The sequence below is a fragment of the Lutjanus erythropterus genome, chromosome 22 (genome assembly GCF_056507025.1).
Source record: "Lutjanus erythropterus isolate fLutEry1 chromosome 22, fLutEry1.hap2, whole genome shotgun sequence".
Taxonomy (NCBI): Eukaryota; Metazoa; Chordata; class Actinopteri; order Lutjaniformes; family Lutjanidae; genus Lutjanus; species Lutjanus erythropterus.
The window spans coordinates 26,320,757-26,392,845 of NC_139338.1; the positions used below are offsets into that span (position 1 = coordinate 26,320,757).

At 39.9% G+C, this 72,089-nt stretch overlaps 1 protein-coding gene across 4 annotated transcripts; it reads right to left on the reverse strand.

The window, feature by feature from the left end:
• Positions 1-18,210: 18,210 nt before the first annotated feature.
• Positions 18,211-34,905, reverse strand: gata3 (GATA binding protein 3). Of its 4 annotated transcripts, none has more exons than XM_084710544.1 (6): positions 34,313-34,905; positions 33,796-34,178; positions 32,445-32,921; positions 29,996-30,042; positions 25,909-26,034; positions 18,211-19,767 (listed from the first exon to the last, which is right to left on the reverse strand). In XM_084710544.1, the coding sequence occupies exons 2-6, from the start codon at positions 34,028-34,030 to the stop codon at positions 19,477-19,479; spliced, it is 1,176 nt and encodes a 391-aa protein (XP_084566670.1). In that variant the 5' UTR covers positions 34,031-34,178; positions 34,313-34,905; the 3' UTR covers positions 18,211-19,476. The 4 variants fall into 4 exon arrangements, with proteins under 4 accessions (XP_084566670.1, XP_084566669.1, XP_084566668.1 ...); XM_084710543.1 differs by having other exon boundaries at positions 32,388-32,921; XM_084710542.1 differs by lacking the exon at positions 29,996-30,042 and adding an exon at positions 30,118-30,263 and having other exon boundaries at positions 34,313-34,901.
• Between the last annotated feature and the right edge of the window lie 37,184 nt (positions 34,906-72,089).

Below are 72,089 nucleotides of genomic sequence, written 5' to 3' on the forward strand. Positions count from 1 at the left end.
TGTTTCATGGTTTATTCTGAAATATAAAAGCCTGCAACAGCTTGGGTTGTATGAACTGCTTCATTCCTGCTATGTGCATAAACGTAAGCACACATTGCATCACACTGTCGAGCTGAAAACAGGCTAAATTTGCTTGAAAAGTTAAGATTTCTATTGGGCGTCTATCATCATCAGACAAGAATGAGTCTGCACATTCTCCAGATTCCTCTCAATAACCACATTTTCTACATCCATGTTGTGGAAACATGACTACAGTTATTGAAAATTTCCAACATTGCTGGGACAGGAACACTTTTACTTTCAGCTCCGCTACAAAAATGACTCATTGCTTCCTGCGCGCGCACTGAATGTTAAGATACGATCATTTTCTGATGACGATTTAGCCTCAGGGGGAAATGGCTGACATTTTGTGGCTTCGGGTGCAGCTAGCGGATATCCAGATAAAGGATGTCCGGGCCCAAGGCGTCTTCTTTCGGGCTGCCTGATTAGCAACTTCACTCGCAAATCTCTAGACTAATCTCTGGAGAGATACAGTTTTTCAAAGCTAATAAAAAGCTAAGTCATCATCATCATCAGATCTTAACCAATGGCTTCCAGGATTTTTATTTATCTGTATGCAACCAAAGCCATGATTGGTCAATACCCCTCAGACTCCAAATAGAAACCAGAATGTTTCTGATACCATGCAAGAAATAATGAAGTGTGTAATCGTCCAATACATGGGCTTAATTCTTTGGGTGCTGGGCTGTCGGTGCTGCTTTTGATGTTGTCAAAGCAACAGAACTGTAGTCTTAAAAACTTTTAAGTCAACCAAATTTAGCCCAGCTTTAGCAGAGATGCATGGCCATATTTTGACCCATACCGGATTAATGCAACCTGTAAGTGTCCAGTACCTGTAGGTCGCAGGACACAATTTTGTCCAGAAGTAATCCATTAGTACACCGTATATCTGGAGCATTATCTTGAAATTACACTTGTTGTCTATAGCATGTGATAGCAGCTAAAGACCACACATTTTCAGGTTTTTAACATTTTCAAGAACTCAGGAACTTAAACTTGGCCATGGGTGTCCGGTTGCAGTGTTTGGGTTTAGTTTTGACAGGCCAAATTGTTGCTGTTTTTTTTTATGCATAGATAAGACATCTTGGGTTTAAATATGGTGTTTAGCATTAGCATCATGCTATAGATTGAGTGAATAGATGTTTTTAAGGGACTGCAGTTATATAGATATGCTGTATTGGGTTTCCTCTGTATTTGCATCTTGGGAGCTTTACATTGGACATAAGTGTGCAGAACCGTCTTCCTTTTTTATTTTTATTAGATTTTCAGTCCTCTTTGCACCACAAAACTAACTCCTTTAAACTATACACTGACATGACTTGTCAAGCCTGCCAGACCTATAAGATTGACAGGCACTAACTGAAATATCTGTGGCTGCTTCAGGCTAGAATGCACACTGGGAGGGCAAACAATCTGCTCAATTACTTATCCATAAATCTTTAACATAATTAATGTATTTTTATTTTCCAAAATGAAATGTCTGACTGAAGAAATATGAGATATTTAACCTAACTTTTTTTAATGTTTTATAATGTCGTATATAATGTTGTAATTATCGTAATCATTCACGGGATGTAATGTTTCTTAAACGTCTCCTGACAGGTTGTGTGTCTGGCTTATATAGGCACGCAGTTACGTCTCCCAGACAGTCAGTGCATGTGAACTGCAATGCTTGTGAAATCATGTCACAGAGCACAATATCGGCTGTTAAACATTAAACTCCACGGAGCTCCATGGTGATGTGATCACAGGCCGTTCGTGACCTCTTGCCAGAGCCGCTGCTGGCCTGTACGTGCTCCAGCGGTCAACCCAGGCCAGCATTACCTCAGGAAAGAGATTTCACTATGAAAACACCAGCCGTCTCCGCTGGCTGCCTCCAGTACAAACACTCCCAGGGCTCCCAGAGGGAGGTGGGGTGGCTGTGGGAGCGGAGAGGGGCAACAAGGGCTCGGGGAACATGGGACGGTGGCAGGGGTAGGGGCACAGCTTGGGTCAGGGAGGGTGACGCAGACTCAGCAGTGTTCTTGCAAAGCCCTATCGGAAACATGGTTTATCGTCACAGTTTTTGAGGCTGATTAGAGGCTCAGATTGCATCAGTGTGGTGATCTGCAGCTGCAAGTTCTGCAAGCTCCATACAGGCACATCATGTCCTTTTTGATGCGTTGGCGTCGACTCTCAGTATTACATCATCTGATTAACATAACTCAGCTGCAAGCACCAACTGAGACACAAGACTGGTGGTCAAAAATTAACTGAATTGATGTCATTAATGTGGTTTAAACAGTCTATCCTCATTTTACAAATTTAACAGGGAGAAAGCTACGCAAGACTTTTCTAGAACTGACTCATCACCATTTACAATTTGTTATAATTTTGTCCAGCTGCATGTACTGTAGCTCCTCAGTTTCATTTGTGCATTGCACTGTGGATCAATATCATTTATCAATGGCAATCACAAAAAATAAAAAATAAAACCAAGAAATAACTTTCCCAAGGTCTTCATTGGTTTTCCATTGTCGAAAGTTGTGATGTTTGGTACCTGGTGCTTGGCATCAGCGTGGTTGAGTTTCCAAGCAAGTTGAGCCTGTACTAAAAGGTGGAGTGAAAACAACGGAGACCTCTGATTGGTCAGAGAATCGTCACTTACGTAACATCGAGCAACCAGAGTTGTCTCATCATCTGACGGTTTGTCTCTTACTGTGACAAACTGCCATTCCTTTTATACCATTGTTCCTTTATTTGCGTTACCTTTAAGATGATGTCATGGTAGTTTTACGTGGCAACGTTATGATGATCAGCTAAGAATCTCGCCTGTTGCAGCAGAAAACGAGTCCAGCAAAGCTCAGCTGTACCATACAGTGGGAACACGGCATTGCTTGGACTTTCCAAAGTTTCCGATCACATTTCGAGGAAGGTCACGAGGGGCGTAGTCTGGCATAATCACACCTGTATCCACAGTGCTTGGCTAGCGCAGGATGCAGCGCAGCGCCCCTGCAAACTGGAACTTGTTTTGGGAGAAAATTTGCATGTGAGGAGGCAAGCTGGCATTAAAATGATTAAATCATAGCAACCGCTAACTCATTTGTGTTGGTACAGTTAGTGACCAAGTGCTAACATGCCATTTTTAGTGTGTCAGTTGTGAGCTTGGAGGTTGTTGTTTCCCATACAATGGGCACTTTGAAAATGCTGATAGCGCTGATAACTGTTCTAAACAAGCTACAAGCTCAAAACCTGCTCAAATAAGTAGGCAGGCTACTTCAAAAGGCACTGGGTTACGCTTGCGGACGTTTGTCACGTACTGTATCATCTCGTCCCTTTTGATTCTTCAACGTTGCAAACTATGAAATGAATCAAATCTTTTTTGCGCTTGCCAGGTACAAGTATTACGACAGCAGGGAAACAAAATAAATCTCAGTGTGCTGACAGCTGATTGTCATGACCGTGACGGAGCTCCCTGGTTTCTCAGCTCTGTGGGAGATGGAGCGATTTTCTCATCTTGTTGTTCTCACACTGTACTTGTTGACCTTGTGATTTTCAAACTCTTGTGGTATTCTTCAGGAACAGTGCTGGACTCTGTAAGCCCCTTTGCACCAAATTAGCTCTGGTTCTTGAGCCAGTTCATTCAAGATTTTTGGAACCTTGGTGCTATCTAGTGAACCAACCAGTGTTTTGAGCAGAACCCCCATAAACAAGGATGTCATCAGGATGCTAACACTGCAGAATGCACAACCACCTGTAGAATATGACACACTCAATTTGGTTTCCACTGAAAACCTGCTACTTTTGGGCTCCAGCTGTGAACAGTTCAAGAATTAAGTGTGCAAACCAGAACTGGGCTAGTTCCATGTTGGTGGAACATTTCTGTAGCAACCCCGAAGTTGGGCTAGGGGATGAGGGGTGCAACATTTTAAATAAATATAACTGGGGGGAAAAGGAAGGAAGGAAAACTGAAACAAAGATGTAAACAAAAGGTTCTTTTACTAACAAATGTAAAATGAAGTTAACACATTAAATAACAAAAAGGGTTAACTTAAGCTACTAAATCAAACAAGAAACACATACAAGAAGTGTCCATGCTGGTCAAGATGGCTGACAAAGACACATGGACAAAGACAACCAAATGCAGACGCCCTGACATGTGGAATACTGTTCACCAAATGCCCCACTGGACCCGAGCGGCCGCACTCTCCAGGCTTTTAAGCACCAGGTCCCTGATTGCAGAGCAGCTGCACCTGATGCCAATCACTGCAACCTGCAAGCGGGGAGGGGCAGAACCTGGACACAGGAGAACACAGCACCACACAGACACTGTGGCACATAACACTTAATTGATAAAACCTGTGCAAAATGGAAATATACTCAAATATATATTCACATACTGAAATGTGACATACTAATGTGTCTGGCACTCCATATTTCACATCAGATATGTCAGAAATACACGTTTTCTAGCTAGAAATGTTCTCACAGGCATCAAAATAAGGTGATAAGCCTGAGTTTTTATAGCTTATCATGCATTTGTACCCTTTAGTCACATCAATATAGCACAAAAATCAAGTTTTAGTTGTGTTGACAGTGAAAAAACAGTCCAACACACATCTTTATTACATGTTTGTTGCCAGACTAAACACAACTAAGATTAAATTGGCTTGTTAAGCTGCAGGACAACCATTTGTTTATCTGTTGTCCTTTGAGTTTAGTTTTCTGACAAAATAGTGTGTAGAAGCAGTGATGTTTATCAGCCAACTTGGAAAACCCACATGCTGGAAGTTCCCAACAACACATGAAAACACCTCATGCAAATGTGAGCCTGGCACCTCCAGTGATTTATAGTGACATAAAAACCTGTCCATCAGTGAGACATTCCCCTGGGTTGCTCTTTGTTTCTGCAAAATCTGGACAAATCTGAAGATGCTCTCACTCCAAAACAGTTAATTTATTATCAGTGATGCTTAAGCCTCTCTATGAAATCCATCGGCCACAGACAACAAGCGAGCGGCGCGATATCGACTCTCCAATCAGAGCAGAGAGAGCCACATGAATTAAGACTCTAATGAGATATGAGGTAGATAGTCAGAAGGGAGGAGGTAGACTTCTGTCACTTCCCTCATTTCTGCCACTTCCTGGGGTGCTGCAGATAACCAGCCCAGATCCTGGTGTGCTTGCCAGCGATTGGCCGCAGCAGGCTTATTTACCTAATAAGGCTTGTCTGATTGGCCCACGGGAGACAATGGCATGTGTAAACAGCCCCGGGGCTCTGGACAGCCGACCGACACAGCAGTCCCTTTGTTAGTTAGGTAGCTACTCTAACTGTTGGCAGTCGACACATGCATGATCACACATGCACTCACTGGTTGCAGTTAGAGTTGGAATTACACGAGGTTTTAAGGCCAACTGTGAAAGTGGAATTTTTGGGTGAAAGCTGCCAATAACCAGTCACCTGAGCCAATATTCAACATCTTTAAAGGTGAACAGGATCAAGAGCACCTCTGCGCAACATCAGGAAGTTTTTCATAAAGTGCTGGTAGTGCACAGGCGGGGGGGGGGGATTTACCATCAGGCACAGGTTGGAAATTACCTTAGGCCCCAAGCTACCAAGGAGCCCAAAGAACATCTCATAAACTCATGGTTAAGAAAGTTTGTTTTACTTTTTACTACTATTATGTCTTTATAAAATACCTAAGGTATAATGGGATTAGAAACCATGATCTTACTGCGCACCTGCAGAAAGGATTCAGGAAGACAGTATCCAATTCATGTAAACAAACAGCTTACTGTGGTGTACAGATTATTGAAAAGTGAAGTTGAGCTACCTCCAGCAGTGCTGGAAAAAAAGAGGAAGTCGGAGGATACCAGAAGATAATCCCCACTTTAGCAACAACCTGTTCCCCTCCGCTACCATCTGGCAAGAGATACAGAAGTATTCACTGCTGTATCACCATCATTTTTAAGACTTATTATTATTTATTTGAGGATTGAAAAAGGAGGAGAATCAGGAGCCAGCAGCCTCGTGTCTGTGTTTGCTTTAGGCCCCAGTGACTAAATCTGCCCATGTGCAGAACACTCGTGTTCAAACTCATGCTAGCATTGCAACAAAAGCTACAGCTGCCACAGCGTTGGCACAGTGGGAGTCCCAGCGCAGAGGCTCCAGAAAAAAAAAAAAAGTTTGCTTAAATTTAGCAACATCAGTCAGCAATGTACTGTGACAGCCAATCAAAGCACACAGGAATGGTAAAGTCTGGCAGTATTTTAGTCAAGACAGTGTAAACTGAGACCAAGTCAAGACCAAGTGTTGTTACATCTCTAGCTCTCTCACCCAAGCTAACTTTGATGTAACCTAACTTTATATACAAATCTATTATTGATGCATGCCACATCAATATACGCAGAGCAGATCGACGGGGCAGGAAGTCAGACACAGAGAAAGCGGAGAGATAAATGTGATAAACATTATACCTGCACTGCTCACCAGTCATTGTGAGCATGTTAGCATTTAGCTCAAAGCACCACTGTGCCTAAGTACAGCCTTAAAGACCTGTCAGCATGGCTGTTCACACTTAAACTTCTCTCATTTTTATTTAAATCGTTCCTCCCTCTCAACATGTCTCATGTTCAGGTGTGCAGAAATGTTTTCAATTTTTTTGAGGACACCCAGCCAGAATCCCTGCGAAGCTCCCACCTGACTGCACACCGCATCTCCAGAAGTTAATGCTTATTTCTTTGTGAGATAAAAGAGTTTTTCTGCAGCCTGCGGACCCGTTTCTAATCCAAAAATACAAGAGTTTCTCCTACCAATCTGTTAAATTTTGTTTGATGTATCAAACATAATTTGTTGATCGTGTGGTTTCCACTGTGTGATGTGCTGACAACTAGATAAGCCCGATACAAAACACATCATTCGCTCCTGGAAATGACTGAATCTAACGCAGATCTGGTGTGCACTGAGATGTGAAATTCTGCGTCTCTAAATGTGACCTTTCAAACAAGATATTCTACATGTCAGATGTTTCTTTCTTGCAGTTTTTTTGGCATGGGTGTTCTTGTCTAAACCTCACTGTACTATAGTGAAAAAATAACATTTATTTTTATGTATGTAATCGTAGAAGAAATACTAAAAAACTCCACAATTAGAACAGTAAAACTCACCCCAGAAAACAAGTCTGCAAAGATATAAAGCTGCAACATCTGTCGTGAGATATCAACTTCTTACCCAGTTTATTAAAAGGTGATTAACGCATGCCTTGGCCCAGATATAAACAGCGTGGTATTCAACACACTCTTCAAACACACCTTTGCAGATGGTGCCAAGATCGTGTCATCAGGCAGCTTAGCTAATGCATGTCCCCTGGCACTGCAGCCAAATGAACAGACTACAAGCACCTGTCTGCTCCACTTTTCTGTGGATTTGTGATGTGGCTAAGAGATGCCAGTCAGCTATCAGTCGGTTGCTGCGTGGCTCAGGTGATTTGGCTCGCTGTGAAGTGCAGCGAAGGCTTCATACGACGTTGGGTAAACCCCAGTGACAGTTTGTGGACGCAGGCCCATGCAAATGCACTCGCTGCCGTGCCGCGCGGAGGTTTTGACAGGTGAGGTTCAGTTTGGCCCGGGGGCTGGGAGAGACGGCTGTCCGTTACACAGGGCCAAGCAGGGGACAAGGCTGTAAAACATGTCCTGAGAGACGTGCGGTTCAGCAGAATACATGGAAATACACTGAATAGGGGATAATACTGTAAACATTAGTGACTTTTATGCTTTGTTGGGTTTTTCATGCCTGCTAAATACAGACTCAGTAACTCAGAATGAGAGAAAGATTATGAGTAAAGCACCAGTTTCATATTGTAAATGGGTCATTTTGCTTCCTTATATCTTCCCAGAAAGGAACTGACAAGTAAATGATTAAAAGTCTCGAAGATCTCCATATTCTTCTCTTTGGCAGCACCTGTGTCGATAAACTGTAACTGACCCTTCCTGGGTCCTGGGTGGTAATATACTACTCAGTAATATATTACAGTAATATCACTTTTTCCAGTAACAAGTAGGGTAAAGGATTAGCATAACTGAGTTACTTTTTCCACGTAGCTGGCCATCATATGATGATGTGCGTGTGGGTCAGGTCAGGTCACACTGGCTGCCAGCCAGGACGAGTGAAAGAAGTACACTTTCCACAGGTGGAAGTATTATCATTATTTTGTGTTTGTTTGGCTCCTCCCGACTGAAAACGCAGTGATAAAATCTAATTTGAATAGTCAATTTTGTTTCCACCACGGCAACATCTGGACAGCTGACAACAAAAGCTTTCTGGGTGTGACAGTTCGCCATTCAACTTTTGTAGTAAAGTAACTTATTACGCTTCCTGAGTAACTTTCCCAACACTGTTCCTGGCCCCGCCCCTTTTTGGCACCTCAGTCAACATATTCCTTTCCTGTTTTTCTTTTCAGTATTTAGGTTATCAATCTTCTTGTCCAACTCTCTGCATGAAAATGAATAAATGTATTTTTCAAAAAGGTGTGACTATTCCTACAACAAAAACTCAGGATGTTTTCCCACTTTTAGGACCCTAAAATAAACAAAGTACATTTCGACTGAAGGATTGCGCCAAATTCTAAATTTCACTTGTTAGAGAGTTAAAATGTATGTCTGTCCTCCATTAGTTTTGAATCAGAAAAATGTTTTTTTTAACTACATATTCTTACTTTTGCAACTTTGTCGACTCATTTTGAACTGTCTTTGTTGTTTTAATCAGATGGAAGTCATGCAACAAAGTTCTTTTGCACATAAACTTTTTAAACTTTAAACTATTTTCTGAATTATCTTATCTTTCCTCCTTTAAAGCTGGGGTATGCAAAAGTTTTATAACAACCTTTAAGTATATTGTAAGTCAGTGTTTTTTATTTAAGCTATTTTTTCATTTTCTTTTTAATAAAATTTCATTTCATTCTACAACTTGAGAAAAGTGAGCAGACAGGTAAAAATAACTGTTTTTGCATGAGTAGGATAGTCTGATACACTTTTCCCTACTGGTAACAACATATTTCACCTGTGCAACCTTCCATTTTTCTTAAAATATTTCCTTCTGCACCTCCGTTTAACCTAAATCTTTCTGTGCAAAGTCTCGACTTTTCCTTGAAACACGTCACCTCACGCTCTCCCAGGCCCTCGCAGCTCGTCATTCACTCCCTCTGACTCTTTCTGTCACAGACTGAGGTTCGTACCTGGGAGCTGCTCCCTGAGTGAACCTGTGAACTCTGGGCCACCTCTTTAAAAGCAATTTACGAGTCTAAAACAAGTGAATAATATGTTTTTTCCCCACCTTGTTGCATAAATCAGGCAGAGATCAGTTTATTCAGAGCCATAACAAAAGGTTTGGACGCGGTTTGTTCATGTGCAGTCACATAAACACTTTAAACTCATCTGCTGACGAATCTCTCATCATAGCAGCAGCAGGCTCCCGAGCCTGTTGCTAGTCTGTGAGGGTGTGTGTGTGTGTCTGCATGTGTGTGTGTGTGTGTGTGGGATGAGGGTTTAGGCACGTTGTCTGCTAGGCCGTCCAAGAAGCCCCAGGGCACCTCAGTAAAAGAGATAATTATCTTTTATCTGCTATGTTGTGACGGGAGATTATGGTTCAAATTTACGATTGTTAAGGAGACAATGCAGCGCGAGGCTGCTCTTTTCAAAGTGGCGAGGGGGTCTCGAACAAGTGAGAGAACTCCCACAATGCCGCCGCGGCTCATCCCGCATGTTTCGGGCTTCAGGTCTTTGGAAACAAAGGGAGAGGATAAGAGCAACAACAGCCATTTACTTTCAAAAAAGGACTAAAGTAATCCTATAATAATTATATTACAGGAGGAGAGTATATAAACAGAATTATATCATGTGTGGGTATCAGGAGAGATTAAAGATACAACAGACTCTGATAAGGTCACTGTGGAGCTCAAAAATACTCTTAATTTAAAACTTATAACACTATAATATCTATATTATAGTAATCTACACTGTTAGAAATAAGGGTTCCAAAAGGGTTCTTCCTGAAGGGCTCATCAAGGGTTCTTTGTAAAACCAAAGTTTCTCCTTAAGAACCAAAAACTTTTTCAAGGATTGTTGAAATCCTTTGAAACCCCTTGATCAAGGGCTCATCAGGGGTTCTATGGATCTCAGGAGTTCTCATTAGAAACCCTGGGTGGGTTCTGGATAAAACCTTTGAAATGTAAAAAGGTTCTCGATAGAACCCCACAGAGGGGTCTTGATAAAACCCTTGCAATATAAAAGGGTTTCTTGATAGATCCCCCTGGATAAAACCCTTCAAATTAAAAGGTTCTTGGTGGAACTCCCTGGTGTAAACAAGATGAAACCCTTGGAATATAAAAGGGTTCTTGGTGGAACCCCCTCAGGTGGATTTTAGATAAAACCCTTGATATATAAGAGTTCTCAGTAGAAACTCCCAGGTGGGTTCTAGATAAAACCACTGGAATATAAATGAGTTCTTACTAGAACCCCCTGGGGAGGTTCTAGATGAAACCCTTGGAAAATAAGATGGTTCTCAACAGAAGTTCTAGATAAAATTTAAAAGGGTTCTCGATAGGATTCTCCAAGTGGGTTCTAGATAAAACAGAAAAGGTTCTCAGGAAAAACCCCTTTGGTGGGTTCTTGCTAGCACCCTCGGAAGTTGGAAGGGTTCTTGATAGAACCCTTGGGGAGGGTTACATCCACACAACCATTACACCATAGAAAGGTTCTCAGTATAGCTCTTTATGCTGGGTTCTAAGTGACTTTATAGCATCTTTACTACAGTTCAGAGTAGTTTTGTTTTATAATATTTAACAGTAACATTTATATGATGTCATAAAATTGTTACATTAACCTTAATGTTACATTTAACACATTAAAGGAAAAATATTTCACATATATTCAACTATGTAGAAGTTTTTTTGCTTTTTGAGCTGCATGCTTAAATGGAAAAGTTCATGAAATATGTTTATTTGCTCTCTGGTTAGCTTAGCTTAGCATTAAAACTGAAAAGAACGACAGGGTTTTTCTGTTGTTTGTTTTGGGGTTTTTTTCTACAGTGTGTAAGTGTATTTCACAAAATGTCAATCTATTCAATGATAATAAATAAATACAGTAAAGAAGAGTACGTGCCTGTGTGTCCTTCAGTGGGCTAAAAGTCTGGTTACAAGTTGGTGAAGTCTGAGGAGTTAAAAATTGCATCATTTTCCGTTGTAGTGTCAGTGTTAGGAACGGGAAACAAGTAGATACCAGTAAAACTACTGAAATAAAGTTCAAAAGTGCCATGTGTTTATTTGCACGCATCACAAGTCGTGAACTTCGGCTTGCAGAAAATTTCCACTTATAAAGTTGTGAACACCACTTACGTGTACCGTTGAAACAGCCTCTTCTTGGGGAAGTGACAAAGAACCTCTGGCAGAAGCTGATTAACACTTCGGCTAAATGCTCACAGATAAATAACACACAGTACAAAGTGAGATGAATGATTAAGATGCTTTGAAATCAAGCTTTTTAAAAACATTTATATTATTTATTATTTATTAATTCAAATTATAACTGGCGAGCTACTATATCGCTACTATTGCAGCTTTTATACAGTTCAAAATATATCCTGTGACAGATATTGACAGTCACTGATGCATGTAAATGTTATGAGTGTGTGTGTGTGTGTGTGTGACATGAGAGGAATATTAACCCACAACACACAACCAGCTCCCCCACATGAGACCACACCACACACGTCGGTCTATCCTCCAACCTAACATTACTAATAATACAAGTCTCTGTATGTGCATGTGAAAAGAAACTGCATCACACCCAAAACCAAGAGATGAAATGTTTGACAGAAACCAATCAGAATACAAAGAGAGGTGTTGACACATCCTGTACAAACAAGTTTCTACTTCCTGTGGTGGGATGTTGATCATTTTTAGCACCGTGTGGAATTAGTATGAGGGTGTTTTTTTTTTTCTTCTCTCTTGCTAAATTCATATACATAACGCTGTCATCCATGAAGCCATTATAATTTCACACCAACAAGCTACTAATGAAATACCAAAACATTATGTTGTTTGTTAGCCAGCTAAAAAGTTACTAATATGTTACATTGTTCACTAGACTGATAGAAAAAACATTATCAAAACATTATATTGTTTGCCTGCTAGCTAAAAAGTTAGCAAAATGTTGCATTGTTTGTGAGGTGGCTAATAAAATGTTACCAAAACATTATGTCGTTTGTTAGCTAGATAAAAAGTTACCAAAATGTTACACTGTTCACTAGATAGCCTGAAAAAAAACAAATATGAAAACATTACATTGTTTGCCTGATAGCTTTAAGGTTACCGAAGCATTACATTGTTTGTTAGCTAGCTAAAAAGTCACTAAAATGTTACATTGTTTTCTAAATAGTTAAAAACAAACAACAACAAAATTACATTGTTTCTTAGCCCACAAAAAGGTTTCTAAAAAGTTATTTTGTTTGCTAGCTAGCTAAAACGTTACCAAAACGTTACATTGTTTGCTCAGTAGCTAAACAACAACAGAAATTACATGGTTTCTTAGCCTACTAAAAAGTTTCTAAAATGTTACACTGTTTGTTAGCTAGCTATCAGATGTAACAAGATAGCTCCAGATTGATGTAGATTAGCTAGTTAGCTAGCATTTTGCCAATATTAGCTGTCAGATGTTTTGTTTTGAAGCTTTTATCAGACATTTTTATCAGACATTGCTTTTACAGCATCGTCAAAATTTGTTTTTCTTTTCAGCATAGAAAAACCTGGCACATAAGTACAGCAAATAGGAAGACAGAAAGTTGACTGAGGTCCTGTCGTGTACCAGGTTTGCTCAACTGTCACTGGAGCACAAAGGGAAAAGGGGCGGGACTTAAGTGGGGTCAATTTAGTTGAGTCTGTCCTTTAACTTTCTTCAAGGAACCTGATCATTTTCTCAAAAAATTAGCCATTTTAAAAGTTAAACCTTCTAAAGTGCATGTTTAAAGTTAAAACTGGATCACAGTTTAAATTGGAGTTTAAAGTTCTGGTGCTACAGAAAGATATTAAATCTATATTTGGAGTAAAGAGAGGCTTAAATTGAATCTTTCTTAATTTTAAGCTAGTTTAAAAGTTTGGTGCAACATTTTTTGTGAAAATAATAATATTGCAGGAACTCAGACAGCTTTTGTAGTGATTTAAGTGACAAAGTTTAGATTTTAATAATAAGATTTTGGTGAAAACTGTGTATTTTTAGCATTCAAGGTGAGCAAATTCCTCTGATCTGAAATGGTGACCCCACATTTGACCTGGCTGCTGTCTGCCGGGATGAAGATGGACTATTCCTCAGAGCCGATTACGCCCACAAATCTGTCAACATCCTCACCTGAAAGACGAGAGGCAGACGCAGGAAGACGGAGAGACAGACGGAGAGAGAGACAGGAATAAGTGGTTTGTGACGACAGTGAGGATGATGATGGAGGAAAAGGAGGAGATCACAGAGAGTTCGTCCATCCGCATTCATCCTCACCTGAGCCAGTCGCTGCACATCCAGTCACCCTTGGCAGACGTCCACAGCCAAACACCAGAGAGGAGAAAGGTCAGCCAGGGGCCATGGGGTCCCACCACAGGGCAAAGCTCTCCTCAATCCCTCTATACACACACACATACACACTCTATTCCCATTCTCATTCCACATGCCCCCTTGACCTCACTATTAAAACACAGGAGCAAATCTCCTGATTGGTCACAGCGGCTCAGAAACAAATGACGCCAAATACCTGACTTCTGTATGGCCTTTTCTGCAGGGAGGCATGAGAGGGCTGCAGCCGCCGGATTTGGCATTCCACTTGTGCAAATATATTCCGATATTGGAAATGAGGTTCCCAACAGTCCACATGATTTTTGGGGGTGCACGGAGATCTGTTTGAGTCGTGTGGAGTTTTACAGGCCACAGACGCCCGGTTCAGCGAGAGAGGATCGACCTGACGGGACTGATGATGTGCAGAAGTTCGCTGAGAAAAAATAAGCAACAGAGAACCAATGATAAGACATTTGATTTAAATTTACCTGGGTGGATCCTCAGGATCTGTGACAGCATTCATTTTAAAAATAAACTTTTTTTTTAACTAAAAAAAAAGTTATTCCGAGCTGCACTTGAATTTCAAGTTGACTGAATTATAAATAACAAGTTGAGGTTATTTATAATTATTCAAAACAAACTTTTCTAGTCAAATAAAGTTAATATTAATAGAGTTATGCATGAGAAAACGTTCAGTAATATTCAGATATTAAGTTGAACCAACAACTCTTTAGTCACACTGACAAACATTTATAACATTTCACATTTACTACAATTTATTCACTTTTTATTAACTACTTTAATGCTAATCTTAATCTTTGCTTGCAGTATTTTCTTTTTTGTGAAAATAAGCAACTCAAAATATTAAAAAAGAAGGGTGTCAGGACGTTTTTACTCTCTCATGCATGCTGGGAAGTCTGCTAATCATGTTTCTTTAGAAACTTGATTTAATGGTTTGATATAACTCTGTACAGAACGTTCAGTCAACTCATCATTTCAAGTAAAGACTTCACGTTAGAGGAACTCATGTTTCTACGTTCTGACAATAAATACTAGAAATTCTATGTTTAATTAACTTGAATAAAGGAAATTGAATATTTATGTTGAACTATTTGTTTTAACTTAAAGTCATAAAGTTAGCGTTCCGGCATTCTTAAAATTTTAAGTTAACATGATTTAAAAAGACAAGTTGAGGTAATTTTGTAATGATTCTGAACAGGTCATGATCTCGCCTGCATGCAGACACATTTCTTTTTAAAAAAAACATGCAATTAAACTAAACTGAGGCTCCACTGATGACTGCATTTGTGTGTGGTCACTTTTGTACACGAACGTGCAGAAGATACAGCCTGCATGTCCCTGCAGTAGCTGTGGTGAGACGTTTACTGTCTGTGGACAAAGTAAGAAACAGGATTTATGCCAGATTTTGGATGTCAGAGGTCACTTTCACCTTCCTTCAGCAGGAAAAGTTTCTGCAGGTCCTTAAGAACTAGTTTTGGCCTTAATTTGTTTTAAATATATTTTTTACAGGTTTTAAAGTATTTTTTTTCCTGTATGGACGTGACGTAAATCTTAAATGAAACTCATAGTGGTCTTAAAAAATCTTCAATTTAACTTGTTGAAACCTGCAAACACAAACTGACAATAATAACAGCATAAACAGCACAAAAAAAGAAAAGGTCAGATGTACACTGTAGTGCATTGTGTGTTGTGGTGAGTTTTTGTTTGCAGTCCTCTTAAAAACCCCAAACTATTTGATCTTTGAGCTTTGGAAATTTCTGCCGTGGGAATCCTGAGGCAAGGTGATAAAATTTCCGGGTTGACCGGGACAAAGATGCCACAGTATTTTCATATAAGTCAGCAGTCAAAACCAACATACAGTAGTTCCTCTTAATTTCCCAGATGAACACTTGAATCATTTCTCAGCAGCGGAGGTGACACAAACGGCAACATACAAAAATGTTTTACCGCTGAAGTGGTGCCTTTTTTAATCTGTTAACGTGTGTGAGTGTAAAGTTCACCTCACTGCAATAGATGCTTGACTTTTGAGCTCAACTCAAATTTTTAACTTCGGAAAAAAAAAAAAAATCGTCCAATCATTGTGAGATAATTTATTTTTCTTCTGTCAATAAACTAAATACATTTGAGACACTGAAATGAGAGAATTTGGGTATTTATTTCTCAAAAAATATCCAAATGTGAATAATTTCTGGTTTCTTACCTGCTTTATGACAGTAAATTAATATTCTTGGGTTGTGGACAAAACAAGACATTTGAGGACGTCACATTAGACTTTGTGATCAAGATTGATCGATTAATTGAGAAAATGATTGCCAGATTAATCGTCACTTGCAGCTCTAGTCTTATTGTATTGTGTGTTTTTATGTATCAGTCCAGATTTTGGACATGAATCTGTTTTTACCTTCGTTCAGCAGGAAAGGTTGCACAGAATCTGATGTAATATCAGGTCTTCAGCAGGTCTGTAAAGTCTTAAAAAGTCTACAATCCAATAATTTGAATTTTGGGACTCAAAATGTCTTAAATATGACTTTAATGTGTTTTACAATTTGAATTATTGATTTAATGTTACTTTTATATGGCTTGATTTAACTTCAGTCATGGTTTTAAATGTGTTTTTGGGAAAAATGTATTGCTCATACTCTAATAACAATAAAACAGATCTTAAATTACAATCATAATGATCTTAAAAAGGTCTTAGATTTAACCTGTTGAAATTTGTAGAAACCTTGTAGGCTAAAAATTAAGTTTGGGTTAATTTATTCTCTGCTGTAACACCTGTGGCAGCTCGCTTCTGGTGTTCTGAGTCATTTTTTAAAGACAAAAGTCTTTCAAATGTGAGTGTTTTCAGGTTTTATAGTCCTCTGTAAGAGAAAATTGAATATTTTTGGGTTGTGGACAAAACAAGACAGATAAGGAGGCCACTTAACGCTCCTTTTCCACCATTTTTTGTGGACAAAAATTATTAAATGCAGCCCTGTTCTCACTGTAAAGTGGGTGAAAAAACTCAATCTTGAGTCAGATGGAAATGCGCGAAATGATGCTGTTTTCCTGATGAATCCTCCTCGCTAAATGACTGATCGTTCTTTGATGCGTGTGTGTACAGTGTTGCATGTCAGTCGGTGTGTATTTATGTATCAGCGGGATGAGACAAAAGCCCCCCCCAGCCCTTCACGGTTGCCTGTGTGGGCTGCCCTCTCTGACCCCTGCCGTTTGATTTGTTCCTCCATCGCCACTGTTTATTTCTGCTCTTCCTGTTTGTGCTCAACTGACCGTAAGAAAAAAAAACATGGCGGTGTGTGTGTTGCTGTTCATGGTCGTGGTGGGTAGGTGAAGGGAAAGGAGGACGTGTGCAATGTGTCAAAGATCATAGAAAGAAACAAGACATCTCAGGACCACAGCTCTCTAACTGCAGGGTTCAAATTAATGCCGAATGTTCGCTGAATGAGTAAGTGTCTGTTTATGAGTCGTACCGAAATCATTAGTAATACTTTAGAAGGAGTTGATGTTTATTAACAGGTAAATTGAGCAATTTGTTAATGGAGTTTGGCGGGCAGGCAGGCAGGCAGTCGCTCAACTCCAACTTCAGAGTATTTTTGGAGCAGTGGGCTTTCGTTGTCAGGACGACGGGGGTTTAGTGTTATAGCTGTAGTGTCCTACTGTCTAAATTTCTACGACAATGACTATAAATGATAAATGCTTTAGAATTATATTATTGATTAGGTTGTAAACACATTATAAATCATCGATAAACAATTACATCACTTCACACTTTACATCACACGTCAAAAACCAAAGATGTTCAGTTTGAAGTGATAATGAACTGAGAAAAGCAGGAAATCATCACGTATTTGTGAGGCTGAAAACAGTGTTTTCTGCCATTTTTGCATGAAAAATTACTTAAACACTTAATCACTCATCAAAAAACTTTGATAATTAACATTTCATATTTTTTTCTAGTATTTTGTTTCCTTATTCTAATATTTTGTTACTTTCTTAGTATTTTGTTACTTTTTTCTAATATTTTACTTTTTTTAGTATTTTGTTATTTTTTTCTAATATTTTGTTTCTTTTGTTGGGTGTTTTGTTACTTTTTTTCTAGTATTTTGTTACTTTTTTTAGTATTTTGTTACTTTTTTCTAATATTTTGTTTCTTTTGTTTAGTATTTTGTCACTGTTGTATTATTTTGTTTGTATTTTTATTTTTTTTTAACATACTAAGTTTCTGACAACAATGCAACAGCCACAGTACCCAGTTCTATTCTAGTGCGCAACTTGGGTTATTGTGTGTCCGTTTCACATTAATTAGAGTTCAAATTAATGCCGAATGTTCGCCGAATGAGTAGATGTCTATTTATGAGTCATAACAAAATCATCAACAATCATTTAGGAGTAGATGTTTGTAACAGTTAAATCAAGAAAAATGTTAATGGAGTTTGGCAGGTGGCGAGGCAGGCAGTCACTGAACTCCAACTCCAGTGTGCATTTTATCGGAGCAGTGGGCTTTTTTCAACAGAACAGAGAAAGAGGCAGAAAAAAGACGGCTCCGGACCACAGCGCTAACATGTCAACAGAGATTAAACTAGTTTATTATTTTCAAAGAGGAAAAAAAATTACGAAACAAAAAAGCAGTCATATTTTACACTAGTGATTATTATTAAATTTTTACAACCATTCAGTCTGCATAACATAAAGAAATAATTCTACATCTTTGTTTATTTCGTATTTTTGGTACTCTGATTTATACATACAAATAACAAATACAGGAACTTTTTTCACAATGCATATAATCTGTGGGCAGGAAGAAAGTCTTTCAGGTGATCAAATGTGTGTGTGCGTGTGTGTGTGCATGTGTGTGCATGTGTCAACACAAACCAATTGCCCGAGACCTATAGCACATCCAAAAAAAAAAAAAAAGAAAAAAAAAAAAAAAAAAGAAGAAGAGAGATGCCTGCAGCCAGACTCTCTGCAAACTTAATGCAACACAATTCACGCAGGGCGAACAGCTCGGCCTGCCCTTCCTCAAAAAGTCTCTCATCTTCCTCCTCCTCCTCCTCCTCCCTTTTTTTTTCTTTCCTCTGAGGCGTCCTCTCCTCACTCCTCCTCTGGCGGCAAGTCTCTCCACCTGCTGCGACTCGTACCCTTCTCGTCGTTAGCTGCCCAGGGGCATGTTTCCTTTTTTTTTTCTTACTTAATTAAAAAGTCTTCATTAAATGTACTGTATTTCATACAATTTGTACAAATATATTCAACGTCTGTCTCTCCTCGTCTTCAGCAAGAAGAAGAAGAAGAAGAAGGGGGAGTGGGGGGGTTCCTGTTACACAGGGGCGAAGAGGGTGAAGAAGAGAGGCGGGTGTTTGGAGATTTTTAGGGAGAGAGCGTTGTAAAAGTTTTTTTCATGTCTGTTTTTGTGATGCATGTGGAAAAATGGCTTTTTGTACACAAATGGAGCTCCTTATCATGTGGATCAGCTGAGGAGGACAGCCTCAATGTGGTGGTGGCGGCGGCTGCATGGGGAGAAAATGTTCTTTTTCTCCCGATTCGGAGGAAAAAACAAATCTTCCCCCTGGAGGTCAGTGCACCACAGTCAAGTCAAAGTCTGCAAAGCATTCACGTCGCAGAGGTACTCTTTGATTTTTATAAAAATAAGATACAACTGAGGACAAAAGGAGCCTGAAGCCTGTCTTCTCGCTTATGGTCGGGCCGAGGAGCAGTCTGTTTGTCTTTTTAGGATATGGAAGCAGGTCAGCAGAGGTACCGAGGGGGTGTGGTGGTTGGTGGTGGCGAGGCCGAGGGGTTCGGGGGGGCGGTGCAGCTCAGGGAGGTCTAACCCATGGCTGTGACCATACTGGAAGGGTGGTGCGGGGCGAACGGGAGGCTCGAGGAAGGGTGCATGGGTGTCGGGGTGGTCAACATGTGGCTGGAGTGCGAGAAGGGGGGAAAGGACGACATGTGGCGGGACAGGGCGGCCGGGCTGAAGGAGCTGCTCTTGTCCATCAGGCTCTTGGAGAAGTCGTCCATGCTGTCTTGGGACTTTTTGCTCTTCTTGGACTTGCTGGACATCTTCCTGTTCCTGGTCTGGATGCCTTCCTTCTTCATGGTCAGAGGTCGGTTGATCTGCTCTCGAAAGGAGACAGAAAAAGATTGCAGATTAGTATTTTGTTGCAGCACCTTCACGTGCAAGACAGACATTTTTAAAGTGAAAATTTTATAATAGAGTCATATTTATGACTCCATTTACATTAAAGGACAAATCTGTAATATATTTACTGTAATAATGACCACAGTATGTCATCAGAGATGCTAAGTTTCTGACAACACTACAGCCACAGTATCCTTCTTTGAAATTTCTATTTTGGTCCGTAATTTGTGTTATTGTTTGCCAGTTTCAAGTTAATTAGAGTTCAAATTAATGCTGAATGGCAGCCGAATGAGTATATGTCACTTTATGAGTCATAACAAAATTGTTAATTGTCTTTTAAAAGGCGCAGACGTTTATAACGCTTAAATTGAGTAAAATTTTAATGGAGTCTGGCAGACAGAGAGGCAGGCAGTCACTGAACTCCCACTCCAGTGTGTATTTGGGTTATTATATGCCCATTTCATGTTAATTCAAGTTCACGTTAATGCCGAATGTTTGCCAAATGAGTAAGTATCTGTTTATGAGTTGTAACAAAATTGCCATTAATCTATTAGAAGGAGTAGATGTTTGTATCAGTTAAATTGAGCAAAATGTTAATGGAGTTTGGCAGGTAGTCACTGAACTCAAACTCCAGTGTGTGTTTTCATGGCAGCCGTTTTTTGTTTTCAGGATAACAGGCTTAATTTTGCATTGATAGTCATAAATAGCGGATCAACCTACAGTATATGACTCATTGCTTTTTATAGACCAGTGTTCCCCAACCCTGGTCCTCAGGGCCCACTGTTCTGCATGTTCACATGATCAGCTCGTCATCAAGCCTCTGCAGAAGCCTGACAACAACCTGATCATTTGAATCAGGTGTGTTGGAGCAGAAACATCTAAAACATGTAGGACAGTGGTCCCTGAGGACCAGGGTTGGGGAACACTGTTATAGACTAAATATTAAATAGGATTTCAACATTTAATATAGCGTTTATGGCTCTAGCTCACTATTCGGACTGCGGTGCTCGTTTTTGGATGTGCAATAGCCATATATTACCCCTTGCAGCACAATGAAAAACCCTTAAGTGGAGGGTGTCACCAAGTTTGAAAATAAGGAAGAAAATGTGGCTTTTTAAGTTTTCTTTGAGGCAGATTTGGGGGTTTTGGGGGAGGCATAATGACATGTAATGGAGTCCCATTATGAGGCAAATCTGACTGTCCCATCCTGAAACCGAAGCTTGTTTATATATTCTCTTTATGTGTTTGTTTTGGGGTGGCTTTAAATGTTCTTTTAAAAAAACTGAGGATGCCAGAAGAGAGAAAAAAAAAGGCGAAGATGGAGGGAGCGTGTGCAGGACAGAGACGGAGAAGAGTCTGGCAGCTAATGTTGCAGCCAGTCGACCACAGAGACACATGGCCATGACGACCGCCGGCGTCGGCCAAGTCCTCCTCTCCACCCTCCTCCTCCTCCTCCTGCTCCTCAAACCGCGTGGCCATCTCCTGGCCAAAATGGCCCCAGCTGCCATATTCCAGCATAGGTTTTAGCCGGGAATGAGAGCTGGATGATGGAATTCCGGCTGTGGGCAGGATTATGAGGGGAGGTGGATGAGGCCGACTGGCTTCCTGATCTTTCTGAGCGCTTCTTCCCGGGGAAATGGGAACAGGGATTTCTTCCTCACTCTCCCTCGTGCTGTCTGAGACATTGGCATTTTTCACTGACTCTTTAAGCAGAGCGGCCTCGATGATTAGTGGAGGGCAGAGCCGTGTGCCCCCACCCCCAGTGATGTGGTTTCATTCTCTAAGATGTGGCTCCATACCGGGAGACTTTCTCTGCCTTGCCTTTGCTTCCAGCTCTCAGGCGCTGCTACGCCCACCTAAAGCTGGTCAGGCCTGCGCTCTTTGATGCTCAGATGTCTACCGTCTTGCAGAGGAAGCCTTGGGCCTCCGGCCTGCGCTTGCCGGCCACCGCCGCCCCGTCAACATCAAACAAAAGCAGAGCCAAAGTGTTCGAGTCAATGACCACCGCAGAATACACAGCAGAGCCTCTCACATCCTCTCTACCGACACCAGCAGCCAACCACCTGAAACCTCAGCCCCCGGAGGAAGCTCAACACGCTCACAGATACGAAGATGACAAAGACACCTTTCACACACGGAGAGTAAAAGAGCTTGTCTTGGTTTTAGTTTTAACAGGGCCTTGAGTTTGTGGCAACTTTTTCACAAGCTCCTTAAATAAATCAACCTGGGCGAGTCAAAAAATGTTTAAAAAAAGACGAATGGTCACAAGTGAAGAGGTGTTAAGAAAAGTTTCAAGAGTAAACGTTTTCACATATTTCACTGGGATTTGTGACAGTTTCCATCCTCTACAATCTGCAAATAATAGAATATTGTCACTCTGGCGCCTCACTAAGAAGATCCAGATTTCCCAGTTGAAAAGAGAGCTGCACGATATGGTAAATAAAATCATATTGTGATTAATTTGTCAGACATTGCAGATGATTCAAGATTATTTAGAGTGATCATTTTTGCAGACAAATTTTGCAGTTATTGCAATTTGGATATTGCACTTGGCCATAGTGCAATTTTGCAGCCCTAGTTAAAGAGCGAAAGTTTTCCCAGCAGCTTTTTTGAAGACTGATTGATCACATTTCAACTATATTTCATCAGAAAAAGTGCAAAGCATTTTTCATCTTCTACAATGTGCAAATAATAGCTTATCGTCACTTTGGGCTCTCAGTAAGAAGCTGCATCCAAATTTCTCAGTTGAGGCTGTCAAAAGTATTAAAATATCAATATTTTTTCTAAACAAAGTGTTTAAAACGGCACAACATGTTCATTCAAGACTTCAGTTCAGCAAAACCAGACAGTGTTCAGCACTCTGCAGGTTGTTCATTTACAAAAAAGTTATAATTATCCTATTTTGTGTTTCTTTATTTTTTCTTTGCCGTGGTGTTGAAAGTGGTTTGGCGTATCGTTTTTATACAAGTATTTTATCAAAGTTTAAAATTCTGGTGTTGTGAAAACTCGAGCTGAAAGCCAAAAAAGAAAAAGAAAAAAACACTGCCTCACACACAAACTCAAACCACAGTTGCCTGGATGACAGTCCTCCACTTAACTCATTCTTCCACCACGTCCTCCAGATCAGGAACATGTCTGTGTCGCTTATAACACTTCATAGTGATGCATTTACCTCAGCAGTTGTAATCAGAGCTTTAAGTACTTGTGCATGTGCATTAGGCGAAAGCAAGAAGTGCAATTTCTTTATTTTACATTAAGAACTTCTCCCATGACAGTGTCCTGCAGGGTTCTTGTTGGCAGCACTAAACACGTTATTCTGTATTTATGACATTATATTAAAGATTAAAATAAACTGAAACGAGGTATTCAACATATATAAGAAAAACCTTCACACTAGAGTTGTCAATATACCAGAATTTTAAACTTTTAATATTCTTTAAATAACACAGAAAACAAAAGTTCTGGGAAAACAAAATAGGACAAATCTAAAGTCACTGAATACTGTCTGGTTTTGCTGAAAATTAAATTTCAGGCAGGACAGTAAAGGCTGAACTGAACTAAATGCCTGTCTTGAATGAGCACTTCAACATTTGATACTATAATCAAAAGATACTGAATCACTTTAAAAACGTGGCGTTGAGAAAGTCTTTAAGTGTCAGCCTGAATATGAACCAGTTTTCAACTAAAAAATCAATGCTGAAACCCCAGATGGTGCTCGCTGGGTTTGGAGAAATGCCTTCACACTAATTAGGATCATCTTTCTTTCCAACCTACGACCGAACAAATTGTCAAAATGATTAAGCAAATTTGGGTTTTGTGTCACATCCATGTTGTAACCATATTTTTAAAGATCGAATGTCAACCACTTTTCAGCTAAGAAATCAGCGTTGAAATCCCGATCCGTGCTCACTGGGGGGAAAAGCTTACGGGACAACAGGCGGCCGCCATCAGGTGTTTCTGAGGACAGTACATGCATGACTTCTTGCTGGAGTTTAATACGCATGTGCAAGTACTCAGGCGTACTGGTTAGAGCTACTCTGGGATGTTTGCACCAGGACGAAGTGTAAAGAGCAGCAGAGAACAGAAAGAGTTGGTGGATGAGGGGGTTAAATTGCAGAACTTTCATCCAGGGAACATGTGGCCTTTTTTTTTTCTTTTTTTGGCTTTCAATTGAGAAATTTGGATGTAGTATTTTTTGAGAGAGGACCCAAAGTGTCCACAGTGTATTATTTGCACATTATAGTGGAAGAAAAATGTCCCAGTGAAATATGGTTGAAATGTGAACGTTAAGTTGATGTTTTACAATAATCAGTGACAAAACTTTCACTTTTGAAACAACTCTGAAAGTCTCTTCACCAGAAAAACGCTCACTGGGTGAAGAAAAGCATTCACACTCATCTATATTGTCTCACTTTCAACGTGCAATTGAACTAATTATCAAAACTATTAAACTAGAGCTGCAATGATTAGTTGATTAATCAATTAGTTATTCATTTAATAGTTCAATTAATCACAATTTGTTTAAGGAAAAAATGTCTAAATTCTCTGATTTCAGCTTCTCAAATATCAACATTTTCTGGTTTCTTTTGTCTTTTTGGACAAAAAACTTTATAATATTTTTGGGTTGTGGACAAAAAACAGACGTGCAAATGTCACCATCTGCTTTGATCAACATTTTCTGGCCAGCAAAACACAAATCAATTAATCAAGAAAATGATTGACAGATTAATCAATAATTGTTAGTTGCAGCTCTAGAATAAAGAAATTTGTGTTTTGTGTCATGTTGATGTTAAAAAGATGTTTTTCTGGACTTTTAGACCGAATGTTACACAGTTTTCAACTCAAAAACAGCATTTGTGCTCACTGGGTTTAGAGAAAATGCCTTCACACAAATTAATATGGTCTCACTTTCGACCTACAACAGAACAAATAATCACATTTTTTTGTGTTAAAAGACGCTCAATGTTGAAATCCTGATACAGGACAGCACACTGTAACACATCAGGTGTTTTTGGGACAGCACACACACACACACACACACACACACACCAGGAGCACATGCACACACGCAGGCAGGCCAACCAGCGACTCACTCCACTTTAACTCTCCATGAAGAATGTGGAATTTGTTTCAAAGGGCGCAAACCCCAACAGAAGTCCGGATTTACCAAAATAAACTAATTTCACAATTACGCCAGGGTCGGGGTCAGTTCAGATGCTAATATGTAACTGGGAAATATTATTCTTCTCTCCCTTTAACCTTGCTCTGTGTCTGTTTCTGCAGCGCTGCAGCTATCTGCCAAAAGTAACATGGGAAAATGATTTAACAGGGAGCTGCTTGCGTGACAAGCAGGCCAGCAGAGCAGGATACTCTTCCCTTTACACACAGGGGAGATGGGATATAGGCAACCTTTATCTGTTGTCTGCGCGAGAGAGAGTGAGGAGGGGAAAATATTACCTACATGTGGCCTCAGAGCAGTTAGCCTGGTTATTATTATTATTAGTTTCAACCACAATGGCTGTCTGATTAAAAGTGACAGCTTTGTGCGGCAGGAGAGGAGGGAGAGGGAGAGATAAACGAGTCCCTGGGGTTTTCAGATTGAGGATGTGAAATGATGTGGTGAGGCACTATAACCAACCCAAAACGAATCAGACGGATTGGTGGTCAGAGGGGGGACTCCAAGTCCCTGGCGCGCTTGGAACCAAAAGGCTAGAAATAAGAAGAAGAAGAAGAAAAAAAATCGGCCTGGAAATTAATCGAATTTTAATTAAGCCCCCCCCCTTCTTTAATATTCAAAAGCAAGGCGGCTGCGGGCTTAGTTCACTTCGGTCTTATACATTTTAGATTCGCACTTACTGCCAATAAATCATATTAATTCTACAGTATTTGTTATCGCCGTGCCCCGGAAAGTCTCTGCAGGGACAAGTCAGATAAAATATTCAGAGGAAGGAGGGAGGGGAAAGGTGCCCAGCAGGACGTGATGAGAGAGAAATATGCTATAGAGAGGAGGAGGAAGAGGAGGAGGAGGAGGAGGAGGAGGGGGGAAGATGGGGAGTCGAAGGAGTAAATATTCAAGATGGCTCGGTGAGATATTCCTATGAAGGTTTATTACTTACATTGTGCAGTTTAAAGTACAGGCCGCAGGCGTTGCACACCGGGTCCCCGTTGGCGTTTCTCCGCCACAGCGTCGTCGTTGTCGTTTGACAGTTCGCACACGACGTCCCTGCCCGCCTGGCCGCGGACTGTACAGCGACACAGAAAGGACAAAACAAAAACAAAAAAATAGAGAGGGAGAGAGAGAGAGAAGAAAGAAGGGAAAACGTCACATGACCATGTAATGACCCAATCAACATGAAGGTTTACAGATTTGACGCCAAGATTCAGGGCTTCCATTGGCAGATTTATCGCTTTGATCTGTTTCTTTGATCTTGATTCGAGTCGTGTTGTTTTAATTGTTTTTACTTGTGTTGTTTCTGCTTCTCTGTACAGCAACTTCAATCCATCTCTGTGTATTCAACCTTTATAAACGTAACTGTCTTTTCAACACTGAAACGTAGTTGATTTTGCCGTTATATTTCGACATTTAGGAACTTTGACCACATATATACCCTATGGCACCTCCTCAGGGCACTTCTAAGGACAAATATGGGATATAATATGAATTTGGTCGCGTCAAAACGACGTCATTAACGTCTTTGTCTAAAATTCAACGTCCACAGCATTAAACTTTCCGTGACGTATTTTCTTGACAGATTTACCTCTTTGATCTTGCTCTTTTTAATTTAACTTTGGATTGGATTGTTTCTACTTCTCTATACAGCACCCTGAATTTAAACGTGACTTATAAATTAATCTGCTCTATTTTGTGTGATTTGTAGCAAATAAAAATGTGGCATATTGATTATGCATTTAAGATCTTTGACTACACGCTACGCCCTATAGCACATCTTTAGGGCATCTTATAGGAAAAATATTGGTTTCAAATATGCATAAAGATAAATTTGGTCGCCTCCAAAAGACGCCATTAACGTCTTTGTCTCATGTTCAAAAGGCATCCACTGAATTTTGTAATATTGATGTTGACAATTTAAAAAAAAGACATCCACTGAGGAACCACAATGGAAGGTCTTTTTACTCTTTTTGATAGTGTCGTTTTAACTGTTTCTGCTTGTCTACACAGCACCTTCTGTGTATGAAACGTGATTTATAAGAAAATACTGCCTTGCCTTACATTAACTTGCAAGATTTTTAGCAATGAAATGTACTTTATTTCAGAATTTAGGAACTTGACATACACATCCTACCCCACAGCACGTTTTCTGGGTACTTCTAATGAAAAAAAATGGGATATAAATAAACAGTTAAATATTTTAATTTGGTCTCTTCCCACTGAGCAAAAATTTAACGTCAAACGTACAAAAAACGTCCACTGAGGACCCAGAATCAAAGTTTTTGCAACGTCTTTTTAGACGTGTTTTTAACGTTCACAAATGACGTCCACATGACATCATAAAAAGGCGTTTATTTTTAAACGTCTTTTAAAGGTGCATTTGGTTGTATTTGTAGAATTGTAGGAGCCCTGAATACATGGCATCTTGTATAGTAGCATCTCTAAAGAGAAGGCAAATTTACTTTCTTGCATTACACATTAAATACACACATTAGTTCCATTCATATGCATTGTGTAAGAACATGCTAAAACATGGCAGTCAATAAAGGCTGTATATACACTCTCAATGTCCACCCATAGGAATTATATTTTTGCATTTAGTGCAGGCTCAAAATAGTTTAAAATAAAGACAGAATACCAAAAACAGAGCTGCTTTCACTCTAGGCTAAAAATAGCGTCATAGAGCACATACCTCCTGGAGAATAAATATTTACAGAAGACATAAAAGCAGTGCCTTGAAATGGGAGAGCTATTAAATCTGATTAACCCCCCCCCCCCCCCCCCCCCCCTCCTTAAAGTGCGTGTTTGTGCTACGGAGGGAGGTTTTAAATGTCGACCTAAACAATTGGACCTGAAAGAAACGGACCTGAACGTGAATATACTGATTTTGAATCGATTAAATAAGGGATCATATATAGGAGTAGGCATGATTTTTTTTTTTTTTTACATGGACATTATGGATAGGAATGATGAATAAAAGCAGTGAAATGAACCACGTGGCAACAATTGCGCGCCAATTAAAATTAAAAGCATGACACAAAAAAAGAGGAAAATGTGGATATTTTTGGCTTCGCTGCAGGCTACACTAACAGAGTAAAAAATCCTCACTTCATCCTGACACAGTGAAAGTCATGTCTTCCCATGGATTTAGCTGCCTGTCTCACAGCCTCAGCCTGCTGCAATGGCTTGACATTGATGTTATAATCTCTAAAAACAATCAATACGACAGGTGACCGCAGAGGACACGTAAAAGGACTACATTATCTCAGGGAGGGATTTCCAATTATACACACGTGGTTGGCCTAATAACCCCTGCTGCTGCTGCTGTGTGCTGCTGTGAATAACCAATCAGATTGGAGGAATAAACCCTATTATGTCTATTAAGTCCATATATGATGTGCGTATTATGTCTGGCTGTAAATCTTTATTGTGCTTGCATTTTCTTGCTCAGTTTTTTAAATTTTTATCACCCTCTTGATTTTTTAAAATCACATCAGTGCTGTCACTTCACCAAATCCGTAAATAATTTAATATTGTGTGCCAACAAAATGTTGAATCTGAGCAATGCAAGACGGTGGGATGAATTATTACACAAATTATCAGATATCTTGGTCTCTTTTTCTGATATATGTCCTCCATAATAATAATAAAAAAAAAACATGGTAAAATGTGGCGTGTTTTTTATGTTTTCTGCCACTAAAACGTTAAATTTATATATTATTTGCTCGATGGAGTGAGTTATAACTCAAATTATCAGATTGACCAGCTCATATCTTGGTCCAAAATCTAATTCTAGTGGCCTCAAAATCTGATTTTTCCCTGATCTTTGCCTTCCATAAATTAAAAACATGGTCTAATGTGGCGTGTTTTACTGCTTTCTGCCATCAACACGTTAAATCTGTATAATTATTATATTATTTGAAATATTCTTTGAATGATAACACACATTTTCAGCTTCAAAATCCTCCTCTGGCGTCACTTTCTGCCCCACTTTTGTCATTTGTCTTTAACTCATCCCTCCATAAATAAAAACTACACGGTCAAATGCGTCCACCAAAACGTTAAATCTGACAATTAATATATTGTGTAGTAGATAGGATTGATTATTGCACAAATTGATCAGACTGGCGGTTCAATCTTAGTCCAAAATCTTCCAAATAACAATTTTGTCATTTTTGCTTTTCACTCCATAAATACCAAACTACATGGTCAAATGTTGCGTGTTTTCATGTTTTCTGCCACCAAAATTTGAGAAATTAATATATTGTTTGGTCAGTTACACACACGATCAGATTATCGGTTCCAAAATCGTGTCAATTTCGCCCCCTCCAAATAAGATTTTTGCCATTTTCCCTGGTCTTTGCCCTCCATAAATAAAAACTACAAGGTCAAATGTGGCGTGGCAATTAACCCAAACCTGCCCATCCATCCTCGTGTATTTAAGCAGAGCTTCTTCTAACACTAAACAAATCTCAAGTCGTGACTGTGTGCTTGGACTCCGCAGCCCTTTATGTTTTGACTGGGGAAGCGGGGCTGACTTTATCTGCGCTGCTCAGATATCCGGCAGCCCTTTCCTGGGAAGTCGGCTTTTCACATTAGAGAGGCAGGCGAGGTGGAGGAGAAGAAGAAGAGGTCCAGAGCAGAGCAGGACAGCCATCTTTGCCTCGAAAGATTTTTTCTTTCTTTCATAAGAAAGCAGAGGGGAACTCCTCCAAAGCTCATAAGAGATGAGAGGGGCTTTCCCTGAATTAACTTCAAAAAATAGCTCCACAAAAATAGCCCAAATGTAGCCTTAATGCTATTAAAATAATGTTGATATGATGGAGCTCATTGTGTTCTTGAATACAGGCCTGCAGCAACAAGCTACAGTGGAAGAAGCAGGCAATGCATTTCCAAAAATACACCTACACAGAATACTCAATGACAATTTTTTTTTAGCAAATAAAAAATAGCATCGTCATTGCATTTATTAAAAAATAAAAAATATATATACGGTGCAGTTTTCTAGTACAGTAGTATCTGAAAACAGAGACCTGCACTTGTCGAGTCAATTTCCTGCAGCTAATAGGCCTACTTCTTCCTGGATAGGGGAAAAACAGAGAGAGAGATACGGAAATGTCATCAATAGAGAAGAAGAAACGTGGTGGAGACGTACCAGCCGCCGCTTGGGTTTGATGAGAGGGCGATTCTGCCCGTTCATCTTGTGATAGAGTCCGCAGGCGTTACACAGATAGTGGCCCGTACCGTCCCGCCTCCACAGCGGAGTCGACGTGGCCCCGCAGTTCACACACTCTCTACCCTCTGCAACACACACACACATGCACACGCGCACACACACACAAAAACATGGAGATAGTGTCCAGGTCAGTTGGTCCTTTAAATGAAAATTAAATAATGCTTGATGCATTTAATGTGTGCTGGAAAATAGAAAAGGTTAATATATTTATAAAGCATGCAATAAAGCATTATAGCATCTTTATAACATAATAATAATAATAATAATAATAATAATAATACATTGCAAATATAGGAATTTGTTTTACTGCAGCAATAATTTATTTCTCTTTCACACACACACACTCTCACACATTACATCCATGTAGTTAGTGTTGCGTTTAAGGTCCATTAGGCAGAAATCATTTTAATAAACCACAGAAATCTTCAAGCTACGTGCCCTTGAACTGGATTTTCAGACTAAAAGCAAAATGGTGCGTGGCAATTTAAAAAAAAATCTAACAAAAAGAGGCCTTTTTCTTTCTCTCATCAGTCAGTCTCTTCTTTAAATATCAATAATAATAATAATAATAATAATAATAATAACAATAATAATATTTCTCGTGTATGTGATGTGTTGTAATTGTCCTTGTCCTTTGTTTTGAAATGATTGAAGGCTGTTCAGGTTTGACTGGCACTTCTCTAGTGACACCGACAGGTGATACGCGCACTAACAGTTTGATTATACTGTAGAAAAAGGGGCCTGAAACTGAAACAAGGCTGCTGCAGTCACATTATTTGAAAGCAGAGACTCTCACACACGGCGCTTTTGTGCAACAGCCGAGAGCCTTTTTGCATTTTCATGCAGCCGCACTTCCCCTTTTTTTTACGAGTTGCAAAAACACACACACACTTCTTGATTAAAAAAAGAGGCAGAGGGAGAGAGAGAGGGAGAGAGAGAGAGAGAGAGATGCGTCAGTCCGGGTCGTTTAGATGTGACAGACATGCAAGCACCTGGACAAGTGTGTCTTTTTCTCGCTTTTTTCCCCTCGTCTGTCTTTTATGCCAAGAGACGAGTGCTGCAGAAATCAAACAGGAACTGAGTCGGATCCGATGCATTTGAGAAAAAAAGGGCCTCTGCAATGCAGGTTTTGTATCATGCACAAGGTGTGTTTTTGCAGAGGACGCCTTCTCTTGAATATTAAGTTTACAAGCCGCGCTGATAACCTCATTAAAAAGGGGAAATATCTTTAAATTATCTCACATTATCCTCGAATTAAAAATCTTTATATTTGCATTAATGTCTGCAGAATAATCCCGATGATATGCATCAACTAATCCACTGTTTTCTATCCTCCCCATCAAAGCCTCTGATATTAATCTCATTACAGAAAAACTGCTTTTCAGCGGCGCAGCAATAACCTTTAAAATAATTACCCCCCACCCTCCTCTCCTCGCTCACAATTTGGAAATATCTCCCCTCTTCTGTCTCTCCCCTCCCTCCCGGTGGTGGTTCGTGCTCTCTGCCGCCACGGCGACGGTTCAGCCGCTTTTTTCCCTGTGAATGAACACGCAGCATCCGGTGCTCCACCGCTGGGTAAACAATGCAACTGTGGCGTGCACTGGTCTGACAGTAATGGGATTATCTTAAACATATAAACGGGGCGACACAGCCCAGAGAGCTGGCTTCCCCTCTGTCTCTCTGCCTCTGTGTGTGTGTGTGTGTGTGTGTGTGTGTGTGTGTGTGTGTGTGTGTGTGTGTTAGTGTAGCAGAAGAGGAAGATGGAAAAAATTAATCTAAGCACTCAACTATGAACCCGTTTGCGTCATGATGATTTTATTTTGTAGGGGGGAAAATATCCAAAAAAGTCTGGGAATTAAAGTTGATAAAATAATCCTTATTTAATTTGTTTAATTAAAAATATTTTGATATTTATTTTCATATATTTTAATCTTAAATTTAAATTATTATTGTACTTATTGTCATTATTATTGTTATTATTATTATCAGATGATGAAAGAAAGAGCTTTTCATGCGTCTCTTTGGTTGACCTGCATGGCCTTTAGCCCCCCAAAAGAAGAGCTTGTTCATTTTTATTTATTTATTTATTTTATTATTTTCTTTTTGGTATGAGATTCAACATCACCGAGGCTGCAAATCTGGGGAATAATTGTTAGATCAAAAGGGAATGTAATAAAGCGCACGCCTACCTGAACAGGACCTTGTTTTTGGTCTTGTTTTGGAACCATAACTAGAAGGTGACCCACCTATCAGGCTACTTGGTGGGAAGAGGCCTGGGCCGTATTCAGGGACATAGGGTGGGTATGTGGCGATGGGGTGGTGGGCAGAGGATGACCCTGCTCCGATTGATGCCACGCTCCGGCTGTGAGCTGACTCCAGTTTCATACTTTCGGCCAGGGTCACCTGGTACTTTATGCACTCTTTATCCTCCTGCCTGCCGGAGCTGCTGGAGCCCGGGGTGGATATGCCGGGGTCCGGGGATACGTCTTTCGGAGGGGTCGGGGGGAACGTGAAGAGGTGCGGACTGGAGTGGCCGGTGGACAGGGAGGAGGAGGAGGCCGGGGGGTAGACGGACAGGCTGGCCGGGGAGCCGTGGTGCAGGGGGTTCTTGGGGAAGGGGCTCAGGTTCCAGGGAGAAGTGCTGTGGTGCGGGGCGATGCCTTTGCTCCCCTCCAGCCAGGGCAGGGAGCCGTGCAGTAATGAGGGACGGCACACCTGGCTACCTGGGGCAGCAGAAACACAAGAAAATATCACAATCTGACCTCAGTCTGCAACAACACATAAATTTGTGTGCACTTACACGCGTAAAAGCCGAGATTTGTGCGAACTTTTACGCATTTTACGCACTGATTTACCCAAATAAAACATTTTTATCTAATTTAATTTACTTCAAAAATACTTCCTCGTAAAATTCTGGTGCATAATTTTGCGTTTTACCTTCTCATTGATCAAACAGGCCTTAGAATGCAACAACCGAACACTTGTAGGTCAAAAGCCTCAAAAGAAATACGGCGTGATTGACTGTTGAGGAAGTTGAATGCTACAAAAACAGGGAACTCCACAAATGACTCTCTTCTGATGATGAATAGGGCATTATAATAATAAAGATAAATATTGCACACGCTCTCACAACTGCTACCAAAATATTCCAGGTGTATCTCCTGTGCCAGCACGTCTATTTGTTTAAATCCGTAACCAAACACCCGATTGATCCAGAAAACAAATTACGCACAATGCGGGGCTTTAATTTTGAAAAACTTCCTTGACATATGAGTCTGCTGTCATTTTATTTCGTGTTTGTGAAGTTTAGACACTAACAGGAATAGGTTGTGAGTGATATGAGCGGTAAGGGGGACAGAAACCAAAGACGAACCCGAGGTAAACCAAGCATATTTACACACGCGTGGTTTCACAACACTTAAAGCTCTCAGGTTTTTTAAGATAAATCAGGCCAAAAGCGAAACCTGCGCTGGATCACTGGCAGATAATACAAATAATTCCAAACAGAGTGACAGTAATTGCAGCAGGGATAAATTACGCAGCGGGATAAAGTGCACATTATTAAATAAAAGGCCTAAAGAGGCCGTTTTTACTTACTGTGTGGAGGAGGAGGGTACCTCTGGACGGCTCGGACAGAGTTTCCATAGTATGGAGAGACGTGGTTGCCCTGTCCATCGATATTAAAGAGTACATCCACATCGTCAGCGAGGGGATACTGCGAAGGGTCCATGTATGAGTGGCCGAGGCCCGGGTGATGTGAGCCGGGATGCTGCTCGTTCAACACCGCGGGATGATGGCTCATCCATCGTGGCTGATCCGCACTTACTTCCATCGCCTTTTTTTGTTGCCTTTTTTGTTGTTGTTCTTTTAGCAAATGTTCACGCACATGCAATGTTCACAAGTCACAAGATAAGAAAGAATCAGTCCAAAATCCGTGTTTTTTAGTTAAATCCACAGGTTCCGCGCTTGAGTCCGATCACCTGGAGACAGAAAGGAGAATTTAGTCTTATATTTACGCAAATTTTGTTCACATGCAGCTCGCGCTCGGGTGAAATTACCCGGCTTTCTCTCTTTTCTACAAAAATTAAAAAAAATATTTAAACACGAAACATACCCCACATTACAAATGCAACAAAGGTGTTGACATATAAATACGTCCAAAATGGAATCCAGTCCCACGCAGACAGACACAGAGAGAGAGTTCCTGAACTTCTTCTTCTTCTTCTTCTTCTGCAGAAAAAATGCGAGTGTTTCAGCCACGGCTCAACAAGTAGTGCAGGTTCGCTCGCACGGGCGCAGCGGATGGCTTCACTGCACACTGACCGGCACCAGCAAGTTAAACTCACTGATCAAATCTGTGTTTGTGCGCAGTTGTAGCCCCCTCTCTCCATTAACTCCGCTCCTCTCCTCCTCTCTCTCTCTCTCTCTTCCCCTCCTCTTCTCGTCTGTGTGGCTCTTACTCCCTCACCCCTGCTCTACTCTCTCCTGCTCTCTCTCTACTCCCTTTTTTTTTTTTTTTTTTTTTTTTTTTTTTTTTTACAGTGAAGGCATTCTTTCAGGATGGCGCCAGGCAGCTCAATGCAGACAGCTGTGGCGCGACGCAACTTAAGGAGGGTCTGTCAGTGTCATCAGTTAAGGGGAGGGGCCTGCCCTAATTGAATATAACGTGGGCCAGGAGAGATGCAGAAGAAGTGCTGCAAGATTTTTTTATTTCAATGACCTTGTCAAAAAAGATATTAAAATATGGATTTTTTAAAGAGGCCTAATAAAACTTAACACCTCTTATTACGCGTGTGAACAGAGTGGAGTGCTAAGTTGAAAGTGTAGGAAGTTATTAATTAATTTGAAAGACATTAAAGTCTACATAAATATAGATACGATTAAACAAATAAACATTAAAAAAAGAGAAAGTTTACACATCGACTTCTTATAGTAGAGTCTAAACTAATACATTAAAATAAAAGTATAAATGATATGAAATAAAATAAAACTTTTCTGCAATTTATCTGCGCAAAGCCGCAGAAATAGAAGAGAAAAAGAAAAGAAGAGAAAGGCAGGAGCAGCAGTAGCAGAGCCTGTTGCTCCGGGCCAGTGGCAGGCAGGTTGCGGGACATGTATACGCTCTTAAAATTGTGACAGTGCGTCCTCTCGCGGTGACAGGCACATTATTCTAAATGGCACACATCCCGAATTGAGCCGATCTCCGCCTCTCTGTGAGGCACGCACGGACGAGCAAGGACGCGAGTGAGGGTGAAGTTAAACTCGCCATAAAATATAATACTATAAAAATCCTAATGTAGTTTTTATAATAATTATTATTATTATTATTATTATTACTACTGGATGCCAGTTAACATATCAGTATCTGTGCGCTTGTAATCTACCTTCCTCCTGCAGCAGCAAGTCAAACAGACAAGCAACAATGGCTCATGTCATTATTTATTCAAAACAGTGCATTAAATGTAACACGATAGCGCACACATGCAGGGAGTGATTTCTTCCCTTATCCGCCTCACTTTTCATGTTTTTTTTTTCTGGATTTAACAAATAAGCAGCTATATTCTAAGATGCAGCCTTTTCCCTCCAGATCAAAGATTATTTTACCCTGTATGTTCAGTGTCACGCGGTCATGAATGGGGGGGGGGGGGGTCCTCCATGGGGATGTATTTCATGTCTATAAAGCTCCAGTTTGGCTTCCTCCTCATATACTTCCAGACTGGCGTTGGTGTGTAACAGTAGAGTAGGGGGTATATGTGTGTATGTCTGTGTGTGTGTGTGTGTGTGTATGTGGTGGGGGCAGCCTTGGCGACGCCACTGGATGTGACGTCACCGCGGTGTAAACAGTCAGGAAATGAACCCTCTCGCGGCGCGCATGCAGTTTGGGTAGGCAGCGGGAGCGCGCACGCTCTTGCACCACGTACTGGAGGCAGGTATCAGCTTTATCCTGTGTGTGTGTGTGTGTGTGTGTGTGTGTGTGTGTGTGTGTGTGTGAGATAGTCTAATATCAGGTAGTTTTAATGACTGATTTAATGGCTGCACATTCACAAAAATGCATGAAATTGACTATAAGTAATAAGTAGAAAGACAATCAGGTAGATAAATGTTGTATTTTAGTAATTAAAGGCATAATAAGCAACGTTTTCCTAAAAAGAATAATTTATAAAATTACCAAAAACATAATGTGTAGACTCATATAAACATAACCCCTTTGAATCATCTCTCACTGGCTGCATAAAAATGCACGAAACAGACTATCAATAATTAATAGCAGGATAATCAGTTTGATAAAGGTTGAATTTTTGGAATTAAAGGCATAATATGCAAGATATGAGTTTAAAAAAAAAATAGAGCAAGAACATAAATGACCAATACTGGATTTTTTTTTTTTTTTTTTTTTTTTTTTTTTTTTTTGAGTTGATGGTTGTAATGATATTTAGGGATAAAAAAATCGAATAGTGATATAATAGTGATATAATATTCTCTGTTCAGAATAGTATATATATACATAACCATGCATTTTTCCCACAGTCCCTCAAAAGTTAGATATTTTACAGCTTAACTGTAAACATTATTATCCAAAGTCAGGATACTGAAACAATAAACCTTCTCCAATATATTTAATAATTATATATGACAATGAATAAAAAAGACACAAATAGAGCAAAATATGTGTGTGTATTGAACCTGATTTTTTTTTTTAAAAAAAGATCAGATATACATAATATGCTGCCTATAAAGCACATAAAGATCAAAAGATTTCCTATGGGTCCTACATATGACCAACTAGTGTGTGGTGGCGGTTGTATCTTCCTGTCTTTCCTCATTTTTTCACTATTTCGGCATGTTTGGGAAGCTTTACCAACCACAAAACGTTGGTATTGGATGTCCTGGAAATGATCGGCCATCTTTATGATGCGTTCATGAACAGCTCAGATTAATGCAACTAAGATTTAGGGCCACATGCTCAGGTGATGGCTCCATTTGTGCTTATTCATCTAATTCCCAATTTAGTGTCAACCCAAAATGTCTGTATTTGATGCCCAGGGACTATAACTACCTTTGTGGTGCGTTTATGAACAGCTCGGACAAATCCCACCAATTCTACATTTAAGATGTCACACTCTTAGGTGATGTTTCCATTAGTGCTTTTTCGTCTAATTAGCAATTTATTACCAACCCAAATCGTAGGGATTTGACGCCCTGGAAACAAGCCTCAATCAGCTATTTCTGTGGTGTGTTTACAAACAGCTTGGAAAAATCTTCCTTTAAGATTTGAGGCCACACAATCAGTGGATGCTTCCATTAGCACTTATTCCTTATACTCACAGTTTATTATCATAACAAAAACGTCACTATTTAACGTCCTGAGAATGAGACTCAACATAATCAGCTAGTCATTATGGTGCGTTTAGGAACAGTTCAGACAATCCTGCTGATCCTGCCTTTAAGATCTAAGGCCACACTTTCAGGTGATGACTCCATTAGCACTTATTTGTCTTATTCACAATTTATTACCGACCCAAAACGTCACAATGTCACGTCCTGAGAACAAGACTCAACAATCAACTATCTTTTTGATCTTTCTGGTGCGTTCATGAACAACTGGGATAAATCTCACAGATTCTACATGTAAGATTTAAGGCCAGATGCTCAGGTGATGCTCCATTAGCACTTATTCATTTAAATAGCAACGAATTATAAATCCATAACGTTGCTATTTGACGCCTTGGGAATGAGACTCAACAATCAGCTATATGTTTCTCATGTGTTTATGAGCAACTCGGACAAACATGCTGATTTAAGATTTAAGGCCACACTCTCAGGTGATGGTTCCATTAGCATTTATTCATCTAATTTCCAATTTATTGATTTGGCTGCACAAAAATGCATGGACTTGACAATCAACAATCCATATTAGGATAACCAGGTTGTATTTTAGTAATTAAATATGTAATATGCAACATTTTTGTAAGAAAAAAAATGCATGCATTTCATTATTTTCTCACACCAAAAATGTTGCCATGAGTGCTTGTCTAATTCCCAATTCATTGATTTATTGGCTGCACATAAATGTGTGAACTTGACTATTAATAATCGATATTGATAAATGTTGTATTTTAGAGATTAAAGGCATAATACGCAACATTTTACTAAAAATTACACATATTTCCTAATTTTCTCACATCAAAACGTCAATATTTGACGTCCTGGGACAATCAAGGTGCGTTTAAGAACAGCTCGGACAAATCCACACGATTCTGCATTTAAAGGTTTGAGGGCCACACTCTCAGGTGATGCCACCATTAGCGCTTATTCTGCTAATTCCCAATTTACCCCCCCCCCCCCCCCCCCCCCCCCCCCCCCGTCCTCCTCCTCCTCCTCCTCCCCTCTTTTGATATCGAGGTTGTTCTCTGTACGTGGGAGCACAGACTGAGAGACAGACTTGGCAAAGCGTCGTATTTTTCCCTCTCCAGGAGAGAGCCCTATACCTGGAGAGACAGAGAGAGGGAGCGTTTCTCACTTCTCAGGCAAACCTGAGACTGAACTTGGATGCAAACTGCTGTAGCTGCCATTGTCAAGCTGTCAGCGGACTCGTGTAATTATCCTCTTGAAAAGTATCGCCGGAGCCATTATCCACAAAGTACCCGTTATAGGTGCTCAGAGGCAACACATGACGGTAAATGTAGCCTAAAATCCCGATTATGTTTTTTTGTTTCTTGACTTGGATGTATCGAAGCTTAGAGAATGGGACATGGAAGCCGTCCCATGACTTGATTCCCCAAGCCTCGGTGTCAATAACGCCGGAGCTTATTCAGCAACGGAATAAGGCTGCATGGCTCTCTTAAAAAGTTGTCATTTATAATCCCAATCTGTCGCCACGGAGGGAGGAATAGCAGCTCCAGTAGCAGCTTCTCTTTCACTCTCTCTTTCACTCTCTCTCTCTCTCTCTCTCTCTCTCTCTCTCTCTCTCTCTCAGACTGTGTGTGTGTGTGTGTGTGTGTGTGTGTGTGTGTGTGTGTGTGTGTGTGTGTGTGTGTGTGAGAGAGAGAGTAAAACGAGCCCCATGCATTTTGAATTAGTCTATTTTTGAACTTAATGGCCTACAAATAGCAGCTCTCTGCTTTCTGTTTGTGCGTAAAGGTCTGATTCATAAAAACTAGGCGAAGGGCCAGTACGCGCTTTTTTTTTTTCTTTTTTTTTTTTTTTTTGATGGCGGAGATAATTTGTGAGTGATTATGTCAGCCAGCTTTGATTAAAATCACGACATGGCACAGTTTCGCCTGAGAATTTAAGACACGAACGGATTATTCCATTTGCCAGTATGGGGGATGAAATGTTTCAGATAACGTCTGTGTGCCTGTGTGTGCGCGCGCGTGTGTTTTGTGTACTTTAGCCCTTGACTTCCGGTGTATGGCCTCATCAGCAATTCTAGTCATTGTTTTTCCTCATTAATAATAATTTCCTACCGTCAGCTGATTAATCAGTGGTCAGGGAGATAAAATCATACAATAATAATACATTATAAGAGTCATATATAGGGCTGCAACCATTAGCTGATTAATCGATTAGTTGTCAATCATTAAATTAATCATTTTTTTAGTCATTATTCACAAAAATGGCCGATTTTTCAGCGGTTTAGCTCCTTAGACGTGAATACTTTCTGGTTTCTCTGCTAATCTACGACAGTAAATGTGAATATCTTTGACTTGTGGGCAAAACAACACTTTTCACCATTTTCTGGACAAAACAACTAATTGATTTCACAAAAAACGTCCAAATTCACTTATTTCAGCATCTCATATGTGACTATCATCTGGTTTCTTTACTCCTCAGTGACAGGAAGCTGATTTCATTTGGGTTGTGGGCAAAACAAGACGCTTGAAGACATCAAATTGGGCTTTCATCAACAGTTTTTTTCAGATTTTCTGACATTTTACGTACCAAGCAGCTAAACAATTAAACATTTTGAGTCATTTTACACGAAAAAAAGGTCCTAATTTCTCAATTTTAGCCATCCAAATGTGAATATCTTCTCCGTCGTTTCGTCCTCCATGACAGTATTCTAAATATCTTTGGCTTGTGGACAAAAATCAACATTTTACACAGTTTTCTAACATTTTATGGCCTAACATCTTAATAATTAATCAATAAAAAGATCAACAATCAATAATAAAAATAATTACTTGCAGTACCACTGACCTACTTCATACTACTTCTATAATAACAATCACTGTCATTTTATTTTAGATATTTAGATATTTAAATATCTACACATATACAGGGTATTTAAAAGTAATAGCAGAGACAAGATATACAATTGTACAATATTAATAATAAATAAGAACGTGTGTGTGCGTCAGTGTGTGTGTGTGTGTGTGTGAGTGTGAGTGTGTGTGTGAGAGAGAGAGTGTGTGTTTACTATCATTCATAAATGCCTGTTTCATCAAAAAGCTTTGATATCGGGCTCCATGGCGTGCTATTCCTTTCAAAATAAAATGTCCAAAATAGCTGAGAGTAATATTAACTTTTCATCTTGATAACAGAATAAAATTGAGCATATATTATAAGAAAATGAAATACAACTGAACGGAGCAAAACACACACACGACACACGCTGTGTACACGAATAATAAATAATTAAGAGAGTGTAAAGCCGCATGTGTCGCCTGATATAACAACGAAGAAGCCCAGTCAGTTACTGATTAAAACTGCTACAGGCTACAGTCATTGTGATGTGATGTGTAATTGTGTGATATATTTTACTGGTTAAAACGCTTCATTTATACATTTTGAAACCGCTATAGCAGCACCGCAGGTTTAATCGACAGGTTACAGTTGTTACTCTGTGAGTCATTTGTCGCCTTTCTATAGTCCTTTCAAGAAAAAAAAATCTGCTGTTCTGTCAGCACATGTGAACCAAGTCGGCTTCTTAGAACAAAACAAAATGAGGGCGTCAAAATCTGCTCGTCGAGCACCCGTGAAACTTGAAAAACAGAAGTGGATTTCCTAGAATGATTAAAATGAGAAGCTTGTGGGTAAAATCACTTCTTTTTTTTTCTTCGAGTGTAAAAATTAAGAAAGTAGCTGATCGTATTTTCTGTCATTCTTCCCAACGAGGAGGGAGGGGAAAAAGAAAAACAAAATGGTCTGCCAATTGACTGACTTGTGATGCTTATCTGTGTCTATATCGCTTCTCGCCAGACGCTCTGATGTAATCTTTCATTTAACGCACGGGGCCTTTTCACCTCTTTTAGCCTCAACAGAAACAAAGTCATTCATATTTCTTATAATTTTTTTGCAGCTCATTTATTATTGATTATTTGAGTTAAAACATTATGATTCGACTCAGTTTTAATTTGAGCTCAGAACTGATCCACAATATGGAAGTCTGTGTGACAACTCTCATAATAACGTCAAAAAAACGCGACAAAATCAAAAGAAACAGATGCCGGTGGTTGCTGTTCATTCCGGGGTTAAAAAAAAATATGTATATATGTATCATATTTTAATAACATTGTAATATTTATACAAATCCAAATGTCAAGTCTGGTTATTTTTTAAACCGAAAAAAATGACAAAAATATAAAATATACCCGGGCGCCCCGTCGCTCTCTGCACGAAAATAACCGTTGGTGGCTCGCTGGCCCGTGACAGTGCGGGTGTGATGCCCTTAATTTGGCATCCTATTCATTCTAACAGCGGCCATATCAAGACATATCGACCAAAGACGAGATGGAGGGAACTAATAACGGGGAGGGAAACGCAGCCTCAGCAAGCCCAACTCCCTTTTTTTAACGACCCGCCGGCAAGGTAATCAGATCAATTTCACGGCTTGTATGGGATTCTGCCTATACCACCAACCACCAACCTGAGCGGTAGGTAATAGGTCGTTAAAACCCCTCATCTGCGCTATTTTTGGGGGCAGACGTGTGGCTAAATATTTAAAGAAATGTCGTTTAGGGTTTTTACATATCAATCCCAAGTCGAGTTTGACGCGGAAAAGGCGAGTGTCGTTAAATATTAGCGGCGCAAAAGTGCTGACAGAAAAAGCAGCACGTTTAGGTCAACGGCAGCGATGTTAAAGCTAACTAACAATGGCGGTCGTTATGGATGTTCCAGCCGGTGTTATCAACACTACAGCCTCGTTCTTTTTCAGCAAGTGCACCCAGCCCGATGTGAAGGTGAAACCGACCAGATTCCCCACCTCCCTCCCCGAATGAATTCCGGTTTATTTTTCATTTTGAGCAAACATTCAACAACAACAAAAAAAAAGTTTCCCATCATTCATACACGAGCAACATCACTGAGCGCTCATATACAAAAAAAAGAAGCCACTGAGCGAAGAAGAAGAAGAAGAAGAAGAAGAAGAAGAAGAAGAAGAGGAGAGGAGAGGAGAGGCAGCCTATTGGACGCAGCAGACAGCAGCATTTTAGGATGCACCGGCTTCAGAGCAAATCTAAATATTTACTGACCTGTGGTGGACTGTAGCTGCTGGACTGGACGGGTGGATGGACGGATGGACGGATGGATGGAGGCTTTTTTTTCCTCTCCTGCAGATGTGAAGAAAGAGTGACATAGAGATGGAAGCGCCGATGGCATTTAGAGAGAGACACAGAGAGAGAAAGAGGGCGAGAATGAGAGCCGTGGACGGGGAAGGAGGAAAAAAAAACACACACACACACACACACTCTCTCACACTCACACACATGCACACAGTAGTGGTGGTGGAGGGGATGGAGGTGGTGGTGGTGGCGGTGGTGGTGGAGTTGCGCGCGCGCCCTCGGTCCCGGAGTCACATCATCATCATCATCATCATCATAATCATATAACGCACCGCGAGGAGGAGAAACGCGCGCGCATAGGCTACCGGGCAGGCTGCACGCGCATACGGGCCAACCAAAAGGCGGCCTCTTTACCGTACTTACTGTACTGTGCACGCGAGCTCTTCCGGGTCTGAAAGCATCACAGGGTAGAGGAACAGAAACACAATTATTAGCAATAGAAACCAATGGGAATCAATTGAAAGATTACAGTTGAAGCAATAGGAATAAATGAAAATGTTATGATAGAATAATTTAAAAGGTTCTGACAGATGATGATGATGATGATGATGATGATGATGATGATGATGATAGGTGGCAACAAAATAAAAGGTGAGCGATTTAAAAGGTTATAATAAAAAAAATGAAAATGTTACAAATGAAAGCAATGGGAATAAATTTAAACGTGACAATGGAAAACCAATTGGAGTAATTTAAAATGTTAGAATAGAAAGCAATGGGAATAAATTAAAGTGTTACCATTGAAAACCATCAGAATAATTTAAAATGTAACAATAGAAAACCAAGTGTAATAAGTCAAAAGGTTATGCTAGAAAGCAGCGTGAATAACTTAAAATGTTTCAATAGAAAACAATAGGAATAACTTATAATTTTACAATGCAAATCAATGGGAATAACTTAAAAGGTTATGGGAATAACTTGAAAGGTTACAAAAGAAATCAATGGGAATAAATTCTGAGGCTATGATAGAAACGAATGGGAATAAATTATAAGGTTACAATAGAAACCAACTGGAATAACTTTGTTATAACAGAAACCAATGAGAATAACTTTGAAGGTGACAAAAACAAACAAACAATGGGAATAACTTAAAAGGTTATTCAGGTAAGCAGTGGGAATAACTTAAAATGTTTCAATGGAAAACAATTGGAAGAATTTAAGATTTTACAATAGAAATCAATGTGAAGAACTTTAAAGGTTGTGGGAATAACTTAAAATGTTACGATATAAACCAATGGGAATAAATTAAAAGGTTACCATAGAAACCAATGGGAATAACTTAAAAGGTTACCAAACAAACAAACATACAATGGGAATAACTTGAAAGGTTACAAAAGAAACCGATGGGGAAAAAATCTGAGTTTATGATAGAAACAAATGTGAATAAATTATAAGATTACAATAGAAACCAATGGGAATAACTTTGTTAAACCAATGGGAATAAATTTTAAGGTTACACCAGAAACCAATTGGACTGAAATAAAAGGTTATGGTAGAAATCAATAGAAATAAATTAAATGGTTACAACAGAAGTAATGTAACATTTTTATAAGGCAGCCATTTTTATAGGCTACATTTATTCATTTTTTTTTATCCTAAATATGTTTCTAGTTTTTATGATAATTAATAGTTAAAGGTAAGGTAACACCTGGCCACGCAGGTGACGCCCACAGCTCTAAGCCAATTATAACCGCCTCTCTATAATCAGATGTTAATGACCAATAAATGTAGGACATAAAATGTTTTTTTTTTCGTTGTTACATATAAGAAAAATCCGTTTTAATGGTTGAAATACAGACATTTTATGTGATAAATGTGCAGAATCCAGTATGTGTTGTGTAAGTATATTATATTCATATAGCCACCATATGAAGAAGGTGCCTACATGTACAGTTTGTGCTCTGCAGATATTCCAGTGATCTCTCCGTGACACACAAAATGTTGCACCTCCTTTTGTGCTGGGAGAGAGGAGGCTTTTCTCTCCTCCTCTCTCTGCCACAAAAGGACAGATGAAGCCATAGCTGCTGCTGCTGCTGCTGCTGCTGCTGCTGCTGAGGCTGGTGTCTGTCTGATGATGATCAACACCAAAGATGCGCGCCAAACTCCACAGCAATTAGAGCTACATTTTGAACAATGTGCGTAAAGCAAACAAATCTGAAATCTCCCCGTATCGATATGGTAATGTGTGATCGGAGCTGCATTGTGTGGCCTGCTGGTGGTGGCGGGTGTTTTTCTTTCTTTTTTTTTTTTTTTTTAGCAGTGAAAAAATGTACATCCACCACTAACCCGGAGCATATAGGGGCCTACTAGCCTGCTTCTTATTGACACCATGGTTCATTGAAAGGAGCACCAAGCAAATCCGATCCTCCTCTCTGTGAAATGCACTGAGGAAAGGAGGGAGAGGAGGAGAGAAGAGGAGAGGAGGAGGATGCTGGAGGCTTGGTATCTCTTGACTCTTCGAAGGAGAATGTAAACTGATCACACCCAAATCTATCTTTGGGGAAGAAATTCAATTAAGGTAATAAATTAAAGATAATTGTATAAACTTACGAATGCGGCTGCAGCCAAATGTGTCTTTCTTAAAAGAAAAAAAAAGCCAATGAATAATTCAGTATTTCCATGCATGCAAGGGTGTAAGCGCAGCTTTTCATTTATGGAATTAGTATTTCAACATCTAAATAGAATTATAAAATGCAGATAGTAATGATTTATTAATCTGCTTTAAATATAAAGTGCTTATTTTGGGGAATTATTAGTAAAGGTGATAAATGCGCGTACTGATTTCTTTGATAGAAGCTAATGAAAAACAACGGTTATGCCGCAGATAATTAAAGCATATTATAGGTGTAATAAAAAGATTAATTACGAGGAAATCAATTTTGCCTTGTTCAGTCTGGATATTAAATTAAAAGGGGGAAAAATAAATGTTAATTTTTTGAAAGGGAGCGCATATAAAATGCAGAAGAGGGAGAAGCCTTAATTAATTGTAAATGGAGACTGTAAATGCTCTGGGTTTACCTTACTGCTACTAGGCCACACTGTATCACATTAAAGGGCACAGTCTCCGTTTTTTTTGTGTGTGTGTGTGTGTGTGTGAGTGTGCGTGCATGCCCGAGCCCAAAGTCACGCTCCTCTCCTCCCGCATGCGCCCGCCGCCGTGAAATCGCGTGATTAATGTCGAATTTGACAGCAAGAGGCTGACAACAGCTAAAGCACAAACCCTCCGGTACACTGGGCCGTAATAACAGAGCAGGAGCCTGCGCACACTGTATGGCCTCTTTATTCCCCATCAATTCTATCACAGCCTGCTGATATTTATAATCTCACCGGAGCCACAATGTCACCTTTATGTTCTGATTAAATACAGCAGCATTTTTTAGTCACATTTTTTTTTTTTTTAGAGATATTTAGCATTTCTTTCTGTCAAATTGTGCAGCTGCGAAAAGCATCTTTATCTGGAACCCACCCCTGCCTGTAACCGTGGCTTTTCTGCCCCGTTAGTGCGTAAAAAAACGGAGTAAATCATTTACGGTCACCCGCTTTTATAGCCTCGCGGTGTAGCCTAAATTTTATTAGACACTTCCCACTCCAAATGTGAAATAAACGCTGCAGTATATATCTCCCCTGCCTACATGATTCTTTTCGCTGTAAACGTCGGAATAAGATGACCTTAATTTGAGACAAAACACCTCCAAAAATGTATGGGCCACGTATTATCTATTTACTTATTTATTTTCCTCAATGTGTTTTATTATTCTCGTCCTGTGCACCCTCCAAACGTTAAGCCAATGTGTGTTTTTTTTCTTTTTCTTTTTTTTTTTTTTTTTTTAACACGGCGGCTTCTCCCTGCGATTTTATTTTAAAATATTAGGCCGAGGTGGGGAGAATTATAAACGACTCTGCTCTTATCTGCTCCCTTCACGTATCCAGGATCACAGAAGCTGATTAAGAAAGAAGTCACAGCCAACGCTGGATTCATAATGATTTGGAATAATGAATCCTTATCTCCCCTCTGCAGATTATCAGCCTTTCAGCTCGCCATGTTTTGTTACATGGGATAATTTATTGCATCTAATACATCACAATGAATCTGATGGGGGAAAGTGATGGCCATGTTAGGAGAGAGGCTGCCTTTTTTTTTTATCCCGGGGCAATGAAATGCCTTTACGATTTTTAATTGGTAAAATATAAGGGGGATCTGATAAAAAAAAAAAAAAAGAAAGAAAAAGAAAAAGAAAAAGAAAAAAATAGAAGCACAGAGGTATAATCTTGCCTGCTAGTGTTCCAGCAGCACTCTTCACTATAATTAGTGTGTCAATTTCAACCTGAAATTAACAGCATCGACCTGCCATCTCTGCTTACGCCGGTGGAGTCAGCTAGATCCTAATTTCGCATGATTTATTTTTCACCAAGAAGAGATAATTAATCATAAACACTGAAAACAGTGCAGCAAAGTGGAGATAACAAAATATTTGCATCTAAAAAGATTCGGTGAAGCTAATTCGTTTTCACCCTCCCCTCCCTCCCTCCCCCACCTCTCCCTCCATCCTCCAAACAGAGCCCACCTGATCTAGTCCACCGCTGCAGTTCTCATGAGTTGCTACCTCCAAGATTTTTTAATTTTCCATGATTAATCTTTGGGTGGCGATGTATCATTAATCACTACATACGATGCAGCTGGGGAACCGGGAGACGTGTGGCCCCCTGCGTAAATAGGCGGCTCTACAGTGGAGGTGGTGGAGGAGGAGGAGGAGGAGGAGGAGGAGGAGGGGGGAGTGTTATTGTTGGATTGTGGATGTGGAGCATCATGTGCATGGTGGTGTCACTGTTGTTGGGAAGTGTGCCATCTTTCTTTTTTTTATTGGAAGGGGTGGGAGGTGTCGCCTAGTAGTCTGATGACAACCACCAGGATCCAATGTGCAGAAGCTTATATAACAACAATCTTATTATTATTATTATTATTATTATTATTATTATTATTATTATTATTATTATTATTATCATTATTATTATAATTATTATTACTAAAAGTAGCCAATATCCTTTATTTATATACACAAAATCCCAAATTACTGTATGGCCTTGAAACTGTAAACTTTCATTGGTTAAAAAAAAATATATAAATATATCTCACAATATATATGCTGATACAGATATAATCTGATAGCTGTGATAGGCCAATATCTGGCTGTTGATATTGGCTGAATGACACATGTGTCTGGCTATTATTATTATTATTATCATTATTATTATTATTATCATTAGTGTTACTGTTAGAGTCAGAATGATACTGGATTTTTGGGACTGAGGCCAATACCAATATTAAGGAATAAATAAAATGCTAATATCAATATATTGGCCGATATTCTTATATATATATATATATATATATATATATATATATATATATATATATATATATATATATATATATATACATATATATATTCCAAAATGACATCAGAGCACAGGAACTGTAAACTTCCACTGGCAAAATAAAAAGAAGATATCAGACAACATACATGCTGATACTGATATAGACAGATATTACTGTGATGGGCCAATATTGGGTGATAGCTGAGTGATAATATTGACCTACCAATATATCTGGCTGTTGTTGTTGTTGTTGTTGTTGTTATCATCGCCCACTCGATACTGGATTTTTGGGATCAATGCTGATACAAATTTTAAGCAATTAAAAATTCTGATATCGATATTGGCTGTTAGTCTGTATTTATATCAAATCCAGAATGACATCAGAGCACAGAAACTATAAATTTTACTTGTTTAAGATATATGCTAATACAGTGATAGACTGATATCACTGTGATAGGCCAATACTGGGCTGATAATATTAGCTGACTGATAATGTTGGCCAACCAATATAACTGTTTATTATTATCATTATTATTAATACAGCTTTACCAATACTGGATTTTTTGGGTTTTATTATTATTATTATTATTATTATTATTATTTTTATTATCATTATTATTATCATTATTCTGATACTGACATTAGGGACAAAAAGGAATTGCAATATTCAGGGCATTGAAATTTTCACTGGTAAAAAATATCAGACAATATATATACTGATATTCATATCAACCAATATAACTTTGATAGGCTAATATCGGCCCAATGATATCGGCCAATCAATTATTAAAGTCATTATTATTAAAGCCATCTAAAATGTAATGTAAACTTTAATTGAAAAAAAATCACAGGTAACATATATGCCAATACCGATAGAGACAATATAGCATATAGCTGTGATATGCCAATACTGGCTGACCAATATATCTGTCTGACAACAGCAACAGCATTAATAATAATAATAATAATAATAATAATAATAATAATAATAATAATGTTTGAACTTGGCTAATACTGGATTTTTGGGGCCAATACCAATATTAGGGAGTAAAAGAAATTCCAATATTGATATATCATTCGATTTTTAGCAAAATAAATATAGTATTTATATGAATAAAATCTAAAATGACATCAGGGCACTGGATTTGTAAACTTTTACCGGAATTTTTAATGATTATAAATAGCTATAAATAAAAAAAACAAAACAAAAAAAACACCAATACAATAACTTGAAAAAGAAAAAGCATCAAACGTACACAAAATGCTGCATACATAGATCGATACATCTCTGCTTTGTCAATATCAGGCTGATAATATCTGTCCACTGATATATCTGTATTATTATTATTATTATTATTATTATTATTATTATTATTATTATTGTTATTATTGGATAATGAGTCTCTGTTTGGAAGTCGTCACTGGCACGGGGCCCGTGCAGCTCTGAGTTTTTGGATGGCGTTATGTTTAAACTTGGGCATGCTCACCGTGCCAGGATAAATTTGCATTTTATTTGCAGCTGTAATTAGCTGATCAGCATCTCTCTCTCTCTGTCTGTGTCTGTCCCTCTCTCTCTCTCTGCCCATCTTTCTTCTCATTATGATTTTGTGTTCTCGCCTCTTTTCACCGCACCCCTCCACCCACACCCCCCACCCAATCCCTCATTTTCCAATGTCCTGGCAGCACCACCAGATGTTTATCAGTTTTATACCCAGGGACACTGCCATGTCAAACAAACCGGGGATGGACACTTACAGGCGGCTGGGTATCCAGGCAAGCCCTCCCTCCTCCTCCACCTCCTTCTCTTTCCTGGCTGAGCAGGAATAATCCTGGACTGGGTGGCCACTGGGAGTCCAGCGAGGGTTTCATATGAAAGAAAAACAACCAGATCACTTTGGTTGCTGCTTAAAGGAGATCTCCAAAATAGTTTGATTTAATTCAGCCAGTGAAAGAAAATCTTGGTACCACTTTACAATGAGACTGACCTCATAAATGATTTATAAATGGCACATAATTAGGTTATTAATTAGGTTATAAATCATTAATAAGCTGTTACAACATATCAGATAAAAGGGCAACAGTGATCTGTTGCTTGCCAAATGGTGAGCGCACATTTATCTGTGCTGGTAAGCCTCCGATCACATTGCTTACTGAGCTCACTTTGTCTTCTCCATCAGCAGCATTTATACCTATCAGCCTCATCACATATTTATTGATAAGTTATTAGCATTTAGCCACTGTCAGCATATCTTAATAATCAAACTGTTTAATTTAGCATCAGATTAACATATCAAATTACCAAATTCACACACTAAGGCTTTAGCAATATTGTTTACCCTGACATTTAGTTTTACACTTAAAATAAGGCTCCCTTTTCCAATCATACTAGTAATAAATCATAAATGATGATGGATTGTGTAAGTAAGGGATAATACACAGTGAGCAGTTCATTATTTTGCCATAATGACCTGCTCACTGTACATTATCTGACTTAGTACATGGCTGCTTATGAAAAAAATCAATCATTTGACACAAAATGTTAATTGAAAATGATTTACTGATTTGTAATTGATTTTATCGGTCTTCCGGGATCTTTGCACCGATAGCAACGGTCTGTTCTTCATAGCAACGGTCTGCTATTCAGAAATAACAGACTTTGAATGCCAGAATTGACCAATCAGAATCTACCATTTAACAAAGCTGTGTAATAAAAGCCATCAACAAATGGTGATGGATTGAATACTTTATAATAAAGCTCCCTTTGCCAATTATTACTGGTAGTAAGTCATTAATAAATGGTGGGTTGTATGGTAAGTGATAATGTACAAGGACCAGTTCATTATTTTGTAATAATGACCTGTTCCCTGTACATTATCCCATTTATTGCATGGCTACTTACTTTTAAAAAATCAATCATTTGACACAAAATATTTATTAAAAAATGTTTTTTTGAAATTTTTTTTTGCTTGCTTCCAGAGTCCATGATCAGAATTGTATCCATAGCAACGGTCTGTTCTTCCTAGCAACAGTCTGTTATACAGAAATAACAGACCATAGAATTTTGCAATTGACCAATCAGTGCTGAGTTTTTAACAAAGCCGTGTAATAATTTACAGTAAGGCTCCCTTTGTCATTTGTAAATGTTAGCATCATTAATAGGCTAAATGGTGATGAAGCTTTAACATTACTATAAGGCCTTTTACTAGTTATAAATGTTAGTAACTCATTAATAACATTAATTAGTTGTAACCAAAGTCAAACATTTTTAAATGCTTCATTCACATTTCTTTTCTTTCTTTTTTTCCCAGGGGAAAGTCATATTTTTTTTATTTATTTATTTATTTATTTTATTATTTGCATTACTTTTAGTTAGGAGGAAACACACTGTTACCTTAAATAAATTATGGATTTCTCTGGATTTGAACATTGTTGGAAACATTAGGGATAATGTAAGTACACAACAAAATATATAATGTACGCCTAGTGTTTTTAGACATTTAAATGTGTAGATATTACAGATATATGCATGGCTTTAAAGATTTAGAAAGTGTTTATGTAATAATTAATAACCTAATAGTAAACATTTATAAATAATTTGTTTGGGTTGTCTTATTGCAAGGTGACACTAAAATCTTAACTCTTTATGTCAGCGCAGAAATCATCCACATAGGGATTGATGCTGCAGCCCAGATGCTCTTTATCTATAGATAGAGATGTGGAGATGAGCTTTAATGAGATGCAAGCTTGGGGACTTGGGGGACAAACATCCAGTCAGGAAGTCCTCCCAGGAGACATGAGCACAATGCAACCTGCCTGTTATCTGCAGGGGAATGTACTCTGTCTTTAATGAGCAGTCGTTTATTAAAGACACACTCTTTTAACCTCATAATTGAAAAATGGCTTTTGCGGGATGAGGAGCGCCTCCTCGACCCCCCACATTGCAGCTGTGCAGCTCCACATACAGTAGCAGCTATCTCAATGTAGATCACCTGTGTTGCAACAATCACAACAACCCGTCAGAGGGGTTTGCAGAGCCCCCGCTCGGCCATGATATACAAATATTTATCCACTGATAAGGAACCGCCACGATAGCAGATAACCTCCTATTCCACTGCGTCAGGACTCTTTGTCTGTACAGTCTCAGCAATTACTAAATATAGTCATACTTTATTTTACAGTACACTAATAAGACGTAACAGGCTGGACTTTGTATCAAATTAGACAAAAACTAGAAACAATATGTTCTTTATTAGACTTTCTTAGAGGGTAATTTGGGAAATGTTGCGACAGAACTGCACTGTAAACTAAAATGTATTACTTCCGACTTTCTTAGAGGATAATTAGACACATTATAGCAGAAATGTACTGTAAAGTAAACTGCATTTATTGTATTGTGTTTTTCATATAAACCCTTGCTGCACAACAAATTGCCCTGAGGGGACAATAAAGATAACCCAAACTAATTTAACCTAACCTATTGTTAGGGATACATTACAACAGAACTGTAATGTAAACTAAAGTGAAATGGCATGTCTGCTACTTTGCCATTTAAAAATGTGAGAACCAGATCTTCCCAGTAAAGACCAAAAATCTGATTTGCGTCCCCAATTATCCTGTAATAAAGTCTAATAACTGTCAAATAGTGGGGATAACTAAACTTTAGTTTACAGAAAATTTTTATTGTGTCCCTAATAACCCTCTAAAACGTCTACAAAGAGTCTAATAGAGGAACTCATACTGTCCAAAAATGACATATTACTTCTAGTTTTTTCTAATTTAATATGAAGTACAGCTTGTTCTGTCTCATTAGTGTACTGTAAAATAAAGTGCAACTCAAATATTTTCCTTTCCCTTCCTCTTTTTTCACTGTATAAACTTCTCCCTTGCTTTTAGTTTGTTATTAGGAGACTCCCTAAGCTGCTTTGGTCAATGACTGTTTGTGGGGTTTGTGAAGAAAGAAAGAAAGAAAGCAGAGGAGGAGAGACGGAGGAGGAGGACGGAGGAGGGAGGAGGAGGAGGGGGAGGGTTTCCAAAAAAAAAAGAATGAATGAAAGACTGGCTTGATTTTCCCTCGCAATCCACAGGACAAATAGCCAACATTTAACGTTTACACCCTGCCTGGCGACTCACTGGCGCTGCGGGGCCCGAGCAGAGCCGAGCCGGGCTAAAGTGTCCCAAAAGCCTTTGGAGGGGGTGTAAGTCCCCGGCTATCGGGTTCTCCAGATCCCCTTTAAATGACTGTCAAAGAGGCAAATATCAAATTGCATGGGGGGCAGGGGGGGTCTCACTCTCTCTCCCCGGCCCCCTCTCCCCACTCTTTCAGCAGTCTCTGCCAGCCTGGCACCAGTAGTGCGTTACTGTAATGTGATTACTTCTGCAAGTCAAGAGGGAAGGACAGGGAATTAATTCTTTACTTTCACTTAGCTGCTGTCATTCATGTTGAAAACAGACACAATCAAGTGTTTTATTTTGAAAAGACAGAGGTTTAGTTTATGGATCCTTACATAATAGGGTAGACTGGGGGTGGCTGCAATAGGGGACAGTTGCAACAAGTCCACTCTCCAATTAGAAACATGCTGAAACTGAACTTGTTTTAAAAGTGTGAAAGCTTTTTTTTTTCCATGAGCTGTATTTTATGTGATACTGTCCTGATCTCAAAATAAACAAATAAATATCAGGAATGATTTTTCACACGTAATCATCTTAAAATGGTATGAGAAATTAGCAGACGGATATAAGTTTAATAAAGATTTGACTGGTCTTGTCCAACTAGTTCCTGAGAAACTGAGAGAAATGCAAAACGTCTTGCAACCGTCCCCTGTCACCCCTATTTTTTAAATAATAAAGTCAATTTAGGCACACAGCCCTGTTTAAAGTAATAATAATATAATTAGACATCAAAATAAATGCCACAAGAAGAGGCAAACTCTGCAACTCACTCCAAAAGAGCATAGATGGATAAATAGCATGACAGGCCAGAAGAAAATTATGGATTTTTGATTCTAGACAGCTACTAGTATCCAAAGCATCCAAAGTGTTTCATAACCAAATTTGATCATTGCAATATCAGGCAGTATATCAATATCTTTTTTTTACGCCCCAAAAATCCAGTATTGGTCAGGCGCTAATGCTAATATTGCAAAATGTAGAGCAAAACATTTTATACAGAGCGATTTCTTTTTAATTATAATGCCATAAGATACTGAATACAGCAGCTGTTATGCAGATGTAAAGACACCTGCAGCACTTTAAGCTAATTATATGGTGCACAAAGACACGCGTTATTGCTTTAAACACCTTTTCAGCACAGCATGTACTGTTTATATAAGACATCTTTAATAATACATCTACAATAACACAACAAAACATAAGCCCTTGTTTCAGCTCCTATTCTCACACAAATAAATAAATAATCATGAATCTGTGGTTCAGTTTATACACACACACACACACACTGTGAGCCTCCTCATCCAGAATGATCTCTGTAGGCCTGTGCAAAGATAAATCGTTATAAAATCTACACTCTACTAATTTTTTAGGAGGGTTTAACTTCAACCAGAGTCTACCAAAGTCTCCCAAATTAGGCCCACAGTGGTGTTGAAAATAACACATCCCTTTAAACAGTGTATAGCCTTATCTACAAAAGGCCTATGCATTGTCATTAATCTTCACCAGGCTAATTAAATTAATCCATCGCCTCTTGGCATTGGAATATAACGACCACCAGTAAATCCGCTGCAGGATAACGGATTTGTTTTTAAAACGAGCAGAGAGTTTCCTGCTTTAATAGCTTACAAAGAAGGCACCATCAGGCCGGATTCGTTTCTTTTATTTTCTAAAGGGTGATTTCAAAATAAAACACCTTTTTAGGGTGTGTGTGTGTGTGTGTGGGAGGGAGAGAGAGAGAGAGAGAGAGAGAGAGAGAGAGAGAGAGAGAGAGTGAGGGAGAGAGAGGGAGAGAGAGCGGAAGGAGGAGGTTGGAGAGTTGTGGCTGTGATTGACAGTCCGTCCGCGGGATCATGTTTAATCCCTGCCTCTCTCGAGCCTGTTCAGAACTCATTTCTCCACCGCGAGATGGGGGACTCAGATGGTTGCCGGGGCAACGGCGATAGTGCTAAGCCATTTCCATTTTCTGCGAATGAGGTGGTGGTGGTGGTGGTGGTGGTGGGTGGGTGGGTGTGTGGGGGGCGGTGGAGGGAGGGGTGGACATTTGCAACAGAGGTCGTCACAAAGTCATTCACAAACACAGCTGGAGGGGCTCGTTACTCTGAGGAATCAGATTACTTGTTACTCTGCTCAAGAGTAATATGTACTTACTGGAACAGGCGCCTCACTCCTTACCCCGTGGAGGAAGTGCTCTGACCCTGAAGTAAAAGATACAACAATTAAAAAAATACTTGATTACAAGTAAAAGTCATGTATTTAAAATACTTTTTTAAAAAGTTAATTAATAGTATTTAAATGAAAAGTACTCGCTCTCATTATGTATTTTAAACTAGTGGTTCCCAACCTAAGGGTTGGACCCCCTCTAAAGGGTCACAGGATAAAATGTGGGCAGCTGCAAGTTGATTAATGGGGCAAAAAAGAAACAGAAAAAAAGAAGAAAACTTTAACTTAGATACTGTTAGTAAAACGCCAACTAAATACACCAGTCATTATCTAGCAAGTTGTAGGAAAACTCTAGCTAATTAGCTAGCTAATCTACATTGGTAGTTAGCTAGCTAGTTACAGCAGATAGCTAACGTTAGCAAACTGCTAGTTCACTATTTAGCTAATCAATTATTAGCTAATTATCTAACTTAAGATGTGACTATATCATCTTCTTTTAACCATCTTAAAAATTTGGTTTCTTTGCAACAAAGAAGTACAGCAAAGAAAGGAGAAAAATTATCCCGCTTTGTATCAAACTTGCTCATCTCTGATTGAAGCACGGAGCAAAAAGGTGCAGGACTTAGGGAAGGTAAACTGGGAAATAATATAACATGATGCACAAGACATTTAGAATATATAATGTTTTGAAAGATGGAGACATCGTGTTGCTTTAATTAAGATTTAAAACAAGCTGGTACTGTTCAGACGTGATACTGTCAGACACTGCAGGGTAGAGGGATTTTAAGTATGTAAAAGGGGAAACATGGTTAAAACTGGACGTTAAGGGGTTAAACATGGTAAAACTGACACACCTTAGCTTACCCATCACATTTTTCCTTCCGTCTTATTTCCTTTCTGTCTCTTCAGAGGAGTCGGCGCACGGCATCATAAGCATCCGGTGACGGCGTCCACGAGAAGGTGAAGATGAACCGGCCTTTCTGATCAAAGCAGCCGTCTATAAAGCTCAAGGCTGGCCTTCCCAGGCGGGTATGTCGCCTTTATTCTGAGGGTGCACACACACACACACACACATGCACACACTCCTTCTTCACCCTCTAAAAAAATGCTTTCACTTTCAATCAGGATGCACAAACCTGCCATCTTTCTTTCTGGCATTTTAAATCAACCGTCTGCTTCACCTGCATCTGGATCCCTGCACCCGTCTCCCCGGGGTGCTGCTTACATATAACCAGGTTGACAGTGTCAGCGCGCCGGCAGGGTGTTAATGCACTGCTTGTTAGTTTTAATTAAGTAGCCTATAGCCTAGTGATCAGCGAGATCAAGGGCAGTAATTTAAATAAGAAGCACACCGGGTCTCCAGTAAACTGCAGGCGAGAGTGTTGGCTCCAGTTCTGCTGCTTTTCCTCTCCGTCACCTGGCCTCATTAATTCAAAAACTGTCTTTGCCTTTCGGTTGACATCACGCCACACCTGTCAGAACATAGCCCACTCCTCAGTCAGTCCTGGCATCAGTGGTCTCATAATTTTATTTCCACAACCGACCAACTTTGTGTCTCAGCGGAGAGCCACGGGCGTCTGCAGAGTTTATTTGGTCTGTGTCTACACGATAAAGAGGAAAGTTAGGTGAAGGACAACAATCTGGTGGAGGAGGCCGATCAGGAGGAGTAATGATAATAAGGCTAATAAGGTATCTCTCTCCAGCACATTGTTGAGGAGTTTGCATGTCGCCTATGAGGCTGCTTAAATTAAGCCACATCCAGCAGGTTTTTTTTAATATTGAATATGCAAACATATTTGACAACGAATAGTGTAATTGCAGATGATGCTGTAGGCCTGTCTTTAAAGAAAGAGCTTTCAGAATATTATTCAAACTGCCCTCCTTTTCACATCGCAGCCCTAACAGCTTTTGAAAAGCTGATGTTTTAAAAAGAATTGATAAAGGAGGGAGAAGATCCGCGGGCGGAGCAGATAGAAGAGCTGCTCTCAGGCGAAATACAGTCTGACGCAGTCGACACATCTGATGAAAGGTCGGGATATTGTTTCAAGAGTAAGCAGAATAAAACTAGAAGTTACAGATTGTTTGAGGAAAATGGGTCGATCGTGCAGTTTGAACTTTTAGAAGAACATTTAGTGCTTTTATTAAAGAGGAAAGGATGATATCAAATGTGAAGCACACGTGATGTTTGTGAACTGCCGTTTTTAAGTCCTTAAAAGTTTAACATTATGAGGGTCACCATCTTGGTTTTTTGCAACCGGTGGATGTGCAGAATCGACGAGAGCGTGGAGCTGGTGGATGACGTACTGTGTCCTAATCAGTTCTTGGTTTTGGCAGGAAATAATGGTGGCCTGCATGACTGCAGATGTTATCATATTTCAACTAAACAGTTCACGAAAATACCCCTTAATGTTTCAGTTTGCAAACTTTTTCCCTTTACTTTTGGTACTGGCTGCAGCTTCCTGTTCTGTAGCGTGCCGTATGTAAAAACGCGGACTTCCACTTTGAACGTTGACTCTTGTTCATACATCTGCTGCAGTCTGTAACATGAAATTTGAAGTAAAAGGAAAAAATATGCAATTTGGAACACAGCTAATGCGCTGTCAATGAGCTGCCTTCAGTCAAGCCTGCCTTCAGCAAAGGATTGTGGGTCAGGATACCCAGAAAAGTATGCTGGCTTGCACACTGCAAAATAGACAGATATATACTTAATTAACCCGACACGCCAAATGGTTTGTTACACAGACCAATTGGAGAAGACGTTTGGAAAAGGGCAGGCACTTTCAACAAAACCTCTGCAGCATACAAAATACATAAATAAATAAATACAATGCAAATAGTTCATGCAAAGTGCATAAAATGTGTGAATAAATACACCTAGGTCAGAAATACAAGACAGAAAATACAGTATGTTCTCTGAGAATTAAATCAGTCTGTGGGTCTGCAACTGGATGCAAACATCCTGGTATTTTTTAGCATTTATGATACTATGTATTAGGGCAGCAGACAAAATAGTATGTTAGTATGGGTATTGAAATACACACTATGAGATGCAGTTAAAAGGTTACTTTATTCTGGACTTTAACACTCATATTTTCTTTTTTTTTAAGTTGTGGGTCCCCATTTTGTTTGTATGATGCATGTGCATGAGCATTATAATAAGCTTGGAGGTCAAAACAGTTTCAAATGAAAATAATACATTCATTGTCTGAATGACAATCTATTAATCTATTTTATGATAGCCATTATTAAAGGAAAGATTCCAAACTTTAATTTTATGGAGCAAATTCAGGGTAATATTAAAAACATGACATAAACCTGCAAAAGCACGTAATTTTACAAATGTAAAATACTTAACCTTTTTCTTTTTTTTTTTCCCTGAGATCCAGTTTTGTTCTGCAAAGCCCTCTGAGGATTATTCACGATCAAAGATACAGAAAGACTAACAGAAAACCTTCCTGAAGCCAACTGAAACACATTAAGACATCACACATGGCAGGCAGGAGCCACCGTGATTACAGATAACCTGATAAATAATTCCAAAAGCGCTCATTAAAACGCCATCTGCAATCCTTAAACGTTTCCCTCCAAGCCCCGCGACTCAAACATAAAATCGCAAGGAACGAGTCAGATGTTCTCAGGGCCGCTGCTCGTTTAGACACTAAAATCTTATCTGCTTCTGTTCCTTCAAAAACATCTCCGTCTACAAACTGTTATCCATGAAAACACTACATGTTATTGTTAGATCCCCCCCCGACCTCAAAGTATTTCTTCCAACCAAAACAACAGGTGTCAGATGAAAAGTGTGAGGTTCCACGACGGAGAAAGTGCCGTTGTTTTTGTGACTGAAGTGCACAATAAGAACGTGATTGAAGTTTTTTACCTTTTGACCTCGTCGGGGAGGATCAGTGACGTTCTTGTGGTGGAGTCGTCCTCCTGATCAGAACGTCCTGATGACAAACTGGACGGCTTTTCAAAACTGTTCGGTGATTAAGAAGAGGAGCACACAATGTTAGAACTGAGAGTTCTTCCTGAAGAGCTGAGGTTCTACCCAGAACCATTTGCTTCTCAAGAACCCTTTTTTGAAGAAAGAGTTTGTCAAGGTTCTTTGTGAGACCAAAGTTTCCTTTAATTCTTTATTCAAAGAACCCTTTATGAAGGAAAGAGTCAAAGATTGTTGAAATCCTTGAAGAACTTTCTTAAAGGGTTCTTTGTACCGTAAATGTAAAAGGGCTCTCAGTAGAACCCATCGGATGTGTTCTAAATAAAACCCCTGGAATATAAAAAAGGTTCTCTGTAGGAATGCCTGACTGTGTTCTAGATAAAACCCTTCAAATATAAAAAGGTTCTCTGTAGAGCCCCCTTGATGGGTCCTTGACAAAACCCTTAGAGTATAAAAAGGTTCTTGATCGAACCCCCTTTGTGTGTTCTTTGTAAAATCCATGGGATATGCAAATATTTTTGATAGAACCTTCTGGGTGTGTTCTAGATAAAACCCTTGGAATATAAAAAGGTGGGTTTTAGTTAAAACTCTTGGTATGTACAAAGGTTCTTGAGTGTGTTCTTGATAAAACCCTTCGAATAACCAAAGGTTCTCGGTAGAACCTTCTGAGTGTGTTCTAAACCCTTTAACTTATAAAAATGTGGGTGGATTGTTAATAAAACCCTTGGAATATAAAAGGTTCTCAGTAGAACAACATGGGAGATTTGTAGATAAAACCTTTGCAATATAAAAAGGTTCTAGGTAGAACCTCTGAGTTATCGATAAAACCCTTGGAATATAAAAGGGTGCTTGGTAGAACCCTCTGGGTGGGTTCTTGTCAGCAGTCTTAGACGGTGAACAGGCACTGGATAGAACACCCAAAGAGGGTTCTGTGAAGAACCACTACTCCATAGAAGAGTTCTCTGTAGAACCTTTCATAGGGGCCTCAGGATGAAACCTTTTACAGATGGTTCTAGGTGTAACCCTTTATAGTGGATTTTAGGTACCAAGTGGAACATTTATAAGAGGTTTTATCTAGAAGAGTTCTCCTGCAGGGACATGCTGAAGAACCCTTTGTGGTTCTAGTTAGAATCTGTATTTCTCAGAGTGTGTACGGAGGTTGTATCTGACCTAAAGGAAAGTGTAAACTGTATGTGAACTGTAATTGTATAGTATCAAACATATACATCAGCACACAGACGTTCCGTCTTAACAGATTTGGCCGACGTTCTCCCAACATCAACTTCTGAGTTTTAAGATGAGAGGAAAATCCCGTTCTACAATCAGGACCGAACTCATGTGGAAAACATTCCTTATCAATTCTCCAACATGCAGCTCCAAACTGCTACCGTCTGTCTGCTCGGCCCAGTGTCATTTTTTTGAGGAAAAAAAGATCCCAAAAATAAAAGGCAGCAATTTTCCTTTGATTGTTCTTATCATGGAGCAGAAATCTCGGAGCGTTCTGGCCCGTCATTAAGTCCGATCAGAGTTTAGTGATACTGCGGCCGAATGTATAAAAAGGTTATGAGAGCTATCAGGAGAACGGTGACATCATGAGTATGTTTGTATTTAATAAATGAAAGATTGGGCAATTTAGATAAAATCCAGCGGTGGACTGTAAGTACATTTACTCCCGCACTCGACTTTAAGGTCCAGTCTGTAAGATTTACAGCGATCCGTTTGTACAATATGGCAGAAATAATAATGTTTTTGTTATCAGTGGTTCTCGAGAAGGCCTTTAATATTTTTCACATTTCACAGCCACTATAGTTTCTCCTCCACGCTTGGAAGAGAAGAGCGAGACAAAGCAGGTTAGTAAATTTTGAGGTACTTGTACTTCAGGTGAGTCTTTTCTTTTCATGCCGCTTTTTTCTTCTTTTCCATTACATTTATTTGACAGCTTTATTTACTAAACTACCCAACAATATATACAAGTACAGATAAAATTATCAGTGGATTAATCGACTGACATAAAATTAATTGGCAGCTATTTATAGAATTGTCATTTTTAATGCAAATGTCTAACATGAAGATTTCTTTCTTATTATTTGTAATAATTTTCAAGCTTGGAATATAATAATATAACCTGGTCATGTGATGCCTACAGTGAGGTGGAGCTCATCTGTCTCGTTGCAACTTTTATTTTGAAGGGCTGATCTCATGTTATTCCGTTGTGCATCAGGTGTGTTGAACAATCTGTTGTGTACAGAGCACTTTTTTAAACACATCTCTGTTTAAATGTACGCTGCTGCTGCTGAAGGTAACATCTCTGACACACCCATGGAATGAGAGTAAACATACCTGAGAGTCTGTCGTACTTCGCTGCACACCATTTTGAAGAAACGTGTCATTTCATCTGTAAAATGTGGAAAAACAGTGCAAAACATTTTCAGTTTGAACATGCCGCTGAGCCCACATTTCCAAAAATATGCTGCAGTTCAAGGCTGGATTACAAAGCTTCTCAAAGAGATACAACTGCACTGGAACCAAAGTTGTGAAGGTACAGCATTAGCATTAGCTTATTAGCTTTTCCCGCTCACCTTGGTTCTGAGCTAACCTAACCAAGCAGATTATAACAGGCAAGACTTTTCTTGGTCTTGAGAAGCTGCAGTGTTTATTAACTGTAACCTGAACTGTACATTTACTGCCACAGTGGCAACTTGGTTCTAAATCTACTGCTCTGCTAGCTTCACACTGCTCTATTCCTTAAAGGAGCTACACCACTCTTATGACAATATCCTTAAAATAAAGTCCAATAAAACAAAATAATTTGGGTAGTCGCTGTAAACCATCATCCCACAAGATTATGTCGCTTTTTCACTGTGGTAAGAAAAATCCGTACAGTCACAGCCCTGTTATTTGGACAAAACAAGCGCTCTGTAGTTGCATTTGTCACTATTTTCTGAATTTTTAGAAACCAAACCATCGATCGATTTATGGAGAAAAATAATCAGCAGATTAATCCATAATAGAAGTAAATGATTAGCTGCAGTCCTATACAAAATATTTCAAAATGAGGCCCACCTTAACCAACTACAGCAGTAAAATCCTGTTTCTACAACTATATGTTAATGCATGAATCATAATAATCTCATGATATCATATACAATAGTATAGCAGCCATAGGGGACATTTTTCTGCATTGATTACTTTTAATTTTAATACTTTGACTACATTTTCCTGGTTATACATGATTTTTATTCATAATAGAATATGTTTATAGTGCTTTTAGTAAATGGTCTGAATATGTCCTCCACCAGTGGATATTTACAACTAGTCCCAACAACAATAAGAAAACAACCTCTGGTGAGGAAACTGCAACAAAAGCAGGTCTGCTTTTTTGTATTCAGGGATGTCAGCCTATCTGCTGAAAAGTAGAGGGAGATGGATGAAAAACGAGACAGAGACTGAATAACCAGAAGCCCCACAGGCATCTGCCACTCATCTGCCACTCAACCGATGCAGATCCAGTTTGATTTTTAACTCCTTAATACTTGATTGTATTATCTGGGGCGTGATAAAAATAAGTCACTGTTTCAGCCGAGAGCAACAAAGTGTCAGTCAGGAGCCGCGGCGAAGATATGCTAAAAGGCTTTCTGTGCTCGTGGCTCAGACAAGCAGATACAGAGCAGATTATGCTTTATTAGCTGTTCATGGAGACTTAATTGTGAGATCAAAGTTAACAGTGTTCCATCGGTGCGAGGCAGAGCAGATTTCATTAGGCTGAGAAATATCAGTGCAATAATAGTGTCATCTGCACACAGCAAGTTCACAACTCACAGTGTCTTCATAATGTTTTTTTGGGGGGAGAAATTGGGACAGGAAATTCAACATGCAGCCATTTGTAGGGCAAAACGTATTAAGAATGTTTTGAAATTTACAAAATTTAACAATAAGGGAAAGATTATTAAATGACAAATATAAATGAATTTGGAATAATGAAGGCAGATCTTATTTTAGAGAGGGCTGCAATAAAACCCTTTGTGAATGGACTCAAATTATAACACTGAGGATCAGTGACAGCAGTGTGTACGTACAGCCTGCTGTATGATGAACACGCCAATGTCTTAAGTCATTCTGCGTGGAATGACAACGAATTTATGGCATCAAAGTCCGCGTCTGGAGGATGCTGAGGTGGACAGATGGGTCAAACAGACACAGGACTTCAACACAAGAGACTGTTGCTGTGTCCCGAGTGAAACCAAATGTCAACGTTGACTTTTTAACTTATGTAACATACAGAATTTACTAGTGCTGCCCCCTGATAGTTGACAATGTGAATTATTTGTAGTCGACCGAGATTCGTAAAAGAGATAAAAGCTTACAAAAATACACCTGGAACATCTTGGTTCATCTTTCCACTGACTCGACAATAACCAGGTCTGGTTTGGTCAAAATAAATCCTTAATCCACGGCGTAATGGAGCGCGTAAAGGAGCGCAGAGTGTGAAGCGCAGGCGATGCTGGACAGTGGCTGCAGGGAAGAGAAGCTCCGCAGGTCTGCTGATTTTATAACAGAACTAAAGCAGGACGCACCCCCGAGCACCAAGCCCTTAGTCCATCTGGTTAAACATGCTCATATGGGCTCATATAGGAATTTAGTGTGGCACAGCCCTAGAATTTATGTAACTTAACTTACCTAACTAACACACTTTTATGATAACATTTCATTTTTTGTGGCAGGTGAGGTGTAAAAAGGAATCTGTATTGCATCGTTATTATGTAAGATGCTAAAATGCAGAGAAATACAAGTAAATTTTGTCTGCTTTAGTTTCCTCAGACTAAATACAGTCTGTCAGCTCATACTAATATGAGCCCTTTACAGGAGGTGTGGCAGACCGCCAGTGTTTCTGTGGCGCTGACCCCACATGACCCCTGCTGAAACTGGCCGGTCTCACATGTCTGACTCAATTTTTACGTCTTATCTGAGTGACGATGTCCTTTCTCTCAGCCTCAAACAACACACACACGTGTATAAGCTTACTAAAATACGTCTATAACAGTCATGTAAAGTCAGTGCAGTGCAGTCTGACAGCTCTGTGACCCACACCGGCAGAGAAGCAGCTGTGGCCTGTTGAGGAGGCGACCTGATGACCTCATGAAGCCGTAGGTCAGAGGTGTTTTATTTATTTATTTACTCTCTATTTTTGGAAAGCGCTCGCCCTTTTCCAAACAGTTTCTACAGTCGGCTCTGTGCACCAAACCATCTGGCGAGTCAGGTTATCCACCGCTGAGGGTGACAAAAATATTTTAAAAAAGAGTGTTTGTTGCTCCTGCAGCGTAATGACGATCTTATCTGCTGGAAAAACACATGTAAATTGACTACAACACACCTGTCACCTGTCGGTAATGGTTCATGTTCGTAAACACAGCTGCCATGCCTCATATTATCCTGAGAATCTGTAACCTTTCTGACAAGATACCCTCACTCCGCTGTCCCAAATTTCACCAATACTCATCTGATCGCCCTAAATGCAATTGAGACATGAAGCAGCAGTCTTTGCTGCCCGTTCTTTCCTGTAACGTAAAATACACTCGCAGATACCCGATCTAGGATTATAGGCCATATTAGAGGCATTTCTGGTCCAGTACTGGTACCAGTATCAGAAAAACCCTACAGGAAACCGTCATCTCAGCAGTTAACAATGACCATAAAAGGCCAAGTTCAGCTCCTTCCATCAATCTAACCTCCACCCTACACCTGCGCCACCCTCAGCGCACCCACCGCCCTTTGCTTAAACATCACACGACTCCCATCAGTCACTGCAGCAGGTGATTCTGTTGTATACGTGCAACAAGTGTGTGACAATGAGGCTGAATGAAACGCCCGAATCAAAGAGCATGAGGACGGAGGTGCGGACTGACGGAATAATAGTGTTGTGTCACTCTGCGGTTTGGGAGGAAAAAGATGAAATGGGCTTTTAGTCGTCGAGGAAACGGAGGGAATCAAACACTTCCTGGCTTTAAAGTGGAAACAGCGGAGACTTCCTCCCTCATATGCAGGTAGAGGAGGCTCCATCGGGGAGGAACAAAGACGCACAAAGTCTAAACACAGGGCTTTACGTCGTCACCATGTGTGTGTGTGAGCCTTGTCGGCCTCTCTTGGGGTGGTAACACACACCGTGACGGTGTGGTGGGTGGAGGGGGTGGAGGGTGAAGGCAGGGGGGGAAGGCTAAGCGGCGATTTCAGTGGAGCTCATTCCACAACCGGTCACAGGGTTAAGTGCTGCAGTCATACACACACATGCAGACACACACACTTATGAACACTGGAGCCATTGAGTCGAATGTACAGAGTAGACGCCACCGGAGGGGGGTCCCTCACACACACACACTCTCTCTCTCACACACACACACACACACACACACACACACACACACACACACACACACACACACACACACACACACACACACACACACACACACACACAGAGCTAACAGGAGAGTGTGTGACCACACAGGCTGCAAGAGCTTTATGACCAACATCATTTAATTTTGATGTAATTCTGAACTATTGTACTCACTGAACTGAAGTCATTACAACAGCAGGAGGCACTTCAACAAGAGACAGATCCAGTTAAAGGCCTAGTTCACCCAAAAAAACAAACTTGACAAGTGTCTACCCATGCAGAAATCTCAGAAACAGATTTATCAAATATGGGCTCTTCAACTGCTGTGCTTCAGTACGTATTAAACTTGAATATTTCTCTTTTATGTAACTTCTACTCCACTACATCTTTCAGGTAAATATTGGACTTTTTACTGCAGTACATCTGTCTGTGTACAACACTGTACCTCCAAATTTGGTGATTTTGAATTTGAAGGAGAAATATAAAATATGCCAGACGTCTGTTTTTCCTTGTCTATTTCATGTTTATTACAGTTAAAATTAACGCCGAATGTTCACCGAATGAATTTGTGTCTTATGATTCATGAGAAATCATCAGTGATCTTGTACAAGGTATAAAAGTTTATAACTGTAAAACTGAGAAATATGTTAATGGAGTTTGGCAGGCAGTGAGACAGGCAGTCACAGTGAGTCTGTATTTTCAGAGCAGCTTTTGTTTTCAGGATAACAGGCTTAACTTTACGTTGACAGACAACTGACAGCTGAGGGCTCATCTGCGCCTGTTATTGTAAAATTACATTGTTGCACTTGTCTTGCACTCCTGCAGCGTTCCTGCAGCCTGCCTGAGCTTCAACTCCCGAGTCTGGAGAGGAAGGGGCGGGCGGAACCGTACATCCAGCCCACCTCATCCATGTGTGGACTTTCTCTCTTTTTCATAGTATATCAGCAGCCCAGGGCGTCTTATGCAGCGACAGATGGGTTCACGCTGAAGTAGAACTTTAATCAGGCCAGACAAGTTGAGCCCGAAAAGAACAATTGTTCTGAAAAACTAAACCATCCAAAAATATGTTTTGGCACTAGAAACAAACCAAACCATCGTTCAGTTTGATCCGGACAAAGACAGCCTCTTTTGGTTCGGTTGTTTGGACCGGAGCACTGCCCTGGCGAGGTTTCACATCCGTGTTTTTGATTTGGTCAACAGGAAGGTCCAAACAAGGTTGGCGTGAAAACACCTTTCAAGTTAAGTTAAATAATAAGATGCAAGACACTTTTAAAAAAGGAAAAACAATCTAGAAATTTTTAAATATTACATTTCCACACATATCACCATTTTTCAGAGATTCAAGTGCTCTGTGTGAACACTGCCTGGTTTCAGAGGTCAAAGGTTAACAGCAATACTATTTTACATATACTGTAACTTAGAAGTGTAGACAACAACACATACAAAGTATTGATTATTTATCTTTTGAGAGCATATTCTGCAGCCGGATGTATGTCACAGTAACAGACTGATGCTATACAGACTTGCAGACGGTGTGATTGTGGACGTGGTTTCCTGCAGCAGCTCCAGTGGAAGCTGGTGTGGTACTGTAGCTTGGCTGGGCTGCAGAGCATCTGTCTTTGTGTCTTTGTGTCTGGGGTAAACCCCTGCTGCTGCCGCGCTTTTGTCTCCTCCTGATCGGCTCTAATGCTGCAGCACTAATTGTTTAACACAGAAACACGTCTTTTCTCCCTTTAATGTTTTTGTTTTTATTGTCGTCGATGCATTTATTACAAAACCTTTGTGGATTTTGAACACACGCCTCCCCTCGCCCCTTCCTCCTCCTCCTCCTCCCCCCTTCTTCATCATCCTCCCTCCGCTCTCCCTCTCTTCCTCTCACTAAAATGCCCGCCCTGAGAAAGGGAGAAGAGGGGGGGAGAAAAAAAAAAAGAAAATGTGAACATCAGCAGAAAAACGGATGTCTGGCAAGTTGCATCATTTTCAGAAACAAACAGTGTGAAACCGTGTTAGCCAGCCTATTAGCATATATACATAAAGACCGTGTGTGCGTGCCCGTCTCCAAAATAAAAGGAAAACACAAAAAGAGGCGAACGTTACTCTCCGCTACCCGTGACGGAGGTTTCTCAAAGAGATAGCGCTCTGGGTAAACATGTGATCGCCACAGATCCAATCAGCTCAAACAAAGGGGATAAGCAATGGAGCCGGGTGAATTGTATCATGTGTGTGTCTGTGTGTGTGCGCGCGCTGTAATGTAGGTGTGCATCCGTGTTGTTCATAGTAAAAGTGTAGAAGAAAAGGGAGACAGAGGGAGCCAGGCACCGCTGTTATCATTTGCATCATAATGGTAAACTGATATGAATAGCGCTGCGTCGATGCTAAGCTCTTAACGTGCATGGAAATTGCTTACCTTCAAGAAATGTGTCGTGTTTACGTGCGCGTTATTGTTTCGTGGTTTCATCATACTTTTTCCTCACACAAATAAAAAGTCTCACCGAGGTATCGTAGGAGTGATTCAGAGACCGGCCGCCTCCTGAAATAGGTAACATGAATATAAAAAGGCGGAAATTTGGGTGAATCAACTTTTCAATTTGGGTTTCTTTGTCACTTCCAAGTTTGAAATAAACTGTCAAACTTTGAGCGGAGAGGAGAAGACGGCTGAGAGATGCCTAGATACAGTTTACACAGGGTTTTCCTCCTGGTTCTTCAAGGGTAACAAAAGCAATCTAGACGCTGGAATGACCTGCATGTGAAGATCAGGGCAACTGTTAACTGATTTATCACAACCTGGATTTTATTTTCAGATGTTATGTATTATTTCTAACAAATATGACAACATATTACTCTCCAAATTGATCGAGAGAGCCCAAAGCACATAAAAAAGAAGTCCAAAAGGGAAAGAAACCCATGCAGTCTTTAACATTATCAGTCAATAAGTTGTGCTGAATTTGAACTGCTTCCGAAGTGTTTTCTTGCTGTTAGACTTGTTGACTAGTTGCCAGGAACATCCCTAGTATAAAGAGCGAGAAGGCCCATGTATGGAGGAGGTGAGATGGATAAATGAGTCAGTGAAAGAAGAACTTTCACCCATGAAACCTGGGTTTGTGTCCTGTTTGAAACCAAACTCTTACCCAGAGTTTTAGTGCATGATGTTGTTTACATCACATAACTAACTCCCTGTCTACGTGCTTCACTTATGTTAACCAAAAAGAAGATCTCTTCCTAAAAAACAGGTGTAATGTTTACCACAGTCAGCATTATAGTCTAGCTTGTTAGCATGCTAACAGTTGCTAATTAGTTGTAAACAACAAATTACAGCTGAGGCTGATGGGAATGTTAGTTTTGCAGGTATTTGAGTGTTTGACCTGATAAAAACTTACTAAAACTTATCATAATGTGACTTAAACTCATAAACGTACTGCACCAAAAGTGGGAGAAACAGGAGTTTATAGGAACCTGGAGCTCATTTTTCCCAGGGACGCCAAAGCAGCTTAATCCGGCCATGATCAGCCCAAACATCAGCCAGTTAGAATATTTTCATTTTTCATTTCTCTGTGTTTGGGATTCTTCCTTTCTTATCTGACTGCAACTGAATTTTCAGAAGAGCTAACCTACAGAAATAAAAGTTTATTATTTAATATTTTAATTCAAAAGACATGAAAACATTAGAGGACACATCCAAAGACACTGACTGTTCAACAACGGGAACACCCCCCCTCCTCCTCCCTTCGCATCCACCCCCCCACCATCCTCCTTCCCTACAGTACCCACCTCTGCCTCCTCCCTCCATCATCTCCCCAGGAGGCTACAGAGGCCCTGTACATCCCCGATAAGACCTTCTCAGAGGGACAAAGGAGGAGGAGGTGGTGGTGGTGGTGGAGGGTGGGGTGAGGGGGGAGTGAGTGGGGTAGGATGGGTGGTGATGGTGGAGGAGGGTGGAGAAGGAGGGGAGGGGGCTTCAGGGTCACCTCAATGGCACGCTCCTGATAGCGCTATCAGCTTATGCTAATCACCAGCTAAGTGTTTCAGGACGAGAGGGAGCGACGGGGCGCTATCCTAAAACATGCGCCTCCTACTTAACCTGCGCCATATCGCGATGAGCCCCGGCTCATTCAAACAGCCGCCGCTCTTTATTTAAAGAGTGACAACAGTGACGAGACAGCGAGAGAGCGCCAGAGAGCGGGTCCAAATTGATTAATCTTGTCACAAATTGATGTTAAGCACCATCGCAGATACAGCACCTCTCTTTTTTTTTTGACCAACTTGGCTTTTTGAGGGTATTGTTCTGCCAATAATGGCGAGGATGGGAGCCGCTTTGGATGTCTGACGGGATGGCGTGAATACAGAGCGGCGGTGTAATGTAATGTAAGGCGCCATTGTTACCTGGGCTTACTGTACATGACAGGTGAAAGATAAAGAAGTGTGCAGGCCAAGCTCCCCTCAACCTATATTTCAAGATGAGAAATTTGGCTGATAAATGCGTCTCAGGAACAGAAGATTTAGATAAAAGTCCCAGCGAAAGTAGAACAGGAGACTTCAGTGTCTAAGGGAAGCATTCATGAGTCCTTTTGCTCAATCACTTCAGTGAATCTCTCAGTCAAACCTGCTCCACATAGCTTTTTTTTGTGTTTTTGTAACTGATTTAACTTTTTCCCTGTTTTTATTAAAACTCCATTCCTCCTCTGTAACCATATGATGCTTTCATGTGCTCTTCGGATGGTCCCATTTGCTGAGTCGGGTAGCTGTCAGGGTAGGGTAGAGAAGGGAAGGGGAGGGTAGAGTAGAAGGGGAGGATCGAGTATGGTAAAGTAGGGGAAGGTTTGCAAAGGTAGAGTAGGGAATGGAAGGGTAGGGTACTGTAGGATATGAGCTCTGCTAGAGCTCTGCAGAGCAGAGCAGAACATGGTACAGTAGGGTAGGGTAGGTTAGGGTAAAGTAGCATTGAAAAGGGTAGAATAAGGAAGGGCAGGGTAGGTAGTGTAAGGTAGGGTAGGGAAGAATATGGCGGAGGAGAGTGGAGTAGGGTAGGGTCAGATAGGGCTGGGTAGAGTAGGGTGAAGTAGGGTAAAGTGGGGTAGGGTACAGTAGGGTACAGTTGGGTAGAATAGGGTAGGGTAGAAGATTAGAGGATTATTAAAACTCAGGTAGGGTAGGGCAGGGTTGGGAATTATAGGGTGGAGTAGGGTTGGGTAGAGTTGGGTATTATAGGGTGGAGTACGGTAGGGTAGAGTTGGGTAGAGTAGGGTAGAGTAAGGAAGGGCAAGGAAGAACAGGTCTTTCAAATTAAAAATCCTCCAGCACTTAAAGAAGCATTATCCCTACTTCTTTACCATTGCATGCTTTTAATATGAAACATTTGCAGGAAGTGCATTATTGAAAATTGGTTAGTATGACCTGTTAATTGTTGTACTGATAGAATTAATGCTGATGAAATGTACAGCATGCTGAATTTGCCATTTAAGCTAATTTTCTATTTATTTTTACCCAGCCTCTATTAGGGACTGGCCTTTATTTCTTAGTTATTTTTGTGATTTGTCCTTTTTTAGCGACTGACAGCTTCTCTCATCTCAATTATGGCCACTGGACAGTAGGAGGACACTATGCAGACAGACTTTTGTGAGTACATAAAACCTGAGTTGTATAAGTCAGAAGGGGGACAAGAATGGGATTTTGAAAAGTGAGGTGGACATGACCCCCTCCCCCATCCTCCGTGGAAATTACGTCCTCGCCATCTCCTGACAACCAGCTTCCCGGCAAACTCTGAAAATGAAGTTTGGTGCGGCGCCATATCTCCTCCTCCCTCTCCTGTCCATCTGTGTTTTCTCCTCCTTCCCTCAGTCTCTTACTCCTGTTTAGATAGAGGAGCTTTGGGGAACCCGGGGGACAGGAGGTGAGGTCCACAGATAGAGGACCCCATTGTGGTCCAACGGGAAATGCATTGTGGCTGGATTTGTCCAGTTTTATGTAAAAGCAATACTCTTTTCACCTGAACTAATACAAGCTGTGGCGTAAGCCCCTTACTGCCATGTGCTGCATTTTTCCCCTAATCTCTCTGGATTCAGCAGCGTCCCCACATACCTCAGGGCACTCACTGATAAAGCCTTAACTCTATACCACTCTCCCTCTCTCTACTCACCCAGCCTCGTTTGCAGTCTCTCGCCCGCCTGCTTTCTCCCTTCCTCCTGCCCCCGTCCTCCTCTTTTCTCTTTCCCAGGACACCGATGAAGCAGCCTAGCAAAAAATTAAAGTGATCAAGAGATTTAGAGGAACGAGGAGAAAATCACTTTGTGAATTC

What these genes read in the sequence shown, in the direction of transcription:
- gata3 (XM_084710541.1), bottom strand. Translation starts at nt 34,030, where the DNA reads ATGGAAGTAAGTGCGGATCAGCCACGATGGATGAGCCATCATCCCGCG. An exon ending in AAAAACAAGGTCCTGTTCAG is followed by an intron (nt 30,264 to 32,387) that starts GTAGGCGTGCGC and finishes TGTGTGTTGCAG; the next exon opens with AGGGTAGAGAGTGTGTGAAC. An exon ending in TCAAACCCAAGCGGCGGCTG is followed by an intron (nt 26,035 to 30,117) that starts GTACGTCTCCAC and finishes GTCGCTGTACAG; the next exon opens with TCCGCGGCCAGGCGGGCAGG.